This window comes from Procambarus clarkii, chromosome 64 (genome assembly GCF_040958095.1).
Source record: "Procambarus clarkii isolate CNS0578487 chromosome 64, FALCON_Pclarkii_2.0, whole genome shotgun sequence".
NCBI lineage: Eukaryota > Metazoa > Arthropoda > Malacostraca > Decapoda > Cambaridae > Procambarus > Procambarus clarkii.
The window spans coordinates 1975265-2047055 of NC_091213.1; the positions used below are offsets into that span (position 1 = coordinate 1975265).

At 46.0% G+C, this 71791-nt stretch overlaps 2 protein-coding genes across 3 annotated transcripts; both read left to right on the forward strand.

Annotated features, from left to right (window-relative positions):
• Window positions 1-14066: 14066 nt before the first annotated feature.
• LOC123769031 (collagen alpha-2(I) chain-like) lies at window positions 14067-14711 on the forward strand. The gene has a single exon (XM_045759986.2). It carries the CDS (start codon window positions 14067-14069, stop codon window positions 14709-14711), a length of 645 nt encoding a protein of 214 aa, XP_045615942.2.
• Window positions 14542-47149, forward strand: LOC138354692 (activating signal cointegrator 1 complex subunit 2-like). 2 transcript variants are annotated; one of them, XM_069309055.1, is made up of 9 exons: window positions 14542-15167; window positions 28120-28206; window positions 33392-33549; window positions 35538-35718; window positions 35924-36121; window positions 38208-38410; window positions 42663-42842; window positions 46531-46663; window positions 46916-47149. In XM_069309055.1, exons 1-9 carry the CDS (start codon window positions 15084-15086, stop codon window positions 47132-47134), a joined length of 1443 nt encoding a protein of 480 aa, XP_069165156.1. In that variant the 5' UTR covers window positions 14542-15083; the 3' UTR covers window positions 47135-47149. The 2 variants fall into 2 exon arrangements, with proteins under 2 accessions (XP_069165156.1, XP_069165157.1); XM_069309056.1 differs by lacking the exons at window positions 46531-46663; window positions 46916-47149 and adding an exon at window positions 45354-45569 and having other exon boundaries at window positions 14543-15167.
• Window positions 47150-71791: the final 24642 nt, after the last annotated feature.

Consider the following 71791-nt stretch of genomic DNA (forward strand, 5'->3'; position numbering starts at 1 on the left):
AGTACCCTGGGGGACTGAGCTCTTCACGGTTGATGGGCTGGATTTTATTTTGTTGACTATTACACATTGGGTTCTGTTGGTCAGGAAATTGTAGATCCATCTGCCTATTTTTCCGGCAATTCCTTTTGAACGCATTTTATGTGCAATAACGCCATGATCACATTTATCAAAAGCTTTTGCGAAATCTGTGTAAATTACATCAGCGTTTTGTTTGTCTTCCATAGCATCTAATGCCATATAATCGTGGTCCAGCAACTGCGACAGGCAAGAGCGCCCTGTTCTGAAACCGTGTTGTCCGGGGTTATGGAGATGCTGTGATTCCATGTATTTTGTGATCTTACTTCTTAGCACTCTCTCAAAAATTTTTATAATGTACGATGTTAGTGCTATCGGTCTGTAATTTTTTGCCTCTGCCTTATTTCCTCCTTTATGAAGTGGTGCTATCTCTGCTGTTTTTAGTATATCAGGGATAACGCCAGTATCTAGGCTTTGTCTCCACAGAATGTGGAGGGCCTGCGATAGTGTTTTTTTACAGTTCTTGATGAATTATGGATTTCCAAGAATCCGGGCCTGGTGCAGAGTGCATAGGCATACTGTTTATGGCTTCTTCAAAATCTAGTGGGGATAGGGCGACGTCTGATATATGATTTGATGTTGGTATCATATCCATGAAAAATTCATTTGGGTTATCAATCTTTAGTGCGTTTAATGGCTCACTGAAAACAGAGTGGTACTGCGTCCTCAGTAGCTCGCTCATTTCTTTGTTGTCATCGGTGAAAGTTCCATCTCCCTTTCGCAGGGGCCCGATACTAGATGTGGTTTTTGATCTTGATTTTGCAAAGGAGAAAAAATATTTCGGATTTCTCTCTATTTCACTGATGGCCTTTTGCTCTTTTTGCCTCTCCTGGGTTTTGTATGATTCTTGTAGCTTGAGTTCAATTGTTTCTATTTCTCTACCTAACCTTCTTCGCCGTTCTTGAGATAAGGTGCGACTCTCAAGTTGTTCCACGATTCGTTTTCTTCGCCTATATAGGGAACGACGTTCCCGTTCCAATCTGCATCTTTTTCTCTTTTTTCTTAGGGGTATGCGGTTTGAACATATTTCTAGTGCTACTGAGCTTATTTTTTCCAGGCACTGGTTCAGGTACGCGCAGCGTTTCGGGCAGGTCCTTAATCTAACAGGTAATTTTAAGTAGGTAAATTCTAGCAGAATTAATAAAATAATAACAGATACATTGCAAGAAAAATATATAATATTTTTTTTGCTGAGCAGCTGTTTGCATGAGGTCAAACTTAGCAGTCGGGTTTGCAAGTTTGATGAACAATTTCCTAGTGCTACTGGACTGTTTTTATCTATCCTAACAGCTGATTTGATATCCACGTTGACTCTGATCTTTAAATTAATTAGGGCGTGGGCTACATTATAGCAGTTCTCACCTTGTTGTTCATCAGGTAGATCAGCAGAGATAATTATCAGTGAGTCGTGAAGTTGTTCACGGGAGACATCTCCCGTCACACAGGGTGCAGTCGCACCTCCTCAGATCTCCAGTATCATCTATTGATACTGGTAATGGCTCAAAAGGGCCACCACTTACGGGTTATTCATGCCCGTGCCACCTTTTGGCTGGCTTAATCTTTATCAATCATCGTGAAGTTGTTGCTGCTCGAGGTCGTCTTCGGAGGCCGCCTGGTGCATCTCAAGATTTATTTGTTTTTCCAGCTTTTGAAGGATGTCGGTTTGTGCCGGTTGGGTTTCCTCGGCCTTAATCTTGTGTATTTGATCCATTATGTTGTCTGCAACAGCTTGTAAGTTGAGAGTTGCTTGATTGTTGTTTGTCGACGACTCAAGGAGGCGGTCTATAGTTTGTTGTTGTTGGGAGACCGTGGCTTGGAGGGCCGAAATTGCTTCAGATTGCAGAAGCACTAGATTCTGTAGTTTCTGCAGCCTAATAGTTTCTGGAGATTCTAATAGTTTCATGGATTGCTTCGCAATGGTTTGAAGTTTGTACAGGTAGGCATAGACTGAATGAATTCCACAGCTTGAGTTTTGAGTTGAGTCGTATGTAATCTCACCAACCCTTTGTGCCTTCTTGCAAATAAATTCTTATTATTATTATTATTATCATTATTATCATTATTATTATTATTATTATTATTATTATTATTATTATTATTATTATTATTATTATTATTATTATTATTATTATTATTATTATTATATGCCTCTGTAACCCTTTTCACTACACCCCCCCCACAGGATGGGTATGGGGTGCATATTAAATGAACTAAACTAAACTAACTGCTGATCCACCATTTCTACTAAGACGCACATGCGTCTTAGTAGACATAATGGATAGGTAGGTAGATATAATGAATAGGTAGATTTCTATATAATGGATAGGATAGAAAAGTCTCCGTTTCTGTTTTCGTTCCCGTTTTTTCCCATCACTGTAATCTATATCTGGACACGTACTCCTGGTTTTGAATTCATATTCACTAAATTTATCTCTAGGTCTCTAGGAAGATAGGTTTCATAGACTCAAGAAGATTCGTGGCAACCAGGATGTTTACATCCTTTGATTACAGGACCTTGTTTGTTTTGTTTCATAGACTCAAGAAGGTTCGTGGCAACCAGGATGTTTACATCCTTTGATTACAGGACCTTGTTTGTTTTGTTCGTTCTTTCTAGCATGTCATTCCAGAGAATTGTGAGAAAGATTGTTTCCAGGTTTTCCATTTTGTTGCTCATTCCTTCTGACTTTCGCCTTGTGTTCACTTGTTGTTCGTTGTCAGCTGATAGAGAATCCAGTGCATGTTTTATTTTCTCGAAAAACCCCATACAGAGTATGAACAGCCTCAAAATGTGCTGCCCATCGTGTATCAGACAGACGCTTGATCAGAAAATCTTTTCCTAAAGATGATGTCAATACATTCCAGAGATGAGTAGAACCAGCAAAAATGAATACAGATGCTGAACAAAGTCAAAGAATTTGAGTCTGTAGACAATACTCTGCTGCTTCTACTCCCACCAAGTTCAGGCTGAGTCCAGCGCCGGGAACATGATGGCAAACTCAGTTGATGAATCCGTGCTTGCAATCCAATATATCGTCCACACATATTTGAGGCATTATAGTATGACTAATCACGGCAGTTTGATAGTAGAATTTTGTTCTCATTAAGTCATCGACAGTGAATTCACCTAGTTGTGTTTGCGGAGGTTGAGCTTTGCTCTTTCGGCCCGCCTCTCAACTGTCAATCAACTGTTTACTACTTTTTTCCCCCACACCACACACACACCTCCCAGGAAGCAGCCCGTGACAGCTGACTAACTCCCAGGTACCTATTTACTGCTAGGTAACAGGGACATTCAGGGTGAAAGAAACTTTGCCAATTTGTTTCTGCCTCGTGCGGGAATCGAACCTGCGCGCTATCCACCAGGCTACGAGGCCCCCTAAGTGTCTGTTAGATCCTTTGCTCCATGAGAAAAGATAAGGATGAACATCAAGAAACGTTGCACAGGCTCACAGCCTTTAATGTATCGGAGAGTAAATGTCAGTTGATCTGTGTGCGAGATGTCTGGAGTGGAAGCTACACTTATTGAATAATAGTCTTATAGTCTCCGTGGTGTAGTGGTAAGACACTCGCCTGGCGTTCCGCGAGCGCTATGTCATGGGTTCGTATCCTGGCCGGGGAGGATTTACTGGGCGCAAATCCTTAACTGTAGCCTCTGTTTAACGCAACAGTAAAATGTGTACTTGGTTGTAACAAGGATTCTTCGCGGCGGGGATCGTATTCCAGGGACCTGCCCGAAACGCTACGCGTACTAGTGGCTCTACAACAATGTAACAACTCTTGTATATATCTCAAAAAAAAAAAAAAAAAATACTTCGACTCTTTTACTTCTTCAAGAATGGTACAAAGAACCTGTTGTCCCATTAATTCAATAAATTCCTCACAAATATTTGCAGATAAATGTAACGGAATCCCTTTTCCAGGATTTCCATACATTTTGAGATGTTCTTCCAAGAAAAGGTCAAATTCACTCAGCAGCTCTAGTTTAGTTTAGTTCATTTATTATGCACCCCATACCCATCTTGTGGGCGGTAGTGGAAAGGGTTACAGAGGCACATAATGGGCTCAGGGACTGAACCCCACAATTCATTTAGCTAAGCAAGTTACAATCTTGATGAGCTAGTTACAAAATTCAATATAAGTCGTCACATTAACAATGGGTTCGAGACCGACCACAAGTACAGTTTCTAAATTAAGCAACTGACATATGTGGAGAGCTAGTGTCATAATTGATATGTTTGTCCTGCACACCGCCCCCCATCCAGTGGGCAGCGGTGGATAGATTACAGTCACTTACTACCTACAGTTAGCAAACTGGGGATATTTGGCTAAGACTTCTGGTAGCAGATCATTTTGAATGAAATATTGACACATCGTTGGAACACTGGTTATAGAATTGTCTCTAAATTCACGCATCTTTTCGCACTCCATCACATAGTGACGGTGGGCAGCTCTAGTATACCTAAATAGCTGCCATTTTTGTTGACCCAATAATCTTATTTTCTCCACGAAAGGGCAAACCTCTACAGACAAAAAAGTGAAATACAGAAACCACACGAGTCAACACTTTATGCCAATATTCCTGCTCTGCTTTATGCCAATATTCCTGCTCTGCTTTATGCCAATATTCCTGTTTATCTTATTACTTGAGCCCCTATGTTGCTCAAGTAATAAGATAAGATAAGATTCAGGTAAAGATACGTACAATGGATGTGAGTTATAAACATATGTTGGATTTCTATATAGAGCTAGTACATACAATGCCTGAAGCCACTAAAGAACCTACACCTCTAGTTTCTTTTTTTATTATTATTTATGTATACAATAGTTCTTACATTCTTGTACAGTCACTAGCACGCGTTACGTTTCGGGCAAGTCCTTAATTCTTAATTCAATATTTCCCGCCAAATAGTTGAACAACCAGGTACCTATTTTACTGTTGGGTAAACAAGGGGCTACATTAAGGATTGACGCCCAGTAAATCCTCCCTGGCCAGGATACGAACCCATGACAAAGCTCCCGCGAAACATCAGGCGAGTGTCTTATCGCTACACCACGGGGAACTGTTAATCAAATATATTTATGCCTTATCAAATATGCTGTCATGCACTTTCGATGCTCTTCTCCATTTTCATTTTTTTTTTTTGAGATATATACAAGAGTTGTTACATTCTTGTACAGCCACTAGTACGCGTAGCGTTTCGGGCAAGTCCTTAATCCTATGGTCCCTGGAATACGATTCCCTGCCGCGAAGAATCGTTTTTTCATCCAAGTACACATTTTACTGTTGCGTTAAACAGAGGCTACAGTTAAGGAATTGCGCCCAGTAAATCCTTCCCGGCCAGGATTTACTACATCAACATTTCTGTGCTTCCGGTCATTGAACCCCAATGTAGCAGAGGAAGATTCTTGGACAATAGGCGACATACAAAGCAGTACCAACGACCTCGGGATGGTCAATATAGTAGTCATTCACGTTTTACACACTCGCCATTCCGCAGTTCACGTTTGAACACATTGTTTGATAAATACCTCACCTTCATATTCTCTACTCCAGCTGTTTTATACAGCTGGAGTATAAAGTTTTATACATCTGTTTATCAAGATGAACAAGTCCACAAGGGCCGTGATGAGGGTTCGAACCTACGTCCGAGATGATCCCAGACGCTTCGGGCGTCAAGATGTTAATTTTGGAAGTTTTCCTATTTTCTCTTTCTCCTCTGCAGCTCTCTTCCTCTTCTGTGCTCCACTCAGAACATTGTTTCATTTCTGCAGAAAGGGTTATTCACCTGGAAATATGCGGAAAATCCACAGAGAAATATGAAATGAGGTGAACGTTTCGGCTTTGTTAAAGCCTTTGTCAACACCAGACTGACATGGTCAGCCTAGTGTTGACAAAGGCTTTAACAAGCCGAAACGTTCACCTCATTTCATATTTCTCTGTGGATTTTCCGCATAAAATGATCAGTGTTTTGTGATCGTCAATTGCACCTGGAAATATATATCTTAATATTTAGTATTTAATCCCACACCAGGATGTAGGGTTATATTATTTACCTGAGGGTTACAAATACTAGCGGCCTCGACGAGAACAGGAAGCCGGTGGCTTGTCAAAGGTCCCCCCTCCATTTGCCCTGATGATTTTAAAACCTAGCAGGTTTGGCATTTACAGCTTTGGCGGGTAGGCGGTTTCACGGGTTTTCAACTCTATGGGGTGAAAAAGCATCTCCTGATTTCAGTACTACTGATGCACTGATTAGTATGATACTAATACATGCAGATACATGCAGCGCTTGATAAAAATGAGTTCCCTGTTGGGTTATTTGTTGACCTGCGTAAGGCTTTTGACACTGTCAACCACCAAAACCTTCTTCTTAAATTACATCATTATGGAGTCAGAGGACACTCCCTGCAATACCTTAAGTCTTACCTTACTGACAGGCTCCAGTATGTTTCTGTGAATGGTTGAATTTCTCCCACCCTACCCATCAACAACGGTGTTCCTCAGGGCAGCATACTTGGCCCTCTCTTTTTCTCATCTACATTAATGACCTTCCAAATGCCTCTCAACACCTCAACCCAATTTTATTTGTTGATGACACAACCTTCATTTTCTCCAGTCTTAACTCTCTTACTCTGAATGTTACAGTGAATACTGAACTAAATAAAGTCCATCTTTGGCTAACTGCTAACCAACTCACCATAAAACCTTCCATATTTTGTTTGGTAATAAATCCTCAGATCAAATTAATCTAAGAATAAACAATAATCCAAATTAGTAACAAAGTAGATGCTAAATTCCTTGGTGTCCTCTTCGATAATAACATGAATTTCCAGGGCAATATTCAAAATATAGAAAAAAAAAGTTTTTAAAACTGTTGGCATTCTTTCTAAGATCAGATATTATGTACCTCGCCCTGCCCTGGTGACGCTCTATTACTCCCTCATCTATCCTTATCTCAACTATGGTATTTGTGCTTGGGGTTCTACTACCCAAAGTCTTCTACGTCCTCTAATTACTCAACACAAATCTGCTATTAGAACAATATCTAACTCTGGCCTTAGACAGCACTCAGCACCTTAGACAGCAACTTTGACTATGTTAGATATTAAGTCACTGCACATTCTCTCAAGTGTATTCTATATATTTAAAACTGAACTGTAATGTCAATCCTGATCTTAAACGCTTCCTAGAAGGTTGTAACAGAACCCATGGGCACCACACCAGAAACAAATACCTATATGATATTCCAAGAGTGTGACTGTACCAAACTAGAAATGCTCTACAAATCAATGGACCCAGAATGTGGAATGACCTTCCCAATCACATCAAAGGCTGTACCTCTCTCAACCAGTTTAAGATGACAACTAAGTACTACCTAATAAACTCCACGTAATCTACCTTACCCTCTAAAATGTCAACCCATGTCTTCCTATTTTCAAACTATACTGTTTGTTGACCAACTTGTATAACTGCTGATTTCCACCATTTTTTCAATTGATGCTTTGATCTCAATTAGTATTAATTTTTAGTCTAAGTGTTTTTTCCAACACCTTGCCCGAAACGCTGTGCGTATTAGTGGTTTTAGGCCTTGTATGTACTAGCTCTATCTATAACTCCAACTTCATGTTTGTAATTCACCTTGTATGTATGTACTTTTACCTGAATAAACATTTGATTTGATTTGATTAAACATTTGATTTGAGTCCTACATTGTGGCTTGTTGAGCTTGAACCCGTTGCTCCTCATTAGTGTTACCTCTGACCTCTCTTGAAGACGTTTTCCGGAACAACATTTATTTATTTATTATTTATTTATTTATTTATAAACAAGAGAGAGAGATTTGGGTTTGTGAGAGCACATAGCATTGAGTTTACATTCTTGTAAAGCCACTAGTTCACACAGCGTTTCGGGGACCCAAGTCCCAACATCCTCCATATTTATTTATTTATATATTTATATACAAGAAGGTGCAAAGTGAATTGAAGTGCAAACTAACATTAATAACGGTAGTAGACCCAAGAGAAACAACAAGCGAGAAGGACTATTCAATAAATTCAATTTTAATAATAAGAGGATAGACTGGAAGAAAATAAACAAGGAACTTACAAACATTCAATGGGAAAATGTTCGAAGAAATAAATATCCTACACAAAGAATAGAAAAACTGACGTCTGAAGCATATGAAGTCTGTCTGAAACATGTTCCTTTGAGGAAAGCCAGAAAGAGGTCCAATGTAGAAAGAGAACGCAGACGACATTACAAAAGGAGGAAGAAATTAACGGAAATGCTTAAGCAGACACGACTCTCCATACAGAGAAGAAATAACTTAAACAGGGAGATTGAAGAAATCGAACAGAGACTGAAGCATTCCTATCAGACTGAAGAAAGGCAACTAGAACAGAAAACAATTCAAGAAATAAAGAAAACCCAAAATATTTCTTCACATATGCTAAATCAAAAGCGAAAACCACTGCCAGTATTGGACCTATTCGTATTAGTGAAGGGTCATACACTGAGGATGACAAAGAAATTAGTGAAATCCTAAAAAAGCATTATGAGGACATGTTTAGCACTCCGATACTCAGCATGAAAGTGGAAGATCCGGACAATTTCTTTATGAATGATACTCAAACACCTGTAAATATAACTGATATCAACACGAGCGTGGCGGATTTTGAAAGAGAAATTGACAATATGTCCATGCACTCAGCCCCGGGTCCAGACTCGTGGAATTCAATATTTATAAAGAAATGCAAAGTGCCGGTAGCACAGGCACTCAGTATAGTGTGGAGGGAGAGCTTGGACACGGGGGAGATACCAGATGCACTTAAGACTTGGGTAAATACTGGTTCAGACTTGGGTAAATACTGGTAGAGACTTGGGTAAATACTGGTTCAGTAACAGGGTTGTTGATTTGTGGAACCAATTGCCGCGTAACATTGTGGAGGTGGGGTCCCTCGATTGTTTCAAGCATGGGTTGGACATGTATATGAGTGGGATTGGGTGGTTATAAATAGGAGCTGCCTCGTATGGGCCAACAGGCCTTCTGCAGTTGCCTTTGTTCTTATGTTCTTATGTTCTTATGTTCTTAAAGTAGCAGACATTGCCCCTCTACACAAGGGAGGGAGCAAAGCATTGGCAAAGAATTATAGACCAGTTGCACTAACGTCCCACATAATAAAAGTATTTGAGAGAGTGATCAGGAGTCAGGTCACTAGATTCATGGAAACCAATGACCTCCACAATCCAGGCCAACATGGATTTAGAGCGGGAAGATCATGCCTGTCACAGCTACTTGACCACTATGACAAAATCACTGAGGCATTAGAGGAAAAACATAATGCAGATGTCGTATACACAGACTTTGCAAAGGCATTCAACAAATGTGACCATGGAGTGATTGCACACAAAATGAGGTCAATGGGTATAACTGGTAAAGTAGGACGCTGGATACTCAATTTCCTGTCGAACAGAACACAAAGAGTAACAGTCAATCAAGTAAAATCGAGCCCGAGCGCAGTTAAAAGCTCTGTACCTCAAGGCACAGTCCTTGCACCACTGCTGTTCCTCATTCTCATATCAGATATAGACAAAAAACACAAGTCACAGCTTCGTGTCATCCTTTGCAGATGATACAAAAATCAGCATGAAAATTACCTCTGCTGAAGACATTGATAAACTACAAACAGATATTAACAAAGTTTTCGATTGGGCAGCAGAAAATAACATGATGTTTAATGGTGATAAATTCCAGGTACTCAGATACGGCAAAAATGAGGATCTTAAACATAATACAGGGTACAAAACACAATCGAATCTGCCCATAGTAGGAAAACAGCATGTCAAGGATTTGGGAATAATAATGTCTGACGACCTAACGTTTAGGGAGCATAACCAAGCAAGTATTGCGTCAGCCAGAAAAATGATTGGATGGATTACGAGAACCTTCAAGTCCAGAGATCCCACCACAATGGTTGTACCCTTCAAATCACTTATGTTGTCCCGTCTTGAGTACTGCTCAGTACTCACTCATCCCTTCAGAGCAGGAGAGATTGCTGAAATAGAGGGAATACAGAGAACATATACGGCACGCATAGACGAGATAAAGCACCTAAATTATTGGGATCGTCTCAAAGCTCTCCAAATGTACTCACTAGAAAGGAGACGAGAGAGATACCAAATAATATACACATGGAAAATACTGGAGGGCCAGGTCCCAAATCTACACAGTAAAATAACAACATACTGGAGTGAACGATATGGAAGAAAATGCAGAATAGAACCAGTGAAGAGCAGAGGTGCCATAGGCACAATCAGAGAACACTGTATGAACATCAGAGGTCCACGGTTGTTCAACGTCCTATCAGCGAGCATCAAAAATATTACAGAAACAACCGTGGACATCTTCAAGAGGAAACTAGATTGTTTCCTTCAAGGAGTGCCGGACCAACCGGGCTGTGGTGGGTATGTGGGCCAAATTTAATAAGTCAATATTGACTTATTAAATATGTGCATAGGTGACATACTTAACATAATAGATACCCTTAAAAAGATTCATAGAAAACACCGACCTTACCTAACCTTGTTAGTATCTTAAGATAAGCATCTTATAGCTTCGTAATTACAATTATTACCTAACCTATAATAGATATAGGTTAAGTAATAATTGTAATTACGAAGCAATAAGATGCTTATCTTAAGATACTAACAAGGTTAGGTAAGGTCGGTGTTTTCTATGAATCTTTTTAAGGGTATCTATTATGTTTAGTATATCACCTATGCACGTAGTTAATAAGTCAATATTGACTTTACGAATTTGCGAGAACGGGCTGCCCGTTCTCGCAAATTTAATTTTTAATTTAATTTAATTTAAATTTAATTAGCGGGCCTGCGGGCCGCTCCAAGCAACAGCCTGGTGGACCAAACTCTCACAAGTCAAGCCTGGCCTCGGCTGTGGTTGGGGAGTAGAAGAACTCCCAGAACCCCATCAACCAGGTATCAACCAGGAAAGGTACATTGGGTTTGTGAGGATACATAGCATGGTATTTACACTCTTGTAAAGCCACTAGTACGCGCAGCGTTTCGGGCAGGTCCTTAATCTAACAGATTAATATAAATAATCTTATATATATTTATTGTATGTTATTGTAAATATTTATTGTATGTATGTACCTTACCTAAATAAAATTGTATTGTGTTGTATTGTATTGTAGAAAATTTTAAGTAGGTAAATTCAAGCAGAATTATTAAAATGATAATTGTTCAGTATTTTAAAGGTTTCGATGAGATCCGCCCCGTCATGCCTGGTTTGGAGTGTTGTTAGCCCTGTGTCCCTCAAGCGTTCCTGATACGAGAGATGACTATAAGCTCTGGGATGATTTTTGTTGCCCGGTGTTACACCTTCTCCAGAGCAGCTACGTTCTTCTGAGGATGAGGTCTCCCATGCTTGGATGCAATAATCCAAATTGGGGCTCACCAGAGACTTATACAATTGAATGACTACCTTGTTTTCCTTAAAGGTAAAGGCACACTTGATTATTCCCAGGATTTGTTTAGTTTTTTTACTGCCGCTCCCACTTGTGCATCTTTTAGTGAATTATGGATTCTGACTCCAAGGTCCTTTTTTTCATCTATCTGTTCTAAGGCAGTCCTGTAAATTTGGGAGTTGTGACGTGGATTGATATGCCCCACATGCAAGTTCTTGCATTTATCGACATTAAAAAGCAAAAGTGTGCTTGCAACAAGACCTAAATATTTATATATTCTGCTTCCATAATGAACATGTCCTATGCTCTTGGGGACACTCCACGGGAGACATCTCCCGTCACGCAGGGTGCAGTCGCACCTCCACAGATCTCCAGTATCATCTATTGATACTGGTAATGGCTCAAAAGGGCCACCACTTACGGGCTATTCATGCCCGTGCCACTTTTTGGGTGGCTTAATCTTCATCAATCAATCAGACAACACTCAGCCCCCCTTGTTTAACTCCCTAAACATGCTAAACATAATCTCACTCCACAAATTCTCTTGTGTCAACTACATTTACAAAACCCTGTTCTTAAATGCAAATCCTGCTCTGAAACTCCTTGGACAGATGTAATTGGACCCATTATCACCACACCAGAAATAAATATCTCTTTGATATCCCCAGAGTCAAACTTAATCTGTGTAAACACTCTATGCAGATAAAGGGACCCAGTCTATGGAACTCACTCCCTAATGAATTGAAAAGCTGTCCAACTTTTGCGTCATTCAAAAACAATACTAAAAAGTACCTAATTTCATCTTCTTAGTTTTTAACCTTTTACTTTAAAATTGCACTGTATCTATTGCTACCCAATCTCCCAATCTTTATGTATCCGAACATCTTTACCATTGCGATCATTGCTGTCTTCTTATATGTGCTGTCAATCTGCTGTATGGTGTCTATTAATCTTGTTTAAATTACCAATCAAGCTGTCAATGTAATCAATCAGAGCTTCAATATACCAATGTGCTTTAATATACTTACTAATCTCTCTCATCTCATTTTTTTTCTTGCAATGTATTTGTTATCATTTTATTAATTCTGCTAGAATTTACCTACTTAAAATTATCTGTTAGATTAAGGACTTGCCCAAAACGCTGCGCGTACTAGTGGCTTTGCAATCTTGTAAATACTATGCTATGTATTCTCAGTTTTAGTTTAGTTCATTTATGATGCACCCCATACCCATCTTGTGGGCGGTAGTGGAAAGGGTTACAGAGGCACATAATGGGCTGCAGATAATGAGAATTCCCAGAGATACTTGTAACCGAGTCTAAGCCGAACAGTAGTAACATCTAGAAGTCTGCTGGTTTTATTGGATGATCCATAGATGTGTGGCTCCTCTTACATGATAGTATGATGATAGATGGAATTACTGGTGTCAATTTCACTTTGCTTCTTGTATATAAATAAATAAATAAATAAATAAATAAATAAATAAATAAATAAAATAAATAAATAAATAAATAAATAAATAAGCAAGCTTGAAGTGAATAGCCGACCGGGAGACATCTCCCGTCACGCAGGGTGCAGTTGCACCTCCGCAGATCTCCAGTATCAGCTCTTGATACTGGTAATGGCTCAAAAGAGCCACCACTAACGGGCTATTCATACCCGTGCCACCTTTTGGCTGGCTTAATCTTCATCAATCAATCGAATAGCCGACAGTACAATTTCCACAGTGATTCAGTGAACTACAATACAGACACTTAGGACTAACCACATCTCTTCAAACCTCAAGAATGTAGCACTCTGCGTATGCAGTTCTAATCGACTCCAAAACACTACGGGCTCGCCATAGCCCGTGCTGCTTGGAACTTTTTGTTCTAGGTAGCGAATCTTAAACAACAACAACAACTACAGCTTCAACGCAGAGCAGGTAGCAGACTACGACCGCATCGACCTACAACGCTCTCGCTCCCATCGAGTTTAGACACTCGCGATTCCCCATCGAGCCGCCTCGCTCTCCCGCATAGAGCTCTGCGACTCCGGCCTCACTCAGCTCTGCTCCAAGCTCCGCCTCAGCGTCTACCACTGCCAACAACCGACTACTGTAATCAATACTACTAAATAAATATGAAAACTCACTAAACACTGTGTATCTAATCTACCCAACAAAGTAACATAATCGTACGTTACAAGTGATTGATTGATAAAGATTACAGATGTGCTTTAATATACCTACTAATCTCTCTCATCTCATTTTTTTTCTTGCAATGTACCTGTTATCACTTTATAAATTTTGCTACAATTTACCTTACTTAAAATTATATGTTAGATTAAGGACCTGCCCGAAACGCTGCACGTACTAGTGGCTTTACAAGAATGTCAACACCATGCTATGTATCCTCACAAACCCAATGTACCTTCTTGTATATAAATAAATAAATAAATAAATAAATAAATAAATAAATAAATAAATAAATAAATAAATAAAGCCACCCAAAAAGTGGCACGGGCATGAATAACCAGTACAAAATTAGTGCAGTAACAAATATAATAAATATGGGTCAATATGGGCCCAGGTCAGCATGGGCCCTTGTCCCCCCTGCTTGGGGCGAGGACCCGACTGGGGGCCAGGGCCCTGCCGGGGACGAGGGTCCGGCAGGGGGCCAGGGCCCTGCCGGGGACGAGGGTCCGGCTGGGGGCCAGGGTCCGGCCGGGGACGAGGGTCCGGCTGGGGGCCAGGGTCCGGCCGGGGACGAGGGTCCGGCTGGGGGCCAGGGTCCGGCCGGGGACGAGGGTCCGGCTGGGGGCCAGGGTCCGGCCGGGGACGAGGGTCCGGCTGGGGGCCAGGGCCCGGCCGGGGGCCAGGGCCCGGCCGGGGACGAGGGTCCGGCTGGGGGCCAGGGTCCGGCCGGGGACGAGGGTCCGGCTGGGGGCCAGGGCCCGGCCGGGGACGAGGGTCCGGCCGGGGGCCAGGGCCCGGCCGGGGACGAGGGTTCGGCAAAGGGCCAGGGCCCGGCCGGGGACGAGGGTCCGGCTGGGGACCAGGGGCCGGGGACGAGGGTCCGGCCGGGGGCGAGAATCCAGAGAATAATCCGGGAGCCAGGAACGGCGGCGAGGCCTGCTTGTGTGCTGGGCGGGTGTGGGGGTTCCACGTGATCCTCCTGCTGCAGGCGCCGTCTCACAACACCACCAGCTGTTTAATATGACGAGTCACCCTCGCCTGGTCCTTGATTGATGCTTGTTGCACCATGTTTTGTGTACGTGTTAGTGACCCGTGCAGGCTACGGTGCTGATGTCCGGCCGGGAGTACAGTGCTATGAACACCTGCTTGTTTAGCAGGAAGCAGAAATTAACTTTTATGGGATGGTGGTGTGAGGGCCGTCGTAAGAGCAGCTTGGGACTGTGGAGCTGGGGTGACAGCCTTCAGTGTAGAGTAGTCTGGTCAACGTTAGCGAGCCTGGTCCCGTGGACCTCAACAGCTGCTGTTCACACCCTTCAATCTGACAACTTGTGCATGTAACAGTGAGGATGAGCAGCACAGGAGCTATCCCTAAGGGAGGGGCGAGGCCCAAGCTCATCAAACCAAGGGACAGTGATGTCTACGAGAAGCAGGTCAGTCGTCCCCGTCCTCATTACATTTTTTGCTTCAGTAATACGTGGGTCATGCATGTGAGGTTGGGAATCTTCATTCAACAGGCCACGAAGGTATCATTCTGTGGCCAGATTCTTGTGGACTTCTGTATATCATGTTGTCTTCTACGATTTTATGTTGAAAACAAAAAAAAAATTGTAGTACCTTTCGCCATCAAACTTGCCCTTACTTTACCTAACCCCACCAAACTTACTTTACCTAAACCCCTCTAAACTTGCCCTTACTTTACCTAACCCCACCAAACTCACCCTTATTTTATATAACCCCACCAAACTCACCCGTACTTTACCTAACCCCACCAAATTTACTTTACCTAACCTCACTAAATTTACCCTTACTTCACCTAACCCCACCACACTTACCCTTCCTTTACCTAACCCCACCAAACTTACCCTTCCTTTACCTAACCCCACCAAACTTACCCTTACTTTACCTAACCCCACCAAACTTACCCTTACTTTACCTAGTCCCACCGAACTACCCTTACTTTACCGAACCCTTCTAAACTTACCCTTACTTTACCTAACCCCTTTAAACTTACTCTTACATTACCTAACCCCACCAAACTTACCCTTACTTTATCTAGTCCCACCGAACTATCCTTACTTTACCGAACCCTTCTAAACTTACTCTTACATTACCTAACCCCACCTAACAACCTTATATTCTCTAACCCCCAACTAACTTAATCTTGTTACTGTATACTTAAGGAGTTTCTTAGAAAGTAGAGATTGGGTGTAGCTGCTACCTCCACCACGCCACATGGCAACCGGCTCCACAAATCAACAACCCTGCCACCGAACCAGCACCCACCCAGGTCCCTCCAAAATCCAAACCCTTCCAGCTCACACCCACCGTTTTGCGCTCCGTCCTGTGTTGATACTCTCAACACCCCACCAACATCCCCCCTACTTCATCCCTCCACCCACCCGCAAACCCCCACCATGTCACCCCTAACTCTTCGCCTTTCCAGTGAATGCAGTTTAAGCTTTGTTAATCTTAATTCATATGACAGGTTTCTAATTTGGGGATTATCTTTGTCATCCTACGCTGGACACATTCAAGTGAATTTATATCCATTCTATAGTGCAACGACCAAAACTGAACTGCGTAATCTAAATGGGGGCCTAACCAGAGCAAGATATAGCCGATATAGCCTGGTGTCTTGTTAGTAACGCTTCGATTAATAAATCCTAATGTCCTATTTGCCTTATTACAAACATTTATGCATTGATTTTTTGGTTTTAAATTCTTACTAATCATAACTCCCAGATCCCTATCGCAATCCGACTTCATAATCTGAACACCATTTAGCTCGTATCTTGTAACTCTTATCATCATTACCTAGCCTCAAAACCTTACCTTTGTAAGCATTAAACTGCATCTGCCCATCTTTTGACCATTTCAAAACCATATTTAGATTGCCATGAAGTGATAGCGAGTCTTTTTCCGTGTTTATTTCCCTCCCGATTTTTGTATAAAAAATTCATAATCATAATTCATTGTGTTGGGGGGACAGGTAGCCAGTGAACATATTTTCCTGAATTTACTTGAGGGCCACTAATACTAGTGGCCTCGACAAGAGCAGGAAGCCGGCGGCTTGTCAGAGATCCCCCAAATTCCCCCTATATACGTTAGGCTTACATTGAGGTCCCCCACCCCCTAAACAAGGTAAAATTATCGACCCTACTAGGATGCAACCCTACAAGAAGCTGACTAACATTTGGGTACCTATATGCTCCTAGGTCTGACTAGCACCTAGGTTTGTGGGCCTGATGGCTGAGTGGAAAGCGCTCGGGGTTCGTAGTCCTAAGGTTCCGTAGGTGGAAACAAATGGGCAGAGTTTCTTTTGCCCTGATGGCCCTGTTCACCTAGCAATAAATAGGTATCTAGGAGTTAGGCTGCTTTCTGGGGGTGTGTAACAAAAAGGAGGCCTGGTTGAGGACTGGGCTGCGGGGACACTAAGGCCTGAAATCATCTCAAGATAGGTGATAGGAAATGTGGCCAACCATTTCTGTCCTGCCCAGGGTTACTTTGCTCCTCTGCATTGTTACATTATTCTCACAGATTTTTTTTATTTTTGGTAGATATATACAAGAGTTTTTACATTTTTGTGCAGCCACTAGCACGCATAGCATTTTGGGCAAGTCCTTAATCCTATGTTCCCCAGAATACAACCCTGCCAAATAATTTAACAACCAGGTACCCATTTTACTGTTGGGTAAACAGAGGCTCCAGTTAAGGATTGACGCCATGTAAATCCTCCCCAGCCAGGATACGAACCCAGGACAAAAGTGCTCACAAAATGCCAGGCATTTTGGAGTGTCTTAACCATTAATTCTGCTAGAATTTACCTACTTAAAATTATCTGTTAGATTAAGGACCTGCCCAAAACACTGCTCGTACTAGTGTCTTTACAAGATTGTAAATACTATGCTATGTATTCTCAAACCCAATGTACCTTCTTGTATATAAATAAATAAATAAAATAGCATGGGGACTACAAATAAGAAGCAAAGTGGTTTTATACACTTTGAATTAAGTGCACGCTTATACTACAATACTATACTGTATACTGTCTAAGCTCTTCCATTTCATTCACCTGGAATGTATGGGTCTTGAACCGTGGACCCCATACATGTGAGGCCAAGGCTCTATTGACTGGGCTATGAATAGTCGTAAAAAGGAAACTTTCCAGAACTGGAATTTTCGACTTAACCTGACTGGATACCTGGATACCTGATCAACCAGGCTGTGACTCATACGTCAGGCTGCGAGCAGCCGCGTCTAACAGCCTGGTTGATCAGTCCAGCAACCAGGAGGCCTGGTCGACGACCGGGCCGCGGGGACACTAAGCCCCGGAAGCACCTCAAGGTAACCTCAAGGTAAGGACTGTTACTGAAACTCGGAGGAATTATTTTTACTGTCTAAGCTCACTTATCCAGACTGTATGGGAAGGACCCCTGACTGGATAAGCCGGCTGTTTATCTGGATAAACAGAATTCTTACAGGGAAAGTCCAAAAATGAACATACAGGTCATTTGCAATTTTTTGTACACAACCCACATGCTATAATTTGAATTTCCAGACACACTATAAATCCAAAAATATAATTTAAAAGAGAAAGTTAAACTTTCCTTTTTGTATTGTGTTCTTGTTTGAAGAAAATGCAGAATAAAACAAGTGAAGAGCAGGGGTGCCATAGGCACAATCAGAGAACACTGTATAAACATCAGAGGTCCACGGTTGTTCAACATCCTCCCAGCGACTATAAGAAATGTTGCCGGAACAACCGTGGATATCTTCAAGAGCAAACTAGATACAGTAATTTTATTCAAGGAGTGTCGGACCAACTGAGCTGTGGTGAGCTTCGAGCTGCGGGCCACTCCAAGCAACAGCCTGGTAGACTAAGCTCTCATAAGTCAAGCCAAGCCTTGGGTCAGGCTTGGGGGAGTAGAACTTCTAGAATCCCATCAAGCCGGTATCAAGCAGGTACAGTAGATTTTGAAATGTGTAGTTTTTGAAAATTTACGTAACCAGTTATCCGGATAATTCCAGTTATCCGGATTTCTGTCTGGATATGGCAAAGTTTTGGAAGAAAATTATCCAGACTTGACTTAGACTCTGTGCCAGTCTGCGTTATCCAGCCAAACCTCTGTTTATCCAGATATTGATAAATTTTGCCTGAAAATTATCCAGATGTAATTTTTGCGGGATAACCCATATATCTGGTTGAGTAGAATCCAGATAAGCAAGCTCATACAGTATCTATATTAAATATCCCCTTATAAACCCTCTTTAATCCCTTTTGGTTTGCTACTAGTTGGATCAATGGGCCAAAGTATTACCTACCTTGAAGTAACCTTGAAGTGTTTCTGGGGCTTAGTGTCCCTGTGGCCCGGTCGTCGACCAGACCTCCTCATTGCTGGACTGGTCAACCAGGCCATTTAATGCGGCTGCTCGCAGCCTGACATATGAATCACAGCCTGGTTGATCAGGTATCCTTTGGAGGTGCTTATCCAGTTCTCTCATGAACACTGTGAGGGGTCAACCAGTTATGCCCCTTATGTGTAGTGGAAGCGTGTTGAACAGTCTTCCGGCTTCTGCTGTTGATAGAGTTCTCTCTCAGAGTACCTGTTGCACCTCTGCTTTTCAATGGGGGTATTCTACACATCCTGCCATGCCTCCTGGTCTCATGTGATGCTATTTCTGTGTGCAGGTTTGGGACCAACCCCTCTAATATTTTCCACGTATAAATTATTATGTATCTCTCCCGCCTACGCTCAAGAAAATGCCAATTTAGGCTCTTTAGTTGGTCCCAGTAGTTTAGATGTTTTACTGAGTGGATTCTAGCAGTAAAGGATCTCTGCATGCTCTCCAGGTCACCACACCAGAAACAAATACCTTTCTGGGGGGAGCCCCGTCGGCTCCCCGGAGCTATCCCAGGCTGATATGCTAATGTCAGACTTTGGCATCAGTCATGTGTATGGAGTTCTTAGGCCTACCGGGGACCACGGCCAGAACCGGGCCCCCTCAGAGAGGCAAGGGGAGCAATGGCCTATAGAAGCCCCCGTGTAGTTGGAAGCATTCTATGTCTGCCATCGACCGGAACAGGCACCCAGAAAGGTAAGCGCCCCAAAACAAACCCCTATTCTGGTTAAAATTGCTACCTAATACCGAACTAGTGGATAGAACTCCCCAACCGAAAATAAGCAAATTAGTGTGACGTCACACACTGCCGCGCCGCTGTCTGCGCAGCTCCCCCCTCCCCGGGAGGGGGAAGGGGGAGCCCCAGACCCCCCGCGCCGGCTACCCACACCTCAGTTCTTGAGGCTGATGCTATTGGCGGTGGTCGTGTGCTCTGGCTCCGGTGTCGCTACTGCACTGTGCTTTGAGTGTGGTGTTAGTTTTGTGGGTGCGAGAGCCAGGAGTTATCTTCAGTACTCGGGCTGCATGCGCCTAGGGCTGCCTTCCCTAGGTGCCCTGTAAGTTCTGCCCTTGGGGCTTGGGGCCACCTTCCACAGGCTCCTCGGGGTCTGCCTCTGCTGGTCCGTTTTACCTTTCGGTTTTTCGGCCGCCTGTTGGGCTCTTGGGTGTTCTGTTCTCCCTTGTTACCGGCAGGTAAGAGGCAGTTTGCACTGGTAGGGGCGCAGGGTGCTGCTCAGCTTGTAATTCCCGACATCGCGGCCGGCTCTGTTCCTTGGGGTTCGCTGTCCTCTTGCGGGGTTTTGTTTTTCTTTTTGTTTTTTGCCTGGTGGGGGGTTCTGTCATTTTATTCAGTTTGTTTTTGCCCTTCCACTGTTCTCCTCGGTGGCGCCCCCTGCTAGGTCCCCGTGAGTGTACACGTCCCTGGGGTTCAGCTTTAGAAGTTTGCTTGGTAGTTTTGGGCGCCGGTTTGCAGCACCCTGCCTGGGACTACCTGAGCGCGAGTCCTCTTAAAGTAAACGCTCAGGACCCTGGGAATCCCCTAGGGGGCGCGTGGGTCCGATGGATGTGACCCCGGAGTCCCCACTCGCTGTGTGCGAGTTTGAGGGTTGCTCGGTCCCCTTGTCTCAGGGTGACCCTCATTGTTTTTGCCTCTGCCACGCTGCCTGTTGGGTCGGTGATACTTTCGACCCTGAGTCCTGTGAGTGTTGCTGCTTGCTTGTGACTCAATTTACCCAATCCTCTGATGATTCTATTCGGGTACAGGCGGCACGTGCGTTGCAGTCTAGGTTTCGTCTGTTGCAACGCGCTCGGTTGGTTGCTTCCCCGGATGCCCCGGGGCTGCCCCGCTTTGCTTTTCGAGACCCGGACTTGGGGGTGGGGGTCGCTTCGATCCTGGTTCAGTCCGCACCTCCTCGTCCTTCCCCTTCTGTTCGTTCTGGTCCCCCGCCCCTGCTTCCGGCCCCGAAGCGTCTGAGGGTTTCGGGGTCGGAGCAGGGGTTACTTGATCTCGAGACTCGGGCAGCTTCGGGGGTTGCCCCTTCCGGGGGGGCGGCAGAGGCATTCGAGTCTTGTCTCCCGGCCGAAACTTCAGGGTCTGACCAGTGGGCCCCCCTTCCTCCAGCTTTTCCGGCTGCTCCGTCCTTGTCTTGTGGGGTCGGGGCTTGGGGAGAGGACTCGGCCTCGGGTCCTGTGGTGACGGACCTCGAGGCTGGGGAGGGGCTGACTTGGGGGCCTTGGGCCCCGCTGGACCCCGCCTGGGTTTTTCTTCCCACTGAGCGGGGCTTATTGTTACAAGGAGTGGGGTTTTCTTTCCCCCCCTCTGCGTACGAGTTGGATTTGGTGTCGGCCCCTCCCCGGGTACGGTTCCGTGTTCCCCCGGGTACGTCGGTTCCGTCCTTCAGGAGGTTTTCGGCTTATCGCATCCAACCTGGTGTGGTGCGCGCGGCCTTTGCAGCTTACCTCCTGCGTGACCCGGATTATGCCTCGGAAATGGATCCGTCCACGTTCAGGTTTGGGACTTCGTTCCCTTTCTGGCTCCGTTACGAGGTTCCGGAGTCATCCTGGCTAGCAGACTGCCCCTTGTTTGGTCTGGATTCCTGGCATTCCTTCTGTCGTTCCCGCACGCTGGAGTGGCGGGAAGCTTCCACGGTGCTTCAGGTTTTCCTGGGGGGTGAACTTGAGTACCTGAATGAGTGCTTGTTTGCCCCTGCCCTTCCCCGCGATGTGGGCGTTATTCAGCTCCATGTGCAGGTTCCCTCCCTTTCGGCGGCGCTCGTGGCGGAGGACTTGCGCGCTCGGGGCCTTTTGTGTTCGGCCTTGCGGTTCTTTTCCCTCCTGGAGCTGTCTTCGGATTGGCTCGTGGAGGATGTGGGGACGCTTGGGTCCGTCCCAGGGTCCGGCACCTTGTCCTCGGCTGCGCGTTCGTCGGCTGCCTTGTTGAAGCTGTTCACGCCGATTTTGCGGGATGCGGTTTCCCTGTTCTATGCTTCCCGTCTCGCGTGTCGGCAGGCGGTGCTGGGTTCCTCCGTGGAATCTGCTTGGGCTCTGGCTCTTAGGCGTTCTTCACCTTTTTGTCCTCTCCTGTTTGGGGAGTCGGCCGTGGCGCAGTTTATTCAGGCTGCGTCGGCGGCTTGTCGTCCGATGTCGGACTTGTTGGTTTTCCGGGGGTCCCGGGGTGGGTCTTCCCGGAAAGGTCGTGCCAGGGCTCGGGGTTCCTCTCGTCGTGGTAGGCCTCTGGTGTCAGGTTTGGGGTTGGCTCCTCCTGCGGACCCTCCCTCGTCTGGTCGGCGCGGTGTTCGCGCTGTGCGGGGTTCTGGGTCTCGTAGGGGTCGCCGGCCCTTTCGCGGTTTGCCCCTTTGACGGGGCGATGGGGGGGCGGCTTGCGCTGTTCGCCCGCGCCTGGTCCCACGATTCGTGGGCCTTTCGGGTCGTGTCTCGCGGCCTGCGGTGGCGTTGGGTGGCCCCTCCCCCCTTTGGGGGGTCGGGGCTGGCGGGGCAGGCTTCTTCCCCTGCGCTCTGTCGAGTCGTCTTGGAGTGGGTTCGCTTGGGCGTCGTCGAAACGACGTCGTCCCTCAGATGGGTTTCCCGTCTGTTTCCGGTTCCGAAACGGGACTGCGCGGACCTGCGGTTCATTCTGGACTTGTCCCGTCTGAACCCCTGGGTTCATTGCCCCTCCTTTCGGATGACTACGCTGTCTCAGGTTCGGCTCCTCTTGGAGCCGGGTGCTTGGATGGTGTCCCTGGACCTCCGGGACGCTTATTGGCATGTCCCGATTCATCCGCGGTTCAGGGACTGGCTCGGTTTTGTAGTGGGGCGTCTGAGTTACCGTTTTCGTTGTCTCCCGTTCGGGTTGAACCTGGCACCTCGCGTGTTCACACGCCTTACACGGGTTGTGGTGGCTCGTTTGCGTCTCCTAGGTGTTCGGGTGTTGGCCTACCTCGACGACTGGTTGGTTTGGGCTCCCAGCCAGTCAGCTTGCTTGCTAGCCAGGGATTTGGTTCTTTCCCAGCTCGCCGGGTTCGGGTTCTTGGTGAACTGGAGGAAGTCCCATCTGGTTCCCTCTCAGGTTCGGACTTGGCTGGGTCTCGTGTGGGACTCTCGGACCGCCTCCTTGTCTCTCCCTCCGGAGTCTCTCCTGCGGCTGCGGTCCCGCCTTCGTCTGTTTCTGGAGGGCCCTCGGGTCACCCGGCGGTTGCTCGAGGGGCTGTGCGGGAGCCTGAACTTCGCGATGGTGGTCTACCCGCCGGGTCGGGTTTGGCTTCGACGGCTGTTCTGGTTCCTTCGGGGTTCCCCCTTCCGCCTCTCTCGCGATCGCAGAGTTCGACCCCCGGGGGACTTGCGTCGGTTGCTGCGTCACCGGCTTCCTCTTCGGGTTTTTCGGGGTTCAGTGCCTTGGCGCCTACCCGAGCCCTCGCTCGATGTGTACACGGATGCGTCGTCTCTCGGCTGGGGTTTTGTGACCAGTGCTCACCAGGCCGGCCAGGGGCGTTGGGATCCGTCCTTCCGTCGAGCTCACAGTACGGTGCGGGAGTTCGCGGCAGTGTGGTTTGCTCTGGGGAGGATTCGGGTGGCCCGCGGATCGACGATTCGGCTCCATTCGGACTGCTCTCCGGTGGTTCATTGCCTGAACCGCGGGGGTTCGATGCGGTCCTTGTCTCTTTGGGGTTGGTCGCTTCGGGTGACTCGTCTGCTGAGTTCTCGGGGTTTGGCTCTCCTGGCGGTTCACGTACGGGGCGTGTCCAACGTCTTGGCCGACGCCCTGTCTCGCTTCGTTCCCCTCTCCACGGAGTGGACGGTCGACGACGAGTCCTTCCGTTGGCTTTGCCAGACGTTCGGGCGCCCCGAGGTGGACCTCTTCGCGTCGGCGTGGTCGCGGCGTCTTCCCGTTTATGCGGCGCCCTTCCCCGATTGCGAGGCCGTCGGGGTCGATGCCTTTCGGCTCGACTGGTCGAGGTGGGGGTTCCTGTACCTCTTTCCCCCAGTTCGGCTGTTGCTCCAGGTCCTGACTCGCTTAGAGACTTACCAGGGGAGAGTTGTCCTTCTGGCCCCTTGGTGGCCGGCCCAGCCTTGGTTTCAGGCGCTGGTTGCTCGGTGTCCGAACCCGAGGGTTTTCCCGCGGCTCCGCCTCTTTCAGCAGATCGGGCCGGTACGTCACGTAGCTGGTTCGATCTTCTCCTCGAGTCTTCGCGTATGGTTTTTTTGACTCGAGTCTATCATCATCTCTATGGTGATCAGGTGGCCTCCTTGTTGGTGTCCCACCTGAGGGCTTCTTCTCGGCGGCAGTATGAAGTTTCCTGGCGGTCCTTCCGTTTCTTTTTGCGTCTTCGTCGTGTTAGCTCCTTGTCTGTTCGGGTGGTCTTGTCCTTCCTCTCGTGGTTGTTTCAGGACCGTCATCTTATGCCTAACACTGTCGCTTCGTATCGTGCGGCGCTGGCGGAGCCGCTTCAGCTTGCTTTCGGTATCGATGTTACGTCTGCGCCGTTTCGCAAGCTGTCTCGTGCATTGTTTCACCTCCGGCCTGCTCATGCGTCGCCTGAGCCGTCCTGGTCTTTGGACAGAGTGCTCGCTTTCCTTTCATCTCCTCGTTTCGTTGTGGCCCCTTCGGTCCAGGATTGTTTTTCCAAGGCACTTTTCTTGTTGGCTTTGGCCTCTGGGGGTCGGGTAGGGGAGCTTCATGCTCTCCTCCGGCGCAGGGGTTTCTGCTCTTTTGGTCGTGGTGATAGTTTTGTTCGTTTGCAGCCGTCTCCTTCTTTTCTGGCGAAGAATGAGACTGCTGCGTTCCGGAGGGGTCCATGGGTGGTTGATGCTTGGTTGGTCAGGCCGGGGGTGCATCATGTTTTGTGTCCGGTTGCGGCGCTTCGCCGTTATTTGCGCGCCACAGCTTCTGTGTCCGGGGACGCGCTGTGGGTTGATCCGGTTTCCCTTCTTCCCTGTTCGCGGGTTCGGGTCTCTCAGGTCGTCCGCAGGGTTATTAGGTCTAGCCAGCCTGCGGTCTATCCCCGTGCCCATGACGTTCGTAAGTTCGCGGCTCTTGCTGCCGTCTTTGGGAATATGTCTTGGTCTGATATTCGGGCGCGGGGATTTTGGCGGTCGAACAGGGTCCTGGCTGCTCGTTACCTTGTGAATGTCCCTGGCCCTCGTCGGGCCTGTGTTGCTTTGGGTCGGCGGTTGCAGCCAGTTGTCTCGGCTTCGAGTTGAGGGGTGAGCGACGACCGCCTCCCGGGTAAGTCCCTCTTTTTCTGTCTGTGGGTAGTTAGCTTCGGGGAGCCGACGGGGCTCCCCCCAGAAAACCAGCGTTGAATGTAATGAAACGCCATTTTCTGGGTGAGTCCCGGAGGCTCCCCGGCATCCCTCCCTCCCTCCGGTCGGCGGTTTTTCGCGTTTTTGACATCCAGCCTCAAGAACTGAGGTGTGGGTAGCCGGCGCGGGGGGTCTGGGGCTCCCCCTTCCCCCTCCCGGGGAGGGGGGAGCTGCGCAGACAGCGGCGCGGCAGTGTGTGACGTCACACTAATTTGCTTGTTTTCGGTTGGGGAGTTCTATCCACTAGTTCGGTATTAGGTAGCAATTTTAACCAGAATAGGGGTTTGTTTTGGGGCGCTTACCTTTCTGGGTGCCTGTTCCGGTCGATGGCAGACATAGAATGCTTCCAACTACACGGGGGCTTCTATAGGCCATTGCTCCCCTTGCCTCTCTGAGGGGGCCCGGTTCTGGCCGTGGTCCCCGGTAGGCCTAAGAACTCCATACACATGACTGATGCCAAAGTCTGACATTAGCATATCAGCCTGGGATAGCTCCGGGGAGCCTCCGGGACTCACCCAGAAAATGGCGTTTCATTACATTCAACGCTGGTTTTTTGATATTCCAAGAGCACGACTTAATCAAACTAGAAATGCTCTACAAATCAAGGGACCCAGAATGTGGAATGACCTTCCCAATCATGTTAAAGACTGTACCTCTCTCAACCAGTTTAAGATAAAAACTAAGTACTACCTAATTAACTCCCTGTAACCTGCCTTACCCCTATAATGTCAACCCTTGTCTGTTATTTGTAAACAATGCTGTTTGTTGACCAAATTATATTTTTGCTGTTTTCCTGTCATGTTCCCCTCTTTTTTATTTTTATATTTTCTCAACACATTTTATACTTTAATCTCAATTAGTATCAAGTTCTAGTCTTTAGTGTTTTTCCTGCCCGAAACGCTTTGCGTAATAGTGGCTTTAGGCATTGTATGTACTAGCTCTATCTATACATTCATCAATATCTGTATCACCCCTTGTATGTATGTACTTTACCTAAATAAGCATTTGAATTTTGAATTTGAAATTTGAATTTCTCCAGCTTTGAAAAGGGCTGTCATTGTGCAGCAGTACTCTATCTTGAGGTTATCTTGAAATGATTTCGGGGCTTTAATGTCCCCGCGGCCCGGTCCACGACCAGGCCTCCACCCCCAGGAAGCAGCCCGTGACAGCTGACTAACACCCAGGTACCTATTTTACTGCTAGGTAACAGGGGCATAGGGTGAAAGAAACTCGGCCCATTGTTTCTCGCCGGCGCCCAGGATCGATCCCGGGACCACAGGATCACAAGTCCAGTGTGCTGTCCGCTCGGCCAGCACCCTAAAGAGCACTAGCGTCTTGAAAAGTATCATCATCGGTATAGTATCTCTAGTGTGAACGGTTCCTGTTATCCAACCTGTCATTTTTCTTGCAGTTGTGATGGCTACTTTATTGTGTTCTCTGAAGGCAAGGTCTTCTGACATGAGTACACCCAAATCCTTTACATTGCCTTTTCGTTTTCTGTTATGATTTGAGTGGGTTTTGTACGTGGTGTTCGTTTAAGCCAGTTCTGTTTCTGTGGATATACCTATAAGCCATAATTCGTTACACCAGCCTACACTCATTACACCAGCCTACAGTCATTACACCAGCCTGCACTCATTACGCCAGCCTGCACTCATTACACCAGCCTACAGTCATTACACCAGCCTGCACTCATTACACCAGCCTGCACTCATTACACCAGCCTGTACTCGTGACACCAGCCTGTACTCGTGACACCAGCCTACACTCATTACACCAGCCTGCACTCATTACACCAGCCTACACTCATTACACCAGCCTACACTCATTACACCAGCCTGTACTCGTGACACCAGCCTACACTCATTACACCAGCCTGCACTCATTACACCAGCCTGCACTCATTACACCAGCCTGCACTCATTACACCAGCCTGCACTCATTACACCAGCCTGTACTCATTACACCAGCCTGCACTCATTACACCAGCCTGTACTCATTACACCAGCCTGCACTCATTACACCAGCCTACACTCATTACACCATTACACTCATGACACCAGCCTGCACTCACTACACCAGCCTGCACTCATTACACCAGCCTGCACTCATTACACCAGCCTGCACTCATTACACCAGCCTGCACTCATTACACCAGCCTGCACTCATTACACCAGCCTACACTCATTACACCATTACACTCATGACACCAGCCTACACTCATTACACCAGCCTTCACTCATTACACCAGCCTATACTCGTTACACCAGCCTGCACTCATTACACCAGCCTACCCCCATGACACCAGCCTGCACTCATTACACCAGCCTGCACTCATTACACCAGCCTGAACTCATTACACCAGCCTACCCCCGTGACACCAGCCTGCACTCATTACACCAGCCTATACTCGTTACACCAGCCTGCACTCATTACACCAGCCTACCCCCGTGACACCAGCCTGCACTCATTACACCAGCCTGCACTCATTACACCAGCCTGCACTCATTACACCACCTTATTTGTATTCTGAGATATGCCGGCCAAGGTTTGATTGCCCCCCCCTTGTGCTAGAAGCATATCTTATGACTGTAAACAATCATAAACATTTTATAAATACTCCATACCTTTGTAAATTAATTTATTGTGTTTTAAGAAATTGTCAGTTCTTTTCTGTTACTTCAGGATGAGAGTGAAATGCTTGGAGACCCTCTTGAGAAGAAATTTATCACACTTAATGGCTTAGGTTTGGAAAAGCGAGTACCAGCATTGGTGAGTAATAAGATGTTAATGCTATTTATTATACTGAATAAATATTTCCTCCAAGTGTTCAGATTATCCTTCCCTCCTGTTTTCCCAGATACAACAAACAAACAAAAAATTAAATACCTGTAGTTTAACCCAACACAAATATAAAAATCAACTCTTACAAAACTAGATAAGAAGCTGTGGATCCAATCATATTTTCAGACACGTTATTATGACTCATCATCTGTATATGGATCCAGAATTAAGGATATCATGAGATTATCTTGAGATGATTTCGGGGCTTTAGTGTCCCCTTGGCCCGGTCCTCGACCAGGCCTCCATCCCCAGGAAGCAGCCCGTGACAGCTGACTAACACCCAGGTACCTATTTTACTGCTAAGTAACAGGGGCATAGGGTGAAAGAAACTCTGCCCATTGTTTCTCGCCGGCACCCGGGATCGAACCCGGGACCACAGGATCACAAGTCCAGCGTGCTGTTCGCTCGGCCGACCGGGTCCTCCGCTCGGCCGACTGGCTTCCCGCTCAGCCGGGGATAAGGAAAGTCATCACACAACTTGATAATGGTCCATGACATTCTAAAACATCATTGTTTCTCCGTTTTCTGATGTGTGGTTTGGTCATCGTGAGGATAGTTGAACTTAAAACTAAAATTTTATCAAAGAATATTTTTATATCATCCAGGTAATCGTATTTGTTTCTGTCCAAGTCCTAATATTTTGTTGAAAAAATAACAAGTTCTGGAAAAATAGCTGATTGGAACTTTACAATTCTTCACTTAAGTCCTGCAATCAAAATATTACTGTAATATATTGGCAAGAGATGTTAGTGAAATGACAGACTTCGACCTAAGGTTTCTCTCTTGAGTGCAAATTTTTAGCAGGTCTGCTTTGTGGTATGTTGTGGTTGGCTGACATGTCACCTTCAAACAATAATCACTACTATGACACGGTAATCAGACACTTGAGACGTTAGTTTGCTTCCATGGCAGCCTTGGTCCATACACGTTACATGTCAAACATGACAAATCCTATCTTGAGCTACTAATTCACCAGCCACTTTACTAGCTAGAAATACTGTACAGTAAACCACACTTTTTTTTTAAATTATATACAAGAGTTCTTATATTTTTGTACAGCCACTAGCACACGTAGCGTTTTGGAAGATGGTGAGGAGAGGGGAGAAGGGGGAGAGGTGTTACTGTTTGGAAGGAGAGTCCCCTTCCATTATAACATCAGGCAGTGATGACTTTTCTGGGATACACTCTCTGGCATGTTTTGCCTGCATACCACTAGGACCTGCTTGTGGCTCACTGCTTGCTTGTCTTACTAAGAATCTGTCTAAAGACACTTGTTTTTCCCTACATTTTAACACTTGTCTGTAGTAAGACATCACATTGTCATTTAAAGGTCAATGCAATGGCCTGCTACAGCTTTATCTGGGTGAGTTTTTTCAACAAAACTTTGCTGTTCTTCCCATACCTCACACATTTTCTTAATGCGGAAGGGACATCCTCTACTGCGTCTACTCACAACTATTTTCTTAGGTTGAACCTTACCACTGACTTTCTTGGGACCCATGGCATGATATATAATAATCAGTTTTATGTTCAAAAAGTAAAAAATCACCAAAAAAACGTAATTTTTTATAACCGTGATCGTCACTAAGAGGGCGGCTCTAATAAACTGAGGCAGGTCGGCTCGCGTGACAGGGAACCATGGGCTCGGTCGGCTCGAACGTGTATCGACGAAAATTGTTAGTCGACGATACTATCGTAAGTTGAGTCGCATTTTCTGATCAAATTTATATCGTAACTCGAAATTATCATAAGTTGAGGCTATCGTAAGGTGAGGTGCCACTGTATACAGTGGTACCTCGGAATGCGATTGTCCCTGTATGCGAGGTTTTCGGAAGGCGAGGTGTATTTACTCCAAAAATTTGTCTCGGAAGGCGATGGTTACTTCGGGAGGCGAGTTTGGACGCGAGTTTGTTGATACGCGTACAGCCGACCTAGCGCGCGGTGGTTCGGCGATCGTCGCCCCTCCGCCCCGCCGCCCCTCAGTTTATTATTGTCTCGCGCTCAGTGACTACCCCCACATCAATTCTTCTCGCGGATTTTCAGTGTTTTGTTGGATTTTTGGTGATTTGTCTATACAATTTGTTATTATATATCTCACCATGGGTCCCAAGAAAGCCAGTGGTAAGGATAAAGGCCAGAAAGCTCATGTGAGGATGACAATAGAGGAGAAACAAGAGATCATTCGGAAGCATGAGAACGGTACACGTGTTGTTGAACTTTGTAGGCAGTACAACAAAGCCACATCAACAATATGCACTATACTTAAGAAGAAAAATAAGATTATGGGTGCTAAAGTGGCAAAAGGAGTAAGAACATTAACGGCACAAAGACCACAAATACTTGAAGAAGTGGAAAAGTTGTTATTAATTTGGATACACGACAAGGAGTTGAGGGGTGATAGTGTTTCGGAGGCCATTATTTGTGAGAAAGCCAGGGTGTTGCACGAAGACCTTCAAAAGAATACCCCTGCAACGAGTGATGCAGATAAGAAAGAGTTTAAGGCAAGCAGGGGCTGGTTTGAAAAATTTAGAAAGAGAAGTGGTATCCATAGTGTTACAAGGCATGGGGTTATGTGATGTGATTATGGAAGGGGACTCCCCTTCCAAACAGTAACTCCTCTCCTCCTCCCCCCTCCTCACCATCTTCCATACGCCTACAGCACTCGACAGCAAGGTAAGTAATAACTGGAACACAGTTTTGTAGGTTTATTTAGATGAATTAGGTATAAAAATTTAGTTTGATGTGGGGTTTTTGGGGTAGTCAGGAACGGATTAATTCATTTCCCTTTATTTCTTATGGGGAAATTAACTTCGGAATGCGAGTTTTCGGAAGGCGAGGCGTCTCCAGGAACGGATTAAACTCTTATTCTGAGGTATGCCTGTATGATAAAGGCACAACAAAATTTATACCAAACCAGAGATGCAGAACTAGGAAACAGGATTGGTTCAACAGAAATTGCGAGAGAGCCAGAGACCAAAAGACAAAAATGGAATCAATATAGGAAGAGGTCAAACCCCCTAACATACCAGCAATACAAAGATGTGAGAAACAACTACATGGCAGTGAGGAGAGAGGCAGAAAGAAATTTGGAAAAAGGGATTACAGACAAATGTAAAACAGAACCAGGTCTATTCTATAAATTCATAAACAACAAATTGCAGGTAAAGGATAATATTCAGAGGTTGAAAATGGGAAACAGATTCACGGAAAATGAAAAGGAAATGTGTGAAACATTAAACGAAAAGTTCCAAAGTCTGTTTATACAAAATAAAATCTTCAGGGACCCAGATACAATAAGAATTCCAGAGAACAACATAGAGCACATAGAGGTGTCTAGAGACAAAGTGGAAAAAATGCACAAGGATCTAAAGAAGAACAAAGCCATTTGCCCAGATGGAGTTTCACCATGGGTTCTGAGAGAATGTACATCTGAGCTCAGCATTCCACTTCACCTGATTTTTCAGGCATCCCTGTGTACAGGAGTCGTAGCAGATGCGTGGAAAAAGGCTAACATACTTCCAATCTACAGAAGTGGTGGCAGGGAAGACCCCCCCTCAATTATAGACCTGTATCATCTGACAAGTGTAATAGTCAAAATATTGGAAAAAATATTTAAAACTAAATGGGTAGAACACCTGGAGACAGACGATATAATATCAGATTGTCAGTATAGCTTTCGATCTGGAAGATCCTGTGTACTGTAACAAATTTACTCAGTTTCTATGATCGAACCACAGATTTTACAGGGAAGGGATGGTTGGGTTGACTGTATCTATGTGGACCTAAAAAAAGGCTTTCGACAGAGTTCCACATAAAAGGTTGTTCTGGAAACTGGAACACATTGGAGGGGTGACAGATAAGCTGCTAGCATGAATGAAAAATTTTCTGACTGATAGAAAAATTAGGGCAGTAATAAGAGGAAGTGTATCGGACTGGAGAAATGTCACAAGTGGAGTACTACAGGGGTTCAGTTCTTGTACCGGTAATGTTCATTATCTACATAAACGTTCTTCCAGATGGAATACATAATTATATGAACATGTTTGCTGATGGTGCTAAGATAATAGGGAAGATAAGAAACCTAGATGATTGTCTTGCCCTTCAAGAAGACCTGAAAATAAGTATATAGAGCACCACTTGGTAAATGGAATTTAATGTAAATAAATGCCGTCTTATGGTATGTGGAATAGGAGAACATAGACCCCTCACAACCTATAAATTATGTGAGAAATCTTTAAAGAAGTCTGATAAAGAAAGAGATCTAGGCATGGTTCTAGATAGAAAACTATCACCTGAGGATCACATTAAGAATATTGTGCGAGGGGCCTGTGCTACACTCTCTATCTTCAGAATTGCTTTTAAATACATGGATGGCAAAATACTAAAGCAATTGTTCACCACATTTGTTAGACCAAAGCTGGAATATGCAGCGGTTGTATAATGTCCATATCTAAAGAAGCACATCAACAAACTGGAAAACGTGCAAAGACATGCTACTAAGTGGCTCCCAGAACTGAAGGGCAAGAGCTACGAGGAGAGGTTAGAGGCATTAAATATGCCAAAACTTGAAGACAGACGAAAAAGAGGTGATGTGATCACTATGTACAAAATAGTAACAGGAATTGATAAAATTGATAGGGAAGATTTCCTGAAACCTGGAACTTTAAGAACAAGAGGTCATAGATTTAAACTAACTAAACACAGATGCCGAAGAAATATAAGAAAATTCACTTTCGTAAACAAAGTGGTAGATGGTTGGAACAAGTTAGGGGAGAAGGTGGTGGAGGCCAAGTCCGTCAGTAGTTTCAAAGCGTTATATGACAGAGTGCTGGGAAGACGGGACACCACGAGCGTAGCTCTCATCCTGTAACTACACTCAAGAAATTACACTTAGGTAATTATGACTTGGGTAGCTCTCATCCTGTAACTACTGTTAGGTAATTATACACACACATACACGTTGTACTGAACGGGGTGACATTAGCTTGAGCTACCTCATCCCATTGTGTATTTATACCTCAATAAACTTTTTTCAATCTCAATTTCAATTTTGTTTCTACTTACAGTACTGTATTGCCCAATTTGATTTTGCCGATATATTTTTCCAATGCAGCACATAGCTTGGACACAGAAGAGTACCTATATCAAGTATGTTCCACCTCCACTTCCCGAAGAAGGTTTTCTTCCTGCTGGCGCTCGTGAATCATGGTTAGAACAGATGGAGTTTTTAGAACAAGATTTACGAAATCTACTTAGTTTGCCTCATCACAAGTGAGTTATGGACATTTATTTACTCTATTTTTAAAGAAAAAGTGAACACTTTTTAAATATTGTATCAAATTAATTACTGGACTGTGTTTTTATGTTCACCATGCACTATATCCTTTCAGTTTTTTTTTTACCAAACTTTTTTATTACAACTTCTTACCATATTTATAAAACTTTTAGCACTTACTGCTACCATTTATTTTTTAATTCCAGTATACTTTTCTATTCTGTTTGTAAATGTAGCTACCCCAGCTACATTATACTGTGTTCTCAGGCATTTGGGATGGATGAGGTGCACCAAGCCTCACTTGTTTAAATGTTTCCCATCTGGGGCATTTGGGGGTTTCTCACTCAGTTTTCTGCTTTCTGAGGGGAAGTCCTCTCATACCAGAATCATCATCTGTGAATGCTGCTGCTGCTGTGTGCGTGTGCACTTCTGGCCAGTTTTTCTGGCAGCTTTGGGTCAATGTGTGATACTGCAGCTTCCTTGCCTTATACAGAGTTGAGCTAGATTCTGGTCCTGGCTCCCAGTAGGGTTGGGCGGATTGCAGAGATCTCGTGCCATTTCCTAAGTTATGGAAGTTCCAGTGTTACAGCTTGTGTACCTACTGAGTAACCCACCAAAAAAAAAAAAGTGTGTCCTTACATTCAATGCTTATTTTTTATTGTCTAAAAAACCTAAAAAACATTTTCAATGATTTTTCATGGAATGATCATGGAGGAAAATGGTGAGTTGTGAGGAAAATCAATAAGTTAGAATTTTACATTTGAGCCATAGACTAAATATAAAATAATTTTGTAGGAATTTGGACAGCCTGTGAAATCATCAACAGGTTCATGGGTTAGATGGGATCAAACTCCCTCTGAGCACAGTGCATGTAACAGGGAGTCTGGAGCCTTGGTCAGGATTTAAATTGGTTGTCAGCACGTCATCTGGCAGTGAGTGTGTTTCCTTAGTAATGTCAAGTATGTCATGTTTGTGGTATGAATGTTGGCTTGTTATATGTGGTAAACATGTGCTTCACCATTATATACCTCACTCTTTAAGTTCTGCTTTCTTACGCTCAAGTTCATGTTTGTGGTGAAGTTTGAGTGGCCGGAGATGAGGTGATGTTGGAACACGTAGAGCTTATGATGTTTGCTGGATGGGTGATTCCCTCGGTCAAAAGGATATGGGGAATTATTTCTCGAAGTAGGTTGGTTGATCAGACCACCAACCGGGAGATCTGGTCAGAGATCGGGCCTCTGGGCCGTTGATCCCCGGAACCTCCACAAGGAAGGTAGGTATGGACATCAAGCTAGGAAGAAGATTGCAATTATTGAGACAATAGACTTGAACGTTGCTTTGAACATTTCTTCCATTTACAATATATCTTACTAAGAATAGTATTTTGTAGGTCCCAGAGTTCACACTCGTTGAAACATTGTTAAATCCCAGCTGTCCGAAATACTATGCGTGTTAGTGTCTTTGCAAGAATGTAAATGTAGTCATACTTTATATTATTATACAGTATACTGTATGTATAAAATTGGTAAAAAACAAAAAAATACTCTTCCCAGGTCCCACCCAATCTCCAAAGAAACAATACAGTACTTTGTGGTTATTGGTTTTACAGTATTTGTTAGGATAATATTTATTGTGAACACTTGTGGTATTTTGTTACTTGACCCTTATTATCTATTAGAAAATAGAGACATGAAAAAAAAGGAGATTTTTTTGTAATGCTAAATTTTCTTATAAATCTGTTGTAATTGCACAGCTAGAAAGCTAGTGTTTTTATTTTAGATATGTAATAAAACCCTGGAATTTAAACTTTTGTTTTAGGCAGAATTTTGATCCTTGGTAGGACTTGGGCCAAAATAAATCACATTGCATCCAAAGTGTTAAGGAACCCCATCCCATTGAAACAGACAACAATGAGTTTGACTTTGTAGTATGGTACTAGGCATTCAAAACACTGTTGGAATCTAATTCAGCCCTAAACTTTCAGATTCTGGTCTCAAATGGTGTATGACCCAGCAGTCCATGAATGTTTGGAATCATATATCACCAACAGTTACAGATGGTACGATGGTGATATATTGGAAGATTACTCCAGACCTCTTGTTGAGACTCTACATCATCTGGTGTTTTTAATATATGTTCGTATGGCAACTTACAAAGAGTCTAAGGTACGCCCTCGGTATTTATTAGCAGGTTCGTCACGCTGTTGTGATATCATCGTGCAGTCTGATGTATTTAGCTGCTTAGAGCGTGATTGTGTTTATAATGATTGATGTCTGCATATAGTGGGTTGTTTTTATTTTCAGTAGGTTTTATAATGTGAGAAATATATATGTTAGATTTTTAACTCCTCATGTTTTCTTTCTTTTTCAGACATGTCATATAACTCCATCAATATTTGGAGATATTATTTATGAGCACTTCATGTTTGACATATGCAAGCTGCTAGATCTGTGTATGTTGTTTGGTCCTGCCAATGGCCAGTTATTGGCTAAAATGATAAATAATATTTTCACTCGGCAACCCAAATATTATGAGGATCTTTCACAAGCAGTGTCTTCCATATGCATGGTAAGCTTTAAAGTTGTGTTTTTAAATGTAAGTTTTATATATACAGTGGTACCTCGGAATACGAGTGTCCCTGTAAACGAGTTTTTCGGAATACGAACAGGATTTGCTCGGAAAATTTGCCTCGGAAGGCGAGGGTTGCCTCGGAACACGAGTTTGTTGATACACGTACAGGCCAACTAGAGTGTGGTGGTTCGGCGATCGCACCTCAGTTTACCAGTGTCTCGCGCCCAGTAACTATCCCGCCTGAATTCTTCACAAGGATTTACAGTTTTTTGTCGGATATTTGGCCATTTGAGCATAAAAGTTATTATATATCTCGCTATGGGTCTCAAGAAAGCCATTGGTAAGGTTAACACGTTGGATGACTCCTCCTCCTTTGGGGGGGGGGGGTTTGGGGCTGGTGGGGCAGGCCTCTTCTCCTGCGCTGTCGAGTCGTCTTGGAGTGGGTTTGCTTGGGCGTGGTCGAAACGGCCCTTGTCTCTTAGGTAGGTTTCTCGATCGTTTCCAATCCCAAAACGGGATGGTGCGGACCTCCAGTTCATTCTGGACTTGTTCCGTCTGAACCCGTGGGTTTATTGCCCTCCTTTCGGATGACTACTCTGTCCCAGGTCTGTCTTCTTTCAGAGCCGGGCACTTGGAGGGTGTCCCTGAACCTCAAGGACGTGTATTGGCACGTCTCGATTCATCCGGAGTTCAGTGACTGGCTCGGTTTTGTTGTGGGGCATCAAGGTTACTGCTTTCGTTGCCATCCATTGGCCGTGATAGTCTACCCACCGGGTCAGGTGTGGCTTTGTCGGCTGTTCTGGTTCCTTCAGGGACATTCCTTCCGCCTCTCTCAGGACTGCTGGGTTCGACCTCCAGGGTCTTTGCGTCGGTTGCTATGACGCCGGTTTCCTCTTTGGGTTTTTCGGGGTTCAGTGCCTTGGTGCCTCCCCGAGCCCTCGCTCGATGTGTTCACGGACGCATCATCTCTTGGCTGGGGCTTTGTGACCAGTGCTGACCAGGTCAGCCAGGGATGGTGGGGTCCGTCCTTCCGTCAGGCTCACAGCACGGTGCGGGAGTTCGCAGCTGTATGGATGTCACTCAGGAGGATTTGGGTCGCTCGTGGATCGATGATCCGGCTCCATTCGAATTGCTCCCTGGTGCTTCATTGTCTGAAGCAAGGGGATTCCATGCGGCCCTTGGCTCTTTGGGGCTGGTCACTTCGAGTGACTTGTCTGCTGAGTTCTCAGGGTTTGGCTCTCCTGGTGCTTCACGTTCGGGGAGGGGGGGGTGGTGTCCACTGTCCTGGCGGAGGGCCTGTCGTTCAGCCGACACGTTCAGTTGGCTCTGCCAGACGTTCAGGCGTCCGGAAGTGGATCTCTTCACGTCGGCGTGGTTGAGGCGTCTCCCAGTATACGTAGCGTCCTTTCCCGACTGCGAGGCCATTGGGGTATATGCCTTCAGGTAGGACTGGATGAGGTGAGGGTTAGCTGTACCTCTTTCCTCAAGTTCAGCTGTAGCTCCAGGTCCTGGCTCATTTGGAGACTGACCAGGGACGAGTTGTCCTTCTGGCTTCCTTGGTGGCCGGCCCAGCCTTGCTTGCTCGGCGTCCGAACTCGAGGGTCTTTCCGCGGCTCCGCCTCTTCCAGCAGATCGGTCCAGCCCAGTACGATGCTGGTTCGCTCTTCTCCTTGAGTCTTCACGTCTGGAGTTTGTGACTCTGGTCTACCATCACTTGTTTGGAGCGCAGGTGGCTTCGTTGCTGGTCTCCCACCTGCGTGCTTTGTCTCGGCAGCAGTATGAAGTTTCCCCAGGCCCATGCCACAAAACATGTGACGCCTTGTTGGCCACACTATGATGGGTATTTTCACTAATTGTCCTGTCACATATAATAAGGAAAGGAGGTACAGCAGTGATAACTTTTGGTATTATGCTTTATATAGTCCCTCCTGAGTATTCAATACAGTATATGCTGTTAACAGTACCAAGAGTAGAGAGATGCTTAGTTTGCTTCATCTATTTCACCCTTTTTAATATAATTTAAGTAGTGTTAATAGATAATTACAATACTGTTGTATATTAATTTTGTCTTTTTCTTCTGCAGGCTTTAGAGAAGGTTGAAGATAAGCTGGGTGTGGCCGAGTATTATGTTCCTGTAGCTCTTGGAGCACCGATTGAAAATTTGTCAATATCAGACCTTCATGATATGATCATTTACTTAATAGATACATTCTCCTCTATACAAATGCTTATCACAATCCATCCACCCGCAGCTAAATATTTTCATGATGTGGGATTTGAGCTAAGGTGAGTGAAGTTTCTGAATGAAGATGTATATTGGTTCTTGTTTGATTATTGATTAGAATTTGCTTGTGACTGGAGAGAATACACACTGTCGTAGCTTCAAGGGTTTTATTGTGGAAGGTGGTAATATAAGGTCGAGCACAACTGAGGTCCACCCTGCCTTAGGTCTGTGAGATTACTGACGGCCTAGTTCACAGTGCTTCAGTAAGGCTGTGCAATAATTAAAATTTAAGTACAAAATTCGGAAAAGGTGATACGAGGAAGTTGTTAGAGACTTATTGATATAATTCTTGGGCTGTAATTTTTGAGTTTAAAACATCTGCCACAGTATATATCTGGAAGCTACCTCCCATGTGCAGCATTATTTTTTAAGGTGGGGTAGCCCCATGGTTGCTCCCTGTAGCTATCGGCCTGAGATTACTTCATACTACAAGTCATATCAGTTGCACAGTTGCAGGAGTTCTGTTTGGCCTGCTAGATACCAGAGCCAGAACATGGAACCCCCCCCTTCCTTACAGAGGCACAGAAAGTATTCACCAGGATAAACATTCAGAAAGTCTCTGAAGCTTTTCAGATTGCTGGGTTCATAAGACTCGAAACTGCCAAACAACTCCCCCAAACAATTCAATCAAAATAAAATGATTCATGATTTACCTTCAGCAAGAGTAGCCTCAACAGAAAAACAAAAAGGCATTCAACAAACAAAGCCTCACAAGAAAGCCAAGGGCCTTGAACCAGCTGAACCTCAGCAGAAAGCCAAGGGCCTTGAACCAGCTGAACCTCAGCAGAAAGCCAAGGGCCTTGAACCAGCTGAACCTCAGCAGAAAGCCAAGGGCCTTGAACCAGCTGAACCTCAGCAGAAAGCCAAGGGCCTTGAACCAGCTGAACCTCAGCAGAAAGCCAAGGGCCTTGAACCAGCTGAACCTCAGCAGAAAGCCAAGGGCCTTGAACCAACTGAACCTCAGCAGAAAGCCAAGGGCCTTGAACCAGCTGAACCTCAGCAGAAAGCCAAGGGCCTTGAACCAGCTGAACCTCAGCAGAAAGCCAAGGGCCTTGAACCAGCTGAACCTCAGCAGAAAGCCAAGGGCCTTGAACCAGCTGAACCTCAGCAGAAAGCCAAGGGCCTTGAACCAGCTGAACCTCAGCAGAAAGCCAAGGGCCTTGAACCAGCTGAACCTCAGCAGAAAGCCAAGGGCCTTCAACCAGCTGAACCTTAGCAGAAAGCCAAGGGCCTTGAACCAGCTGAACCTCAGCAGAAAGCCAAGGGCCTTCAACCAGCTGAACCTTAGCAGAAAGCCAAGGGTTTTCAACCAGTGAACCCTCGCCAGAAAGCCACAGTCCTTCAACCAACTGAACCTCACCAGAAAACCAAAAGGCCTTCAACCTGAGGGACCTGACAGCTGAGTGGACAGTGCTGAGGATTCGTAGTCCTGAGGTTCCGGGTTCGATCCCCGGTGGAAGCGGAAACAAGTGGGCAGAGTTTCTTTTCACCCTGATGCTCCTGTTCACCTAGTAGTAAATAGATACCTGGGAATTAGACAGCTGCTACAGGCTGCTTCCTGGGGATGTGTAACAAAAAGGAGGCCTGGTCAAGGACCGGCCGCGGGGACGCTTAGCCCCGAAATCATCTCTAAATAATCTCAAGATAACCTAACCAGTGAGGTCTCACCAGCTGCCAGTCAAAACTGACATTGCCAAGATCATGTACAGTAATTTTGGGGTTGAATTAGGTAGGTTAGATTAGGTAAGTGCCTAACAAGTAAGGTAAATATAAAATTAGGTAAATGAAAATTAGGTAAATATTGAAGCCCTTCATCAAGCAAGCTAATGAAACCCCAACAAGGCAAGTTGAAATTTCTGTTACAGTATGGTATTGTCAATACAGTAAATGATTTGATTACTCTAAATGTATATAGATCCTATCCAAGTCATGTAAATTTATGTTTATTGCATGTGGAAATATAAATTATGTTGGTTTTGGTATTAAAATTACAATTAGGAAGTATGTTCATCTTTGGACTTTTGCATTAAAAAATGAACATTGATGTAATGATATGCCTCATACTGGATGAGTCCCAGTGGTTCCTTGAAGTTATCTCACTGATTGTTCCATGCAGTTGCGTTAAATTAGGTACAAAGTTCTGCTTGGCCAACGGGGAGCCGAGCCGAGCCAAGTCAATGTAACACGGGGGGGGGGGGATTCGTTCTGTACTTTTCGTTCTCTCTACCCCTCTCTGTACCCGTATTCTACTTTATTTCTCTACCAAGGGACCCCAAAACTTTTACTTGAGTCGACCCCATGCCTCGTGGTCTTAAGACGATTGACCGACTTAAGATTCTACAACCTTATAACGTGGAAACTGACTTCTAGCAAAACCCTAGGATTGCCTTGTGCTGCCACCACCAGACCAGTAACACTGAGCAATGACCGAGGTCTGGATCGATCATGCTAATCAATAAACCTTTGGGCTTGATCCCCACTAGTAATGTATGGGAGGGTTGTCTTTTTACATTAAGTGTGGAATTAATTAACAATCAAAGGGAATAATGAATTCTGATTCGGTGTTAGAATTGGCACCCAACTCAACTCGGCCTCTCCGGCTACCCACATGGTACGGACCAATTCACATAAATTTGCAAAAATGGAAATTAATAAAAGACAATTTAATAGCTAAATGGTTTATTCAAAACTAAACAAAATCTAAATCAATGCACTCCCTAAACTGAACACTTCCTACTTATCGGCAATGAGTTGACCTATTCCCTATAACAACACTCTTAGCAACTTTACCTTATTGGCGACCAGCTAGATGTTAGTGCTAAGATCTTGGGAAGAGGTGGAGTGGACACCTTCCCTGTGTTGCTCCGGATCCCACACTGTTTCCCACTACCCAGACGCCCAGATCTGTATCCTTCTGCCTAGTTTACCAAGTTGCTAGCAAGGCTTTAAATTGAACAACTCATCTCTGTTGCACTGACTGACCCAGATTGGTTGAATTATTTTAACTGAAGTTAATTACACAAGCATCTAGGGAAGAGCTATTTCCGTTTACAAAATTGCTATTTGACCTTTGAGAAAATACCAAAAATATGGAGCTTTGGTGACCTTCATGACCTAAGGTCACCCAAATCCTTCCGCCTCCAAGTCTAGTCCCGCTAGTGACGTCACTGATGGTGACTTAACTCATTATCCTGACAATCAGGATACTCTTGATACTATAACCAGGAATATTATACAATTTGAATGAAGACTAATTTCTCTAAATTACTGAATACTATAGAATGATTCATTATACGTTGCTATGAGACAAAGGGCACTAGCCATTTTGTGACCCAGACTGCTAATTCCCCAGGGGGATGCGCCTTGTGCTCCAGAGTCAGGTCACTACCACGTGACTCCAATCTTCCCAAACTCCCATGTCTGAGAGAACAGTACTGGATAATTCCTACAATTTGTTACAACCCCCCCGCACAAGCAACTTAGTAAACCTTGTTAATTTGTTCAAACTAACGAGGTTTAATATCCAAACCCACAACAAACTCGACTCATGCCTCAACAAAAGCTAACCTAACTAAAAAAATTTGACAATCATCAGATTGTCCAACAACATCATAATAAACATGTTCAAATTCATAAATGTGTCGGTTGTCGACTGACAGCAATCCTCCTCCACCAGGAACCATACATCCTACACTTACTGACATAGCTAAATAACTTGTCCCTACTCTAACAGCAAAGACTAGCTATTACACTCTCTTGGCTCTTCACTAGGCAACCTCATGTGTCCTCTAGAGCCGGACACACCGTGCTAAAACATAAAAGTTATATCTACCGACTGAATTTTCAGTCATCCGGGAGCGTACCACTGTGGGACTCTGGTCTTTGTTAACCCCCCAATTTTCTGTAGAGTTTTGCTCACTTTCTGGATGCTTTCCCAATGTGGTGGCAAATTGTCACTTGTCCTTTGCACCTCTGTGAGGGGAAAGCTTTGGTGCCCAGCAGGCCAAACCAAACTTGTGCTTATGAAGTGACCCAATTGCAAGTAGCAATCTCGGTGAGATAGCTGCGGTGAGCTCCCTCCTGAAAAGTCAGCTAACACACAAGTCCAGCTAACTTGTAGGGAAATGGGCTCCATACCATTTGAATTGGCGAGTGTAAACTATTGTTAGCTGGTCTCTCGGTGGTCTCCTTTCTTAAAATACATGTACACAGTAAGACTTTCTAAAAAAATTTGATTCTTTTATTTTCTTGCAGAATGGCATCTTGTTATGAAAGAGTCATTCCTGCTCTAATAGATAATGTGAATGAATGCTGCAATGACCCAGAGTGGAGTCCTAAGATTGCAGAAAAAATACAGTTGACCAGATCTTCAATTCTCATGGCGTTTAGAGCCATCCTTCACCACAAATGCCTTGCACCTCTATCGGTTGAATGGTAAGTTACACTAAATATTTTAATTTAAATAAATAAGCTTCATTAACTGTTTGCAACCATTAATTGTTAGGATCATTAAAAACAATTATTGTTAAAGTATTTTGTTTATTTCAGTATAATTTTCTTAATGACTGCACTGCACATAGTACCTTAACCCTTGAACATATGTTTGCTAGTACTGTACAGTATATCATGAGATTCAGAACTCCTGCGGGTGCATGGGGGCTCACATCCTGTGCCTCAGGACTCCAATAAACATATGCCATCTTGAAAAAAAAATCATCCGCATCTCTCCTGGCTATGAGAGCTCAGTACTGTGAGCTCTCATAGCCACTATGAGTACTGAGTACTCAGTACTCAGAGCGACCAAGGCTAGTGCATGCAGCAGGAGCTCACAGCACCGCTCTGCACCACTGTCGGGGGCTGCCCCAAATACATTTTTACATTTTTTAACTTTTATTATTACAAAAATTAACTTTTCTGACACCTCTTGCTTAAAACTCCTAAAGTCAAAAGGATCGATAGGCCTTGCTTTCGCAGTCCGTATTCGTACTGAAAATCAGGATCAAGCCAGCATTTGTTTTGTTTTTCAATGGTTTTATATCTAGTTTTCTGTGGTTATCTTGAGGTTATCTTGAGATGATTTCGGGGCTTTTTAGTGTCCCCGCGGCCCGGTCCTCGACCAGGCCTCCACCCCCAGGAAGCAGCCCGTGACAGCTGACTAACACCCAGGTACCTATTTTACTGCTAGGTAACAGGGGCATAGGGTGAAAGAAACTCTGCCCATTGTTTCTCGCCGGCGCCTGGGATCGAACCCAGGACCACAGGCTCACAAGTCCCGCGTGCTGTCCGCTCGGCCGACCGGCTCCCTCGCTCGGCCGACCGGCTCCCTGAAGGTATCAGGGAGCCCCGTAATGGTGAGCCCCGTCGGCTCCCTGAAGGTATCCGAACTGATATGTGCTATATATTAGTTTTGGGTCATCAGTCACAGAAGTCCTTATGCTTAATGGGGACCAAGCACCAGAACCTGGTCTCCTCGGAGAGGCACAGGGAGCTATGGCTTATGAGCACATTACGTTTAAAGTATGTAAGTCATAATTGCCATCGACCGGAGAAGGACCCAGAAAGGTAGACGAATCAAAACAGACCACTGTTTAGTTAACCTGTGCAACCTACATCCTAAAAGATAAAAATAACTCCCCTCTAGAAAGAAACCAAACAAGCAACCCTTCATGCAACTAGCACTCCCGATCGTTAGCGCTACTTTCCCCCCCCCCCACCCGGTGCTCTTTAGGGGGTAAAGAGATAAGGAGCTGGCTACTCATTTTGTGGTAACTTTGCAATGATTTTTGGGCTCAACATCTGTGACCCCGGTCCCCCAACCAGGCCCTAAACTGTTGGCTCACTGGAGGCGGCAGCGCACCACTCCAGTTCTTGAACTAATGTCCTGGTGGTCGAACCGGTCACCTCTGGTCTCAAGTTCCTGTTCTGGATTTTTGCCCTGTGTGGCTGTTCCAGCTGTTGTGTGTGGTGTACTCACCTAGTTGTGGTTGAGGGGGTTGATCTCTGGCTCTTTGGTCCCACCTCTCAACTGTCAATCAACTGGTGTACAGTTTCCTGAGCCTATTGGGCTCTATTGTATCTACAGTTGAAACCGTGTATGGAGTCTGCCTCCACCACATTACTGCCTAATGCATTCCATCTCTTAACTACTCTGACACTGAAAATGTTTTTCTAACGTCCCTGTGGCTCATTTGGGTACTCAGTTTCCACCTGTGCCTCCTTGTGCGTGTACCACCCGTGTTAAACAGTTTATCTTTATCTATCCTGTCAATTCTTCTGAGAATTTTGTTGGTAGTGATCATGTCTCCCCTTGCTCTTCTGTCTTCCAGTGTTGTGAGGTGCATTTCACACAACCTTTCCTCGTAACTCATGCCTCTTAGTTCTGGGACTAGCCTAGTGGCATGCCTTTGAACTTTTTCACGCTTCGTCTTGTGCTTGACAAGGTACGGGCTCCATGCTGAGGCTGCATACTCCAGGATTGGTTTTACATATATGGCATATAAGGTTCTGAATGATTCCTTGCACAGATTCCTGAAGGTAGGAATCTGTGCAAGGAATCCTGCCTTCATTGATGGGGTCCCACCTGTGGGCTTCTCAGTGAGAGTGTGAGGTTTCCTGACGTTCTTTCCACCATTTTCTTTCTCTGCGTAGGTTCCTGTCGAACAGAACACAAAGAGTAACAGTCAATCAGATAAAATCGAGTCCAAGCGATATTAAAAGCTCTGTACTTCAAGGTATACAGTCCTTGCACCGCTACTGTTCCTTATTCTCATATCTGATATAGACAAAAATACACGTCACAGCTTCGTGTCGTCCTTTGCAGATGACACAAAAATCAGTATGAAAATTACCTCTGCTGAAGACATTGAAAAACTACAAGCAGATGTCAACAAAGTTTTCGATTGGGCAGCAGAAAATAACATGATGTTTAACAGTGATAAATTTCAGGTACTCAGGTACGGCAAAAATGAGGATCTGAAACATAATACAGGGTACAAAACACAATCGAATCTTCCCATAGTAGAAAAACAGCATGTCAAGGATTTGGGAATAATGATGTCCGACGATCTAACGTTTAGGGAGCATAACCAAGCAAGTATTGCGTCAGCCAGAAAAATGATAGGATGGATTACGAGAACTTTCAAATCCAGGGATCCCATCACAATGGTTGTACTCTTCAAGTCACTTGTGTTGTCCCGTCTTGAGTACTGCTCAGTACTCACTTCCCCCTTCAGAGCAGGAGAGATTGCTGAAATAGAGGGAATACAGAGAACATATACGGCACGCATAGACAAGATAAAACACCTAAATTATTGGGATCGTCTCAAAGCTCTCCAAATGTACTCAACACACAGGTTTGAACCCTCAACAAGGCCCTTGTGGATTTGTTCATTTGATATACAGTATCACATTATTGGGATTTCTGTGTGTATTGTTATTTGTTTTCATTTTGTTATTTTGTATTGTCAGGCAATTTTTGGTATTTAGGAATATACAGTGGAGTATATATATACAATATTTTATTATTGCAAATGATAGAACAGTAAAGTAATCAAGATTTATTTTGAGGTTAGGTCAAATTGATTCTGAAGATTAATCTCTCTGTGGCCCCGTCTCTGGTTGGGTTTCTTGGTTGATGATTTGGTGAACCAGACTGTTAGACACTGCTGCATGCAGTCTGACATATGAATCACTGTCTGGTTGGTTAAGTACCCTTTGGTGCCCTCTTGAATGTTGAATATCAAGTTCCCTCTTTCAGGGAACTTGATATTATCAAAGGATCTTGAATATCAAGTTTCAGAGCTTCAAGAAGCTCTGAAACACCACAGTTGAGACCAGTGTGAACTATCCTCACCAGAGGAGCCTAAAAGGAAGCAGTGGTGGTCATTATTTTCTGCTCCAAGAAGAGAGAGTTGAGGATAATTGCACCATACTGTACAGGTATATGTAGTGGTGGGCAGTTGAGTCTCCACATACTTAGATATGATGCTATAGTCTCAGTATTATGAGTATTATCTATAAGGAATAACAAGAAATTTTTTAGTTAGCTATTTTAATTTCCTTATTGATAGTGATGTGTTTCTGCTTCATCTGTTACTGTGATTATAGTTCACCTAAATTTCAGCCCTCCACCAGTGCTTGTCGGGGAGTGTGTTGAGAAATTTATGCAGGTGATGTCCACGTGTGTTGGAGACAAAACATTCATCACCGACTATTGTTCAACATATCCTATCACTAAGGACTTGGAATTTTTTCAGGTATAGATATACAGTTTATACGTTTTTGTAATGTAACGTTGACACACAATTGAGTTCACTATACCCTCAACCGCTACTCACTCGATCACATTGTGCACAGTCAAAAGGCAGTCAGCCTATTATATTCATTGAAGGCATAGGTCAAAATCCTATAATAACAATAATAATAATAATAATATCAAGAGTATAGTGATAATACAAGTTATTATAGCTACACACAGATGCTAACCTGATCATTACGTTATATTTCAGCAACATGGTGGAGACATAACGAGCCTAAGCTTCATCAAAGAGGCTGTTGACATGGTGCTTAAAGAGATGGGGCTGGCGTCTGGCATGACTAACCTCACTCTGAATGAGGTCCAACACACAGAAGTAAAGGAGGTATTATATCACAGAATTTATATACAATTTACAATAACAATTTATATACATTACTCCAATTACTGCTTGGTGAGCAGGGAAACTTAATTACAGATAATATAGGTGGTTTAAAAGTAATAAATTATTAATGCTTCAAGCCTTATCTCTTAATATATTATAAAGAATTTCATTATCTACTGCTGCTGCATCTTCGTGGTGAGAAGGTTTTTGTGTTTATTTGACATACAGGTAACTTGGATCACATCATTTTGTGTGTGGGTGTAGGTTAGTGCTGAATTATTTTAGCCATGTTATTGTAATTGTCTAAGTGTAGTTACAGGATGGGAGCTATGCTCGTGGTATCCGTCTTCCCGGTACTGTCTTAAAATGCCCTTTGAAACTAGTATCCATTTGATTTAATGACCTGTATTAGGTGATACCCAAGTCGTTAAATCTGGGGTTCTGCAAAATCTGCTGATATTAAAATGTTGGCAACTTTTTAGTCATATTCAGGAGGGCAACAGAATGGATGGTGGGTGGGCAGGATGGTTGGTTGGCTTGCTGGTTAGTTGATTGGTTAGCTGACTGGCAGGTTAGGTGGGTAGGGCAAATGGTGGGCAGACAGGTGGGCTTGATGAATGGATAGATAACTAGCAGGCAGGCAAGCAGGCAGAATGGCGGATTGGGTTGGTGGGCTAGCAGGCAGAATGGTGGGTTGGGTTGGTGGGCTGGCAGGCAGAATGGCGGGTTGGGTTGGTGGGCTGGCAGGCAGAATGGCGGGTTGGGTTGGTGGGCTGGCAGGCAGAAGGGCGGGTTGGGTTGGTGGGCTAGCAGGCAGAATGGCGGGTTGGGTTGGTGGGCTAGCAGGCAGAATGGCGGGTTGGGTTGGTGGGCTGGCAGGCAGGTGGGTGCTGGGCGGGCTGGATAGTTTGCTCAATAGCAGAAAGATGGGCTAGATAGCTGACATGAGAGTGGGCAGACATGTAGGTGAACGGGCAGGCAGGTGGATGAGTTTAGATGCAGGGGTGGATGGCAGGTAGGAAGATGGGAAGCCTTTGGACTGCTACTCTTCCTACCTATTGCATAATCCATGCACTCCCACCTTACCTTTTCCCTCCCTCCCCATCACTCAATCCTCTTCCTCCCTACCCAAGCCATTCTCTCCTCCCAGCTTTTTTTCATATGGGTTCCAACCATCCCACCAGTAGCCAGTATAAGAATGGTCAGGTAAAATGTTGTGAATCTCTTATTCTCTTTTCAACAACATCCACATGCCTCCCTACACTCCCACATCCACTTACACGCACGCACACTCACACCCTATATGCACCTACACATAAACACTATGTGCACCTTGTTCCAGGTAGCCTTGTGCACAGGAATCTTAGGAGATATATGGAAAATGGCAAACATAGTACAGTACCAATCTATAAAAATGGTAGTTGAGAGGAACCTCTAAATTATAGACCCATTTCATTAACAAGAGTGGTAGTCAAAACACTAAAAAATACCCAAAAGCCAAATGAATTGAAGCCAAATAATGGACATAGTATGGTTTTCAAACATGAAGATCCTGTGTAACAAATCTACTTAGCTTTTCTGTGGGGAGCCCCTATGGCTCCCTGGAGCTTATCGGGCTAATGTATGTTATATTAGATCGGGACATTAGCTAAGGAGTTCAGACCTACCAGGGACCAGCGCCAGAATCTGGCCCCTTCAGAGAGGTTTCAGGGAGCAATGGCCCTGGAAAACCCCCTTGTGGTTGGGGTTTTCCTTATCTGCCATCGACCAGGGTTAGGCACCCAGAAAGGTAGGCATAACAAAACAAACCCCTCATGGTAAAAAACTAAAACAAAAAACCTAACAGAGATGAAGAAACTCCCTACAATCCCAAGGAAACAAGCAAACATCACACTTTACTGCCGCGCCGATCGTCTGTGCAACCCTCCCCGCCCCGAGAGGGGAAGGGGGGTAGCCCCGGACCTCACTGCGCCGGCTGCCTAGCATCAGTTCGTAAGCTAATGTCAACCGGGATAGACGCTTCTCTGGCCTCAGTTTCCTAGGCGGTGTTTACCTTGTGTGGCATTCACTGCCGTGTGTTGTGTTGTGCGGTGGCCAGGTGTTCCTCATCAGTACCAGGGCTGCATGTGCTTAGGGGCTTCCTTCCCTAAGCACCCTGTGAGTGCTTAGGGAAGTACTGTGAGTACTGTCCCTGTGTGACAGGGATATCTTCCCAGGGGCATTCGGGAACCATTCCCATAGAGGTTCTTGCTGCTCGGCATTTGCCTCGCCCTTGGGGCCAGCTGGGGCTTGGGGCCCTTGTTTGGCCCTGGTTAGGGACTGGTCTTGTGCTGGTTAGGGCATCAAGGTGTTGCGCGACCTGCCACATAAGCGGCGACAGGTTCCTGTTGCCTCTGGGGACGGTGTACTTTTGCGGGGTTTTTCTTTTGTTTTTATATTCATTTGCCTGGTGGGGTCTGCCCAGTGTGGCTATAGTTCCACTGGTAGTGTTTGGTGGCCCTCTGCTAGGCCCCCCGTGATTGTACACGTCGCAGGGGTTTTCAGTGTTGTCCTCTACCCCCTTGTTATTTTTGGGTGATATCTTGTTATCTTGAGGTTATCTTGAGATGATTTCGGGGCTTTAGTGTCCCTGTGGCCAGCCCTCCACCCCCAGGAAGCAACCCGTGACATCTGACTAACACCCAGGTACTTATTTTACTGCTAGGTAACAGGGGCATAGGGTAAATGAAACTCTGCCCATTGTTTCTCGCTGGCGCCCGGGATTGAACCCGGGACCACAGGATCACAAGCCCAGTGTGCTGTCCGCTCAGCCGACCGGCTCCCGGTTATATAACCGGTTAGCAACACCTTGCCTGGGCTTCCCGTAGTTGTTACCCCTATGGGCCCTGGAAACCCCCTGTCGGGGCTCGGTGGACCATTGAATGTGTCTTCCGGGTTCCAACCCGCCTTGTACGGGATGGTTGGTTGCTGTGCCCTTGTCTCTGGGTGATAGTCGCCACTTTTACCTCCGTCATGTTGCCTGTTGGGTCACTGACACCTTTTCACCTTGACCCGGAGTCTTGCGAGAGATATTCTCTGCTTGTTCTCAAGTACTCTCCTGCTGTTATTACTGTTCAGAGTACAGGCGGCATTTGTGTTGCAAGCTAGGTTAGGTTGCTGCAACACGCTAGGTTGGTTTCCCACTTGGATGTCCCGGGACCGCCCCGTTTTGGTTAGGTGCTGTTCGCTCCTTTCCCTCCCTTTTCCCGGCTCCGGACCGTTTGCGGGTTTCAGGGTCGGGGAGGGGTTTAGTTGGGGCTGAAACTCGGGCGGTTTCAGGGGCTGCACCGTTTGGGTTGGGGACAGAGGTTTCGAGCCTGTTCCTCCTGCCAAGGCTTCTGGGTCTTACCAGCGCCCCTTTCTTGCTGCCTTTCCCATGGACTCTTCCTTTTCATTAAGGGCGGAGGGCTTGGAGGACAGCTGTGCCCTGGGGCCTCTGTTGCGGGTTCCCGGGGCTGTGGGGGATGCCTGCTAGCAGTTTTGGGGCTGTTTGACCCTGCTGGTGTTTTCTGCTTCTGGGTGGAGTTTTTCGCCTATCCAGTCTGCTTGCTTACCACTTTTGCTGGCGTGTTTTTGTATCTTTTGCGTCGGTCACAGCCCCCTGTTCTGGTGGTCATTTTCTTCTGCCGGTTTCCCGGCATGGCCACCAGCGCGGCGTTGCGATTTGTTTACATACGCCTGGGTGTGCGAGCGAGCGTCTTGGGTGAGTTTTTTTCACCTTTTTCAGGGGTTTTATTCTCCTGTTGTCGTTTCTTTGCTTTTCTGGTGTTTTCTGCCCGTTTTCTGTTCCTCTGGGAATGTTTGAGTGTTGATTTTACACCGGGTTTTCCGTTTTGTCTGTTTTAGGTCTGGGCCCTAGAGTTTGGGCTCAGTGTCCCTGTCTGTTATGCTTGCTCCCACACCTTGTCCCTCTGTTTTCGGTCTGTTTTGACCGTTTCCCTGGGGACTATGCTTTGCGTTTCTGTGGTGGTCGGCCGAGCGGACAGCACGCTGGACTTGTGATCCTGTGGTCCTGGGTTTGATCCCAGGCACCGGCGAGAAACAATGGGCAGAGTTTCTTTCACCCTATGCCCCTGTTACCTAGCAGTAAAATAGGTACCTGGGTGTTAGTCAGTTGTCACGGGCTGCTTCCTGGCGGTGGAGGCCTGGTTGAGGACCGGGCCGCGGGGACACTAAAAAGCCCAAAAATCATCTCAAGATAATCAAGAAGAAGGTATATCTCCACCAGCAAATGTGGTGGTTTGGGCTCCCCCTGGTTCAATTCCGGGTTCCTTTGGGTTCTTTGGTTTCATTCCGGAGGTTTCTTCCTCTTGGGCCCCCCTTTGTTGGTTCAAGGGGCTTTGTTTCCTCGTGTGTGACCCGGTTTTGCCTTCTGGGGGTTCCGGGGTCTTCCTGGCTTGCAGACTGATCTTTTTGGGTCTTGACACATGTTGTGGTCGTGCTGGGACTTTGGGGTTTTGTTGTCGAGGTGGGCCTTTTGATGCAGTTTTGTGCCTTCTTCGCCTGGCTGGCGTGGTGCTCTCTGCCCACTGGTCAGTGGCTTGTAATTTTCTTTTCACGTGTATGTATGGGTGTATGCATGTACATGTGCATGTGTACACTGTGTGTGTAATTACCTAAGTTTAATTACCTAAGTGTAGTTACAGAATAAGAGCTACGCTCGTGGTGTCCCATCTACCCAGCACTCTTTGTCATATAACACTTTGAAACTACTGACGGTTTTGGCCTCCACCACCTTCTCACTTAACTTGTTCCAACCGTCTACCACTCTGTTTGCGAAAGTGAATTTTCTTATATTCCTTTGGCATCTTTGTTTAATTAGTTTAAATCTATAACCTCTTGTTCTTGAAGTTCCAGGTCTCAGGAAATCTTCCCTGTCGATTTTATCAATTCCTGTTACTATTTTGTATGTAGTGATCATATCACCTCTTTTTCTTCTGTCTTCTAGTTTTGGCATATTTAATGCCTCTAACCTCTCCTCGTAGCTCTTGCCCTTCAGTTCTGGGAGCCACTTAGTAGCATGTCTTTGCACCTTTTCCAGTTTGTTGATGTGCTTCTTGAGATATAGGCACCACACAACCACTGCATATTCGAGCTTTGGCCTAACAAAAGTCGTGAACAATTTCTTTAGTATATCGCCATCCATGTATTTAAAAGCAATTCTGAAGTTAGAAAGCATGGCATGGGCTCCTCGCACAATGCTCTTTATGTGGTCCTCAGGTGATAGTTTTCTATCTAGAATCACCCCTAGATCTCTTTCTTTATCAGAATTCTTTAAGGATTTCTCACATAATTTATAGGTTGTGTGAGGTCTTATGTTTATCTATTCCACATTCCATAACATGGCATTTATTCACATTAAATTCCATTTGCTAAGTGGTGCTCCATATACTTATTTTGTCCAGGTCTTCTTGAAGGGCATGACAATCATCTAAGTTTGCAGGCGATGAGTCACAATAACGTGGCTGAAGTATGTTGACCAGACCACACACTAGAAATTGAAGGGACGACGACGTTTCGGTCCGTCCTGGACCATTCTCAAGTCGATTGTGATGAGGACAGGTAGGGACAGGCATTAAATAGGCAAGAGAGAGCTGAGGAGGAAAGTCAGGTGTAGGGGATAGTAGTAATGAGAACTGCAGCAGGCCTAGTGGCCCATACGAGGCAGCTCCTATTATAACCACCGAAGGAGATAGTAATAGGAAAAAGAAGAGGATAGCAAGGGAGCGTAGAAGACAATGAACAGAAAAAGGGAGAAGAGAGAAAGAAAGGGAAAGAGAAAGAAAGAAATGGAAGGGGGAAAGCTTATGTTAAGTCACGTTTGTTAGAAAGATTATAGCATTTGAGTATATACTGTGAAAGGGAAGAGTCCACAGCAACAAAGCCAGGACTCAAGTTCATGTTGGGTACATTGTGTATAAGAGCCGATTCAACAAGACGGCGTCTGTGTAGAGTAGAGGCAGGAAAGATTATTTTGGAGGAAGACCAATCAATGGGATGATTAGAATCCCTCACATGGCAGAAGAGAGCATTGTTAGTGTCTGCAGACTTAACACTTCTCTTGTGTTCTTTAAGTCTGTCATTCAGTGTACGGCCAGTTTCGCCAAAGTATTGGAGAGGACAAGATGAACAGGAAATAGAGTAGACACCAGCAGCATTAGAAGCAGGAGGAGCAGTGTGAACTAGATTGCTACGAAGTGTGTTAGTTTGTCGAAAGGCGAGTTTAATGTCAAGAGGACGAAAGGTATTGGTAAAAGTCGTCGTCCCTTCAATTTCTAGTGTGTGGTCTGGTCAACAATCATCTAAGTTTCTTATCCCTCCTATTATCTTAGCATCATCAGCAAACATGTTCATATAATTCTGTATTCCCACAGGTAGATCATTTATGTAGACAATGAACATTACTGGTGCAAGAATTGAACCCTGTGGTACTCCACTTGTGACATTTCTCCAGTCCGATACATTGCCTCTGATTACTGCCCTCATTTTTCTATCAGTCAGAAAATCTTTCATCCATGTTAGAAGCTTACCTGTCACCCCTCCAATATTTTCCAGTTTCAAGAACAACCTATTATGTGGAACTCTGTTGAAAGCCTTTTTTAGGTCCAGATAGATGCAGTCAACCCAACCATCTCTTTCCTGTAAAATCTCTGTGGCTCGATCATAGAAACTGAGTAAATTCGATACACAGGATCCACCAGATCGAAAACCATACTGTCTGTCTGATATAATATCATTTCTCTCCAGGTGTTCTACCCATTTAGTTTTGATTAGTTTTTCCAATACTTTCACTATTACACTAGTCAGTGATACAGGTCTATAATTGAGGGGGTCTTCCCTGCTGCCACTTTTGTAGATTGAAACTATGTTAGCCTGTTTCCACACATCTGCTACGACTCCTGTACACAGGGATGCCTGAAAGATCAGGTGAAGTGGAATGCTGAGCTCAGATGCACATTCTCTCAGAACCCATGGTTCTGTTCATGGGTTCATCTGTCAATCTGAACCAACTGCTTTATTCTTACTTAGCTCCTTTAGCATATTTTGCACTTCATCTCTAAACACCTCTATACGCTCTTATGTTGTTCTGTGGAATTCTTATTGTGTCTGGTTCTCTGAAGATCTCATTTTGTACAAACACACTTTGGAACTTTTCATTTAATGTTTCACACATTTTTTTTCATTTTCCATGTATCTGTCCCCCATTTTCCATGTATCTGTTCCCTGTCAGACGTTTGCAGCTTTCGCTGCTGTGTTGGTGACGTCTAGGGCTCATTTCGGGCACGAGGATTTGAGGGTCGCACAGGTTCCTGGCCGCCCGTCCTTTATGCGCGCGTCTGCTCCTGTGCGTTCTTGTTGCCTTGGGTTGCAGGTTGCAGCCTGTTGTCTCGGCTTCGTGTTGCGGAGTTTGTGGCGGCCGCCTCCCGGGTCGGCCATTTCTTTTCCTTGTCTTTGGGTATGAAGCTCCAAGGAGCCGTAGGGGCTCACCACAGAAAACCGGCATTGAATGTAATGAAATGCCATTTTCTGGGTGAGCCCCAGAGGCGCTCTGGCAACCCTCACGCCCACTGGTCGGCAGTTTTTTCATGTTGGTTGAAGCTTAGCTTCCGAACTGATGCTAGGCAGCCGGTGCGGTGTGGTCCGGGGCTCCCCCCCCCCCTCCCCCTCTCGGGGCGGAAAGGGCTGCGCGGACGATTGGCGCGGCAGTAAAGTGTGATGTTTGCTTGTTTCCTTGGGATTGTAGGGAGTTTCTACCTCTCTGTTCGGTTTTTGTTTTAGTTTTTACCATGTGCGGTTTGTTTTGTTATGCCTACCTTTCTGGGTGCCTAACCCTGGTCGATGGCAGATAAGGAAAATTCCAACCACAAGGGGGTTTTCCCAGGGCCATTGCTCCCTGAAACCTCTCTGAAGGGGCCAGGTTCTGGCGCTGGTCCCTGGTAGGTCTGAACTCCTTAGCTAATGTCCCGGTCTAATATAACATACATTAGCCCGATAAGCTCCAGGGAGCCTCCGGGGCTCGCCCAGAAAATGGCATTTCATTACATTCAATGCTGGTTTTTTGCCAGACTTCCCTACTCTATTGCGTCTAAAATATGCCACCTACGATTTTTTTGTTATTATTTCTGTAATCAGGGAACAAAAATGAACACTTTTATAAGACATAAGAATTTTTTGGATTTTTGTTGTTGCGCCCATGTGTGTTAAAGCCATTTGGACCCCTAGCGGTTTGAGGGTTAAGGAACCATCCGAACTCTACCAGAGGTGTTTCTTAACATTAAATGCTGGACTTATTTCACTCTTGGTGTCAATATGGTGTTAAAGGTCGTGTCATTTGTGTCCGAATACAATGGGGCCTCGACTTACGATGCTAATCCGTTTCCAGAGACGGACCGTATGTCAAAATATCGTAAGTCGAAGCGATTTTTCCCATAAGAAATATAGGGAATTGAATTAATCCGTTCCCCACCCTCCAAAATATTAACATACAAATACATTTTATACTAAATACAATGTTTTTTTCTAACTACAATACAGTACCAAAGTTTCTCTTACCTTTATGGAGGGCTCTTGATGGCGTATGGAAGATGGTGATGAGGGGGGAGGAGGAGAGTTGTTACTGTTTGAAAGGGGAGTCCCCTTCCATTATCACATCAGGCAGTGATGTTTTCTCTGGTGGTACTCTCTCTCCTACTTTTTGCCTGAATACCACTAGGACCTGGTTGTGGTTCAGTGCTTGTTTGTCTCACTACAAATTTGTCAAGAGACATTTGTTTTTGCCTTCGTTTTAACATTTGTCTGTAAAGATGCATCATAGTGTCATTGAATAGGTTAAGGCAACGACCTACTGCAGCTTGATTTGGGTGAGTTGTTTCAGCAAAGGTTTGCAATTCTTTCCATGCTGCACACATTTTCTTAATTGTTGAGGAAGAGACATTCTGTACTCTTGTTTCTGCTCTATGGTCATCCTTACATGGGTTTTCATATGTCAAGTCTTACCACTGACTTTCCTGGGACTCATGGCGAGATGTATAATAATTACTTTTATGTTCAAAATGCAAAAAATCACCACAAAAGTGGAATTTCTTATAGGCGCGATCGTCACTAAGCGGGCAGCTGTAGTAAACTGAGGCAGATCGGCCGCGTGACTGGGAACCACGCGCTCGGTCGACACGAACGTGTACCAACAAATATTGGAAGTTGACGACACCATCGAATGTCGAGTCACATTTTTCGATGAAATTTACATCGTAACTCGAAATTATCGTAAGTAGGGGCAATCGTATGTCGAGGTGCCACTGTACAGGTACTGTACTCTGCTCCACCTGGGTGCTGTGTTCCTGGACCTAGATTCAGGAAGCTCTATGTATTTCTTCGTAAGTGGGTTTGCTACGAAGGTTCCTAAGTGCGCCCTAAGAAGATGCTTAGGTGCGATTCAATAAGGTCCACTTAGTGTGGGATATCTGGGGCTTGACTCAATTTATTTAATTATTAAATTAATGAAATCAATTACGAAGGACCACCCACTTTTAAGAAAAGAGGGAAACTAATGAAAAGTGATCATTAGAAACACAAGGAAGAACCAGTGTCTATGGATAAATATTAGAAAGCATAATCACTTAAATAAATAATGGGCTGTATGGTTAATTAACTAAAGTCAGAGCCTCAAACACCTACATTGGGGGGGGTATTGCTAGAACTTCATATACGTCTAGGAACTAGTGTGGTTCGTGCACCAGTTCATTGTTTGATAAAGAATATTGTGACCAAAATATTAAAGAATCAATAGGCGATTACCAATAAAAATTATAAAGATTATTAGCATTAGAAAACAATCATCTAAATAAACACATTTTATCTCCAGTGTACATGACGAGTATTCAATTTGATAGTATCATGAACAAATAGAAAAAATTGGAGTAATTCAATGTGTACAAAAAGTCTTAGCTTTAAGACGATTTCTATGACATCATTCACGCCTTGTCCTCGTGATCTCAGAATCTCCACGTAGAAGCCCTTAGAGGTGAATGACACGAATGTAGGTAACAGCTCGTTGACTCCTCACATACGAGCTGTAATTTAAGGGATATTACGTAGCATTGAACTAGGCTACTTAAATCTCAATATTCATGAAATATAAAATAAAGATTAGTGCGGTACTAACGTTGGATTTTTTGTAGTCGTTCGATATAACGACAGGCTGCCCACGACATATACAATCTCTAATGATGCATCAAAAAAGAACTATATACTTATCGAAAGGTGCAAATTATGCTGAAGCCTGCCTGTATCGCCTCTCAGTCTCAAACTTCCACAATGTCGTACATGTGGTTGAGAGCTTGGCTTGAATATCGACGCGTTATTAGTTGACCGAGCACTGCAGATCACGTAGAAGAATAATTATTCGTTCTGGGTTGAGTACCAGTGTAATTCTTGCTGATAATCCCAACGTCATGTGTCTCAGACTCTGACGCCATGACTTTTGTTGCTCAATTCCTCAACACGAGTCCACCACCCACACACACAATGGCGTCTCTCCTTCCTCCCCACGTCCCCGCATTCACCACAGAAATTATTTATCACGAATAATACTATTTCGCGCAATTGTGGCTGAAAGACTTTAATAAAGACTGAGTTGTAATTCTAGGGATTTAAATATTATTGCTTTCTCGTCTTATGGTGGTAAACGAGAAATGGAGAAGATTTTAGTTTACTCCATGGCATTCACGCTTGACGGTAAAATTATTACTTGATAACAATTGTAACTAAAAACTCTCGATTTAGAATTATTTGAGAGTTATGTTATCCATAAATAATTATCACACGGAATACTGATGATTTTAGTGAATCATATTCAATTCTCTAATACACTGGCTATAAATGTGTTTAACTAGATACAATCTGACGCAATACTGGTGCTTGGTTTCGTAAGAATTCCAGCATCCATATGCAGATATAATGGTTAGTTCATGTGAACATTACCGTTAGTAAGTTTTAGTGACTACTGTAGTTAGTATCTAATAATACTGATTTATTATAATACAATAGTATTGTATTAGTGTTGGAAATTTCCAACATAACTCCGGGGGAGATTTCTCGGGTCGCAGTGCAATGTTGAGTACTGACATACCTATCCCGAAGTTAGTATTAATGTTAATATGTTAGTATGTTAGTACACACATAACGGATGTCCCGTAATTGTCAAGGACATACAAGAAACTTAAGTCTTGCAAAGAAATTCATGTTGAATGGAACATGTTATTAGGAATCATCTAAAGTTAATGACTAATAAAGCCTACAATAAACTCTGGGACTGGTGTCGCTATGACATGTAATGTTTATGTTACTAAGTCTTAAAGTCTTGTAAACTCTCAGATACTCTCGACGAAATAATGTTATTATTAATAGCCTATACAACAAATTAAATATTAAATCATACAATTTAAAGTAACTGAGAATCCACTGTGAGGTGAATGTTCTGGGTCATTGTGACTTGTAACGATTTGTTACTTGACATCACAACACAGTATCATCATGATTACTTAAATTGGATGGGAAATTATTTGCTCTTAGTTAGAGCTATAATAGGCTTGTAGTTTCCGTTTGCATTGTTGAGCAACTGCTCTAGTGGAAACATGTATTAAATATTGAAATATTAAATGATTAAGTTATCTGCAATCAGGAACCCTCTAAAGCTTACAATAAACTCAACAACTAGGGTCACAGTGACATGTAATGATGTATTACATAGTAGCTGAATTATAGGCAAACTCAGAAAAAGTTCCTAAGAACTGATAACATTATTGTATAAGTTGTATTCTACATTATTATACAGTAAAGTATTATTGGGTCATTCAAGATCAAGGAGACTATGACACTACAGGAAGGTCACTGTGTAGGGTCGCTGTGACTTGTAACTATTGAGTTACTAGACAAGAACATCACGCAGCATCATGATCACCCCAAAATCAAATGAAGAAATTTAATTTAATGTGCACTGCTGTGCAGTAGTCATTCTGACTGATGGTACAACTAATTTGCTAACTAGCTAAAATAGTGGGAATTTAGAGAACTGAAAAGGTTTGTTCATCAAAATCAAGGAAGATTCTGAGTCGACAGGGAGATTAGCAGCCTAGTCATTCTGACTTATGAGCTAATTGAATTGCAGCTCATAGGCTTGACACTGTAAACTCATTAATACATCCTCAACTTTTAAATGAAAATTGAGTTTATTAAATCAGTCTCTATAAGTATAGTCAACTGTAATTCATTGTGAGTACAAACTAGGCTAGTACTCGGTTGACACTAACTAAAGTCCCTAAACCTACCTAAATAAATGGTTTAAATTTCTAACCTACCTAAGTAAGGGACTAAGCTAATTGTGAGCAAAAATGTACTCAAATTAACATTGGGAGCTGTATTGAGCTCGTAAACAGGTTGAGCCATATTGAGCTCATTAACAGTTAACAGAGGGAGCTATATTGAGCTCGTTAACAGTTAACAGGGCGAGCTATATTGAGCTCGTTAACATGGTGAGCTATATTGAGCTCGTTAGCAGAGTTAACAGGGTGAACTATATTGAGCTCGTTAACATGGGGAGCTATATTGAGCTCATTAAGCATGTTAATTAATAATGCTGATGTTTAATGATAATGCATTAAACAAAGAGAAACCTAAGATTGCTGGAAATTAAATTACTGCTACGATTAATCCTATTCAAGATAATTTGTAACATTTTCCCAACCTAAACGTTTCACGGGTTATTAGTTCTCTGTAGACTCACTTACGTATTGGTAAGTTTGCAAGTTTATTCGTGCTGCGCTCCTACATTAATTTAGCAGAAACGAGAAAAAACAACTCAAACAAAAATTGATGCAAGTATTTTCACTAACTCTTAGTGCAGAAAACATTGTATTAATAAGGTTTTCTTGGCAAACCTTAAGTGCAAGTATTTTGAACCTTGGTCCCAGTGAATTTAAAATTATAGAAGTTGCTTGATGACTTCATAGTATTGCTAAATTCAGGAAATGCTAGATGCATTGATTGCTAGATTCTCTAGCCTAATATTATTAATTACCTAGGGAGTGCTAGATTCTCTAGCCTAATATGATCAATTACCTAGGGAGACTGAGTGTGTTCAATTATTATTTGTCGAATAATTCTAGGTCTGCAGTGGATTCAATGGCTTGGTCGCTGTGACTTGTACTTGTTTGAGTACGGACCACTGGTTTTCCACTGAGAGCTATGAAACATCTCGGCGAATACTAATTGCACTACATTCAATCTGAGTTTATTACTCAGCTGTGTTTCTCATTTTAGCTTGCTGCTGGAGAATTGATTTACTGCTGACTAATTTATTATTGTTGGCAGGCTTAGGCTTGTTCACATTCAGAACTTTACCAGTAAGTAAGTAGCCACCTGCAGACTGGAGCATATTCATGCCCAATCGTTTAACATGTCCAGTTATGAACTGGTAATAGTAGTCTGCTCCTACTAGTACATCTACATTGTTAAGGCAGTCAGACGTTAACTTGTTGTCAGCCAAATTAATTTCACGTTCCTGCAGGAAGTGGGCTGTGTACCCCAGACCCTTAATATTTAAGTCAAAAGGTATTTGATCTACAACAATGGCTTGGACAGCCTTGGTATGACTACCTAGTCGTACAAGCGGTTGAACTACTGAGTATTTATGGGTTCCTCGATTTATCATGAACCCTGGCAAGTTTAATTTTACCTGTCTGATTGGTTGTAAATTGAGTGCCTCTGCCGCTTTCTGAGTAATGAAAGTTCTCTGGGAACCTTGATCAAATAGTCCACGAGTGCTGATCTTGGCTCCTTTGTTCTTTACTTGAAGTTGGGCAGTGGGCAAAGCAGCATCCACTTGAGATGCTTGTGAAATTACGCTGTACACATCTCGCACCTTGCAGCACTGTACTGGTGTAGATTCTCTACCTCCTATTCTAGGATTGACATAATTAGTCCTAACTAATTTGCACAGTGCAGCATGATGCTTGCCCCTTCTACACCTATTGCAGGTGTTCAGTGGGGTGTCACAGCTATTAACATTATGTGATTTGAGACACCTAGTACATTTGTGTAACTGTTTGAGTCGTCTGACTCTTGTGTCTCTATTAGGGTAATTAGTACATTTGTACAGAGAATGTTTTTGATTGCAAAACAAGCATATTTCCCATCCTACAGCTCGTTTAGGGGTTACCGGTTTAGGTAAAACAGTAACTGTAGGTTGGGATGGTTTTGCTGCTTGCATTTGCTTGTTATTTATTCTCTTGTGAGTACTTGGTGTACTCTGGGGAGCCATTACTGGGCTCTTGGGAGTGCTCTTTGGACTATTAGGTCTCTTAGGAGCACCTGTGGAGCTCTTGGGAGTGCTCTTTGGACTATTAGGTCTCTTAGGAGCACCTGTGGAGCTCTTGGGAGTGCTCTTTGGACTATTAGGTCTCTTAGGAGCACCTGTGGGGCTCTTGGGCCTTATTGATGAATCAGTGTTTGACTTATTGTTATTACATTGATTATTAGTACCCTTATTACCTGGTGACAGCGTCACTTTAGGAGTTACAGGTAAGGAAACTGATGTGGGTACAGTTTCGGTGCATTCAGAAGAGGCATTAAGTGCCTGGTTTGCTGAATGATTGCTTATATTGCGCAAACCTGTAAATATATCCTGCATTGACAGGGCATTACCATTCTGGTATACATATAATTTATTGAGTGTGTCACCAGACAATTTTCTTTGGATGATAATTTTAGTCACCCACTCAGCAGTTGGGTGATCCACCTCTTTACTGAAGGAATTTAACAGTGACTCAAGCTGAAAACTAAAGGCTTGTAAAGAGTCAACTGATTGTTCTGGTGGAGATAAATCTAGTAATTGGTGTACAAGGTTTATAACAGTCTTCTCATTGTTAGCACTTACTTTAGAAGGCTGGTGTGAGTAATTGTGACCATTACTTGTGTTGCTCAAGGCTTCTTGCTTAGCCTCAGCTTTAATTACAGCTTCGGCTGCTGCTGCAGCTTTAGCTATATCATTTTCTGGTTCAGATTCACTGATTATTACAGCTTCACTAATAGTTTCATCTGCAGTTTCACTTGTTTCTCTGGGTTCTTGTGAGGAGCTAGCTAATTCAGTAGCCTCATGCATTGAATTTATAGAATCCAGGGAATATTGAGAAGAGCTGTCTGAAAATTGATCAGACTCTGTAAGCAAATTATTACGTGAAGTTGTATTAGCTGAGATGGTAGAAAATGAAGGTTGAACTTCAGTTGTTGATCCTGTGTAGTGATCAGTATTGATTAGAGGATTCTCCTCATCTTGAGGTAGCTCATGTATTTCATCTGAGCTGGGTGCTTGCTCGGGTGTAGGTCTACTGAAAAAATGTTCTATCCACTCAGGAACATCTTGTGTCGCAAGCACTTTTCTGTGGGGAGCCCCTACGGCTCCCTGGAGCTTATCAGTCTAATGTATGTTATGTTAGACCGGGACATTAGCTATGGAGTTCAGACCTACCAGGGACCAGCGCCAGAACCTGGCCCCTTCAGAGAGGTTTCAGGGAGCAATGGCCCTGGAAAACCCCATATGGTTGGGGGTTTTCCTTATCTGCCATCGACCGGGGTTAGGCACCCAGAAAGGTAGGCGTAACAAAACAAACCCCACATGATAAGAAACTGCAACAAAAACCGAACAGAGAGGTAGAAAACTCCCTACAATCCCAAGGAAAACAGTCAAACAATCAATTTACTGCCGCGCCGGTCGTCCGCGCAGCCCTCCCCTCCCCAGGAGGGGGAGGGGGGGCCCCGGACCTCACCACGCCGGCTGCCGTCAGTTTGCAAGCTAGTGTCAACCGGGATAGACGCTTCTCTGGCCTCAAATTCCTTGGCGGTGTTTGCCTCGTGTGGCATTCTCTGCTGTTGTTGTGGTGTGCGGTGGCCAGGAGTACTTCATCAGTGCCGGGGCTGCATGCGCCTAGGGCTTCCTTCCCTAGGCGCCCTGTGAGTACTGCCCTTGCGTGTCAGGGTTATCTTCTCTGGGGCGTTCGGGAACCGCTCCCGTAGAGGTTTTTTGCTGTTCGGCATTTGCCTCGCCCTTGGGGCCAGCTGGGGCTTGGGGCCCTTGTTTGGCCTTGGGTAGGGAGTGGTTTTGTGCTGGTTAGGGCGTCAAGGTGTTGCGCGGCCTGCCACCTAAGCGGCGACCGGTTCCTGTTGCTCTGGGGACGGTGTACTTTTGCGGGGTTTTTCTTTTGTTTTGTTTTTGTTTGCCTGGTGGAGGTGCTGCCTCGTGGGCCCATAGTTCCCCTGGTATTGTTTTGGTGGCCCTCTGCTACGCCCCCGTGCTTGTACACGTCCCTGGGGTTTTCAGTATTATCATTTACCCATGTTTTGTTTGGGTTTTTAACCGGTTAGCAACACCTTGCCCGGGCTTCCCGTAGTTGCTACCCTACGGGCCCTGGAAACCCCTGTCGGGGCTCGGGGACCCATGGATGCGTCTCCCGAGTTCCAGCCTGCCTTGTGCGGGTTTGAAGGTTGCAGTGTGCCCTTGTCTCAGGGTGACAGTCACCTGTTTTGCCTCTGTCATGCTGCCTGTTGGGTCAATGACACCTTTGACCCGGAGTCTTGCGAGTCCTGTTCTCTGCTTGTGCTCCGGTTTTACTCTGAGGATGTTCCTATTAGAGTACAGGCAGCATCAGCGTTGCATGTTAGATTTAGGTTATTGCAACGCGCTAGGTCGGTTTCCCGCCTGGATGCCCCGAGGCTGCCCTGTTTTGCCTTTAGGGACCCTGACCTGGGGGCGTTGGTTGCTATGGCTTTGGCTCCTGCCGCGCCCTCTGGTCCTTTCCCTGTGGTTCTTCCTGCACCTCCCCGCCTGTGTCCGGCTCCGAAACGTATGCGGTTTTCGGCCTTGGCACAGGATTTAGTTGGTGGAGAGACTCGGGCTGCTTCGGGGCTGCCCCATCCGGGTCGGGGACGGAGGCATTTGAGCCGGTTCCTCCTGCCGAGGCTTCTGGGTCCCACCAGCAGGTCCCCTTCTTGTCTGCCTTTCCCTTGGACTCTACCTTTTCTTCAGGGGTAGAGGGTTTGGAGGATGGCTCTGCCCCGGGTCCCGACGTAGGGGATCCTGGGGCTGGGGAGGAGTCGGCCTGGGGGCCTTGGGCCCCCTGTGACCCCGCTTGGGTGCTTTTGCCTTCCCCACGGGGTTTATTGTTGCAGGGGGAGGGGTTTTCTTACCCCCCCTCCCTGTATGAGTATGATTTGGGTTTGGCTCCTCCCCGGGTTCGGTTCCGGGCGCCTTTGGGTACCTCGGCTCCGTCTTTACAGGGGTTTGCTACTTCCCGTCTCTCCGCGAAGGTGGCACGGGAAGCTCTTGCTGCATACCTCTTGCGAGACCCGGTTATGCCTCCCCAATGGATCCGTCCTCGTTTGAGTTCGGTTCTTCTTCTCGTTTTTGGGTGCGTTTGGAGGTTCCGGGGTCTTCCTGGCTAGCAGACTGCCCTTTCTTTTCGTTGGGGGCGTGGCATGGGTTCTGTCGGACCCGCACGCTAGATTGGCGGGAGACTGCTACTTTTATGCAGGTTTACCTGGGGGGTTTGCCCCGTTGACGGGGCGATGGGGGGAAAGCTCACTCTGTTTGCCCACGCCTGGTCCCACGATTTGTGGACCTTTTCGGTCGTGTCATCCGGCCTGCGGTGGCGTTGGGCGACTTGTCCTCCTTTGGTGGGTTCGGGGCTAACAGGGCAGGTCTCTTCTCCTGCGCTTCGTCGAGTCATCTTGGAGTGGGTGCGCTTGGGCGTGGTCGAAACGACTACATCCCTCAGGTGGGTTTCCCGCCTGTTTCCAGTGCCGAAACGGGACTGTGCGGATCTGAGGTTCATTCTGGACTTGTCCCGTCTGAACCCCTGGATTCCTTGCCCCTCCTTTCGGATGACTACTCTTGTCTCAGGTCCGGCTTCTGTTGGAGCCGGGTGCCTGGATGGTGTCCCTGGACCTCAAGGACGCGTATTGGCACGTTCCTATTCATCCGGGGTTCAGGGACTGGTTAGGTTTCGTGGTGGGGCTTCATATCGTTTTCGATGCCTACCTTTTGGCCTGAATCTGGCACCTCGCGTTTTCACGCGTCTGACCCGGGTTGTGGTGACCCGTCTGCGTCTTCTAGGGATTTGGGTTTTGGCCTCCCTCGACGACTGGCTGGTGTGGGCTCCCAGTCAGTCAGCTTGTCTGCTCGCCAGGGATATGGTTCTTTCCCAGCTCGCCAGGTTCGGGTTCCTGGTGAACTGGAGGAATTCCCATCTGGTTCCGTCCCAGGTTCGGACCTGGCTGGGTCTTGTCTGGGATTCTCGGACCGCTTCCTTGTCTCTCCCTCCGGCGGCGTTGCGGCAGCTGCGGGACCGCCGTTTGCTGTTTCTGAGGGGGTCCCGGGTCACTCGGCGGTTGCTCGAGCAGTTGTGCGGGAGTCTGAACTTCGCCGTGCTAGTCTACCCACCAGGTCGAGTTTGGCTTCGGCGTCTGTTTTGGTTCCTTCGGGGACGTCCTTTCCGCCTCTCTCGCGATCGTTGGGTTCGCCCTCCGGGGGTCTTATGTCGGTTGCTGCGTCACCGACTTCCTCTTCGGGCTTTTCGGGGTTCGGTGCCTTGGCACCTTCCCGAGCCCTCGCTCGATGTGTTCACGGACGTGTCGTCTCTCGGCTGGGGCTTTGTGACCAGTGTTCACCAGGCAGGCCAGGGACGGTGGGGTCCGTCCTTCCATCGGGCTCACAGCATGGTTCGGGAGTTCGAGGCTGTCTGGTTCGCGCTTCGGAGGATTCAGGTCGCTCGGGGATCGACCATTTGCCTCCATTCGGACTGTTCTCCAGTGGTTCATTGCCTGAACCGCGGGGGTTCTCTTCGGTCCTTGGCTCTTTGGGGTTGGTCCCTTCGAGTGGTTCGTCTGCTGGATTCTCGGGGTTTGGCTCTCCGTGCAGTTCACGTCCGGGGAGTGTCAAACGTTCTGGTGGATGGTCTGTCTCGCTTCCTTCCCCTGTCCATGGAATGGACGGTCGACGACGACTCGTTTCGTTGGATCTGCCAGACGTACGGTCTCCCAGATGTGGACCTCTTCGCGTTGGCGTGGTCCCGGTGTCTCCCTATATATGTGACGCCCTTTCCCGACTGCGAGGCGTTTGCGGTGGATGCCTTTCGGCAGGACTGGTCGAGGTGGGGTTACCTGTACCTCTTTCCTCCGGTCCAGCTGTTGCTTCGGGTTCTGGTTCGGTTAGAGGCATTCCCGGGAAGAGTAGTCCTCGTGGCCCCTTGGTGGCCGGCCCAGCCTTGGTTTCCGGTGCTTTTGGCTCGGTGCCCGAACCCGGGACGTTTCCCGCGGCTCCGCCTCTTTCAGCAGGTCGGCCCGATCCGGTACGGGGCTGGTTCGACCTTCTCCTCTGCTCTTCGCGTCTGGTCTTTTTGACGCGGGTGTATCACCATTTCTATGGTGATCAAGTGGCTTCTTTGATGGTGTCCCACCTGAGAGCTTCGTCGAGGCGACAGTATGAAGTTTCCTGGCGTTCCTTTCGCCATTTTCTGGCTCTTCGTAGGTTGTCTTTTCTTTCGGATCGGTTGTTTTGTCCTTTCTTACTTGGCTTTTTCAGGACCGTCATTTGATGCCTAATACTGTCGCCTCGTATCGTGTGGCGCTGGCGGAGCCGCTCAAGCTAGCTTTTGGGGTGGACGTCCATCCGCCCCGTTTCGTAAGCTTTCCCGTGCTATGTTTCACCTCCGGCCTGCTCATGCGCCTCCTGAGCCGTCCTGGTCCTTGGACAGGGTGCTCTCCTATCTTTCCTCTGCTCGGTTTGTGGTGGCCCCTTCGGTTCCTGATTGTTTTTCCAAGGCTTTGTTTTTGTTGGCATTGGCCTCTGGGGGCCGGGTAGGGGAGCTTCATGCTCTTCTCCGGCGCAGGGGTTTCTGCTCTTTTGGTCCTGGGGGTAGGTTTGTCCGTTTGCAGCCTTCTCCATCTTTTCTGGCGAAGAACGAGACGGCTGCTTTCCGGAGGGGTCCGTGGGTCATTGATACTTGGTTGGTTCGGCCGGGGGTACATCATGTGTTGTGTCCGGTTGCTGCACTTCGCCGTTACCTGCGCGCTTCAGCCGGGGTGGCTGGGGATGCGCTTTGGGTTGATCCGGTTTCCCTCATTCCCTGTTCCAGGGCTCGGGTCTCCCAGGTTGTCCGCAGGGTCATTAAGTCTAGCCAGCCTGCGGTCTATCCTCGCGCCCACGACGTTAGGAAGTTTGCGGCTTTGGCTGCCGTGTTTGGTAATATGTCTTAGGCATATATTCGGGCGCGTGGATTTTGGAAGTCGAACAGGGTCCTGGCCGCCCGTTATTTGGTGAACTTCCCTGCTCCTCGTCGTTCTTGTGTTGCTTTGGGTCGCAGGTTGCAGCCAGTTGTCTCGACTTCGCGTTGAGGAGTTTGTGGCCGCCGCCTCCCGGGTAAGTCCCCTTTTCTGTGGGGAGCCCCTACGGCTTCCTGGAGCTTATCGGGCTAATGTATGTTATGTTAGACCGGGACATTAGCTAAGGAGTTCAGACCTACCAGGGACCAGCGCCAGAACCTGGCCCCTTCAGAGAGGTTTCAGGGAGCAATGGCCCTGGAAAACCCCATATGGTTGGGGGTTTTCCTTATCTGCCATCGACCGGGGTTAGGCACCCAGAAAGGTAGGCGTAACAAAACAAACCCCACATGGTAAGAAACTACAACAAAAACCGAACAGAGAGGTAGAAAACTCCCTACAATCCCAAGGAAACAAGCAAACAAGCAAACATCACACTTTACTGCCGCGCCGATCGTCCGCGCAGCCCTCCCCACCCCGGGAGGGGGAGGGGGGAGCCCCGGACCTACCGCGCCGGCTGCCAAGCTCCAGTTCGTTCGCTAATGTCAACCGGGATTGACGCTTCTCTGGCCTCAGTTTCCTAGGCGGTGTTTGCCTTGTGTGGCGTTCACTGCCGTGTGTTGTGGTGTGCGGTGGCCAGGAGTACTTCATCAGTGCCGGGGCTGCATGTGCTTAGTGGCTGACTTCCCTAAGCGCCCTGTGAGTACTGCCCTTGCGTACAGGGTTATCTTCCCTGGGGCGTTCGGGAACCATTCCCGTAGAGGTTCTTGCTGCTCGGCATTTGCCTCGCCCTTGGGGCCAGCTGGGGCTTGGGGCCCTTGTTTGGCCCTGGGTAGGGATTGGTATTGTGCTGGTTAGGGCGTCAAGGTGTTGCGCAGCCTGCCACCTAAGCGGCGGCCGGTTTCTGTTGCCTCTGGAGACGGTGTACTTTTGCGGGGTTTTTCTTTTGTTTTTCATTTTCTTGCCTGGTGGGGGTCTGCCTAAGGTGGTTATAGTTCCACTGGTAGTGTTTGGCGGCCCTCTGCTAGGCCCCCGTGCTTGTACACGTCTCAGGGGTTTTCAGTGCTATAATCTACCCTCTTGTTATGTTTGGGTTTCTTAACCGGTTAGCAACACCTTGCCCGGGCTTCCCGTAGTTGTTACCCTACGGGCCCTGGAAACCCCTGTCTGGGCTCGGGGGACCATTGAATGTGTCTTCCGGGTTCCAACCCGTCTTGTACGGGATCGTTGGTTGCTGTTCCCTTGTCTCCGGGTGACAGTCGCCATTTTTACCTCCGTCATGCTGCCTGTTGGGTCACTGACACCTTGACCCGGAGTCTTGCGAGTGATTCTCTGCTTGTTCTCCAGTACTCTCCTGATGTTATTACTGTTCAGAGTACAGGCGGCATCCGTGTTGCAAGCTAGGTTAGGTTGCTGCAACATGCTAGGTTGGTTTCCCACTCGAATGCCCCGTGGCCGCCCCGTTTGGTTAGGTGCTGCTCGCCCCTTTCTCTCCATGTTCCCGGCTCCGGACCGTCTGCGGGTTTCGGGTCGGGGCGGGGTTCAGTTGCGGCAGAGACTCGGGCGGTTTTCGGGGGATGCCCCGTTCGGGTTGGGGACGGAGGTTTGAGCCTGTGCCTCCTGCCAAGGCTTCTGGGTCTTACCAGCGGCCCTTTCTTGTTGCCTTTCCCATGGGCTCTTGCTTTTCTTTAAGGGCGGAGGGCTTGGAGGACGGCTCTGCCCCGGGGCCTCTGTTGTTGGTTCCCGGGGCTGTGGGGGTTGCCTGCTAGCAGTTCTGGGGCGGTTTTGCCCCTTCAGGGGTTTTTCTGCTGTTGGGCGTCGTTTTTCGCCCTTCCAGTCTGCTAGCTTCCCACATTTGCTGGCGTGTTTTTGTGTATTAAGCGTCAGTCACAGCCCCTGCTGGCGGCCATTTTCGTCTGCCGGTTTCCGGCGTGGCCACCAGGGCGGCGTTGCGGTTTGTTTACATGCGTCTGGGTGTGCGAGCGAGCGTCTCTGGTGAGTTTTCAAAAAATTTGCAGGGTTTTTGTTCTCCTGTTGTCGTTTCTTTGTTTTTCTGGTGTTTTCTTGCCGTTGCCTGTTCCTCTGGGAACGTTTGGGTGTTGATTTTGGGTCTGAGCCTCTGGGTTTAGGCTCAGTGCCCCTGGCTGGTATGCTTGCTCCCACACCTTGCCCCTCGGTTTTCGGTCTGTTGGGACCGTTTTCCCAGGGCGTTCTGCTGGGGTCTGTGCTTTGCCTTTTAGTGGTGTTCTCCGCCGGCAAATGTGGTGGTTTGGGCTCCCCCTGGTTCGATTCTGGGTTCCTTTGGGTTCCTTGGTTTCGTTCTGGAGGTTTCTTCCTCTTGGGCCCCCTTTTGTGGGTTCAGGGGACTTTGTTTCCTCGTGTGACCCGGTTCTGCCTTTTGGGGTTCCGGGGTCTTCCTGGCTTGCAGACTGAGCTTTTTGGGTCTTGGCACATGTTGTGGTTGTGCTGGGACTTTGTGGTTTTGCTGTCGAGGTGGGCCTTTTGATGCAGTTTTGTGCCTTTTTGCCTGGCCGGCGTAGTGCTCTTGCCACTAGTCGGCGGCTTGTGCTTTTACAATATATGTCCTCACCTAGTTGTGCTTGTGGGGGTTGAGCTCTGGCTCCTTGGTCCTGCCTCTCAACCGTCCGTCAACAGGTGTATCGGTTCCTGTGCCTCTTGGGCTCTGTCATGTCTACATGTGACATTGTATGGGGGTCAGCCTCGTTACTTGTGTGAGGAGTCGCCACATTACTTCTTAGTGCTTTCCCGTTCCCATTCTGACACTCAAAAAAAAAAAAAAAAAAAAAAAAAATAATCTGTGGCTCTTTTGGGTACTCAGTTTCCACCTGTGTCCCCTAGTGCGTGTGCCCCTTGTGTTACATAGCCTGTCCTTCTCAACCCTGTCGATTCCCTTGGGTATCTTGTATGTGGTGATCAGGTCTCCCCTCACTTCCTCTTCCAGCGAAGTGTGGTTTCATTCCCGTAGTCTCTCCTCATGACTTCGGTAGTGTACTTTTTCTTTCTGAAGGGGTTCTGTTCCCTTCTCTGTTGACTGGGCGCTGGGGGAGCAGCTTGCTCTGTTGCCTCTCGCTTGGTCCCGCTGTTGGTGGGCGCTTTGGGTTGTCTTCCGGCCTCTGCTGGCGTCGGAGGACGGCTTCTCCCCCTTGGGGGGGGTTCAGAGCTGGCGGGGTGGGCTTCTTCCCTGCGCTTCGTCATTTCCTCTTCGTGGGTGCGTGGGGCGTGGTCGATCCGCCCCATCCTTCTGGGCTTCCCGTCTGCTCTTTGCAGTCATGAGCTTTTCCAGTCTGCAGTTCTTCTGGACTACTTCCGTCTGCGCCCTGGATCCTCTGCCCTGCTCGGAGGACTGTTGTCTCCTGTTCGGATTCTGTTAGGGCCGGGTGCATGGATGGTGGACCTGGACCTCCAGGTCACTTCTTGGCACGTTCCTCTCCAGTTTTTCTGGGGCTAGCACGGTTGGTAATTACCTATGTGTACTTACCTAAGTGTAGTTACAGGATGAGAGCTACTCTCGTGGTGTCCCGTCTTCCCAGCACTCTTTGTCATATAATGCTTTGATTATAATTGTCATATTGTCATATAATGATTGTCATATGTCATAATATGTCTTCATATGATTGTCATACAATGCTTTGGTGGTGGGGCTTCAGGTTTGCTGTTTTTATTGCATTCCCTATTTTGTGAAGGGCACTTTGTATACTCTTTGCATCTTTACCGGATCTTAGTGCCCTGTCTGCGTCTGAGATTCGGTGTCTGGCCTACCTCGACGACTGGCTGGAGTGGGCTCCCAGTCAGTCCGCTTGTCTGCTCGCCAGGGGATGGTTCTTTCCAGATCGCTGGGTTTGGTTTCCTGGTGATCTGGAGGTTTTACCTTCTGTTTCCGTCCCGGGTTCGGACCTGGGCCTTGTTTCAGGCTCTTGGGCCCCTCATTGTCTTCCCTCCAGAAGTGTTACTGTGGCTGTGGTCCCGCCTTTGGCTGTTCAGGAGGGGGTCCCGGGTTGCTCAGCGGTTGCTTGGGCGGTTGTGCGGGAGTTTGCACTTCGGCGTGCTTGTCTGCCCGCGGAGTCGGGTTTGGCTCCGGCGTCGGTTGGTTCCTACGGAGACTCCACTTCCGCCTCTTGCATTCCTTGGGTTCCTCTGGGGATCTGGTGTTGGTGCTGCGTCACCAGCTTCCTCTTTGGGGTTTTCGGGGTTCCGTGCCTTGGCACTCCCCGAGCCTTCGCTCGATGTGTTCACGGACGGGTCGTCTCTCGGCTGGGGCTTTGTGACCAGTGCTCACCAGGTCGGCCGAGGTTGATGGAGTCTGTCTGTCCGTCGGGC

Coding starts and splice junctions, on each gene's coding strand:
- LOC123769031 (XM_045759986.2), top strand. CDS start 14,067: ATGAATAACCAGTACAAAATTAGTGCAGTAACAAATATAATAAATATG.
- LOC138354692 (XM_069309055.1), top strand. CDS start 15,084: ATGAGCAGCACAGGAGCTATCCCTAAGGGAGGGGCGAGGCCCAAGCTC. Junction 38,411..42,662: donor GATGTGGGATTTGAGCTAAG/GTGAGTGAAGTT, acceptor ATTTTCTTGCAG/AATGGCATCTTGTTATGAAA. Junction 46,664..46,915: donor AGGACTTGGAATTTTTTCAG/GTATAGATATAC, acceptor GTTATATTTCAG/CAACATGGTGGAGACATAAC.